Source organism: Hordeum vulgare, chromosome 7H, assembly GCF_904849725.1.
Source record: "Hordeum vulgare subsp. vulgare chromosome 7H, MorexV3_pseudomolecules_assembly, whole genome shotgun sequence".
Classification (NCBI taxonomy): domain Eukaryota; kingdom Viridiplantae; phylum Streptophyta; class Magnoliopsida; order Poales; family Poaceae; genus Hordeum; species Hordeum vulgare.
The window spans coordinates 565345139-565417227 of record NC_058524.1 but is presented as its reverse complement, the minus strand read 5'-3'; the positions used below and the strand labels follow the sequence as shown (position 1 = coordinate 565417227).

At 44.3% G+C, this 72089-nt stretch overlaps 3 protein-coding genes across 3 annotated transcripts; 2 read left to right on the top strand and 1 right to left on the bottom strand.

Annotated features, from left to right (window-relative positions):
• Positions 1-49071: 49071 nt before the first annotated feature.
• LOC123412995 (O-glucosyltransferase rumi-like) lies at positions 49072-55092 on the bottom strand. Its single transcript, XM_045105943.1, has 2 exons — positions 54817-55092; positions 49072-50548 (listed from the first exon to the last, which is right to left on the bottom strand). Exons 1-2 carry the CDS (start codon positions 55030-55032, stop codon positions 49154-49156), a joined length of 1611 nt encoding a protein of 536 aa, XP_044961878.1. The 5' UTR covers positions 55033-55092; the 3' UTR covers positions 49072-49153.
• Positions 55093-55817: 725 nt separating this feature from the next.
• Positions 55818-60079, top strand: LOC123412996 (cullin-associated NEDD8-dissociated protein 1-like). The gene is made up of 7 exons (XM_045105944.1): positions 55818-56547; positions 56659-56731; positions 57122-57214; positions 57329-57450; positions 57535-57697; positions 57787-58014; positions 59747-60079. The coding sequence occupies exons 1-7, from the start codon at positions 55910-55912 to the stop codon at positions 59822-59824; spliced, it is 1395 nt and encodes a 464-aa protein (XP_044961879.1). The 5' UTR covers positions 55818-55909; the 3' UTR covers positions 59825-60079.
• An 11-nt stretch (positions 60080-60090) lies between these two features.
• Positions 60091-62167, top strand: LOC123409314. Its single transcript, XM_045102252.1, has 2 exons — positions 60091-60736; positions 60815-62167. The coding sequence occupies exons 1-2, from the start codon at positions 60091-60093 to the stop codon at positions 62101-62103; spliced, it is 1935 nt and encodes a 644-aa protein (XP_044958187.1). The 3' UTR covers positions 62104-62167.
• Positions 62168-72089: the final 9922 nt, after the last annotated feature.

The window sequence follows — 72089 nt, the reverse complement described above, 5'->3', positions numbered from 1 at the left end:
CTGCAGCTCCAGCAGTTGAGCCCCAACCTATAGAGGTGTCCAGTGATGGAGACGGAAGTTGACTCAGCCTTCGTCCCTCAAGAGAGCCCCAACAAGAGTAGGCCCATTTGTGGTTTCGACAGTGAGCGAAGCCAGGAGATGCTGCAAGTATGTGTGTTGCGAAGACTGTTTCTTCGCGTGCGTCTAGGATTAGGACGCTCTAGTTCGGAGTGAGTTGTTATTAGCCGCCTAGTAGGGCTGCGTGTTGTTGTATGATTGTACTGCTTGCATTGCTTGTGCCTGTGTGCTATTGTAATGATATGTATACTTGTTTGCTCTGTGTGCTTGGTTCATCTGTCACCCTATTAAGCAAAAATGTTTAACAAAGCTGACAGTGGATTCTTAACAAGATTCTAGTCAATAGAGCACTTACACCTAATAACAACGGACTCTCCCAGAGTCCCTAATGAAACGCGAGCTGGTGTAGGTGTATGTATACCAGGAGTACATACACCCACTAGCATTAAAACACCTTAGTGTAACCTGCTTGATATGTTTCTTTCTTCTGCCTGCATTTTGCCACCATGTGCATTCTGCATCTACATGCATATTAGTCTGAATAGGTTGCATGTGAATCGCTGGTTGCAATCTCACAGAAATTCTGAGAAATTTTATTGCAACATAGACCTTTACAACCTTTCCAGACCAAGACCTAAACCTTGATCATACCCCAGCACCCACCCGTTGTGGATGCCGTTCAGCAAGGAGCAACCAGCAGCGTGGTCTCCACACTGGCAGAGCCCCACTGACCGGACCACACTAACCCCAGACCCAGCGGCTCCTCTGTCACCGTCTTGTGTGATGTTGACAGGCCACCCCTCGCCCCCACCGCCCGCGATTATTACGCCGGCCTGAGAAGGCGTAGTTGACCCCAGTCACCCCTCTAGCAGTGGCATCGCGGCGATCATCGAGGATCACCGCACAGAGAAGTAGTGAGCCGCCAACCAATGCCGCCAGTAGACGAGCCCAGAGGATCGTGAGCAGCTCCGACCCCACGTCCGCCATTAGTGCCTTGCCTTGCACTCCTACAACCAGAAGGAGAAGGAGAAGAGAAGGAAGATGTGAGGTAGGGTGTGAGGTGGAAGAGAGAAGAAAACCGCGGTCGTTTTTATAGCCCCAGCCCGGTCTACGGTGAGCGAGGTCCAGGAGACCGCGCGCTGCTCGATCACCGGCGTCCAGGAGACGAATCCTCGAGCAGTGTCGACCAGCGTTGGCCCGCGATGGGAGTGATCTATGCGTTGTCCTCGTGCATGCCGCGCACTACCGTTGTAGGGTGCTTTACGCCCTAGGATCTAGGCGTGCATAGTGCCTAGCCACACTCCGAACAGCGCAAGAGCGAGTGAGAGTCGTTGGCCGGAGAAAGAAGAAGGCTGCCAGTGGGCCCTCACCTGACAGCGAGAGAGGCCACAGTTCATTGTGGTGCCCCAAGCATTTTCGGAAAAAGGAAAATTTTCTTTTTCTAAAATGACAGGGGCACCCAGTGGCCCTTACCTATGGAGTAGATCCCGCGATATCCATATCTCGATCTGGCTGTACCAATTTTTGGTACTCTTAACCCGATTGCTTTCAACCATAGGGATAAGGACAACTCCAGAGGTTTTCATAGGAGGCGTAGTAGTTTTGTTCTAAGCTAACCCTAGGAATCTTGAGGACGAGATTCTTCTCTGGGGGAAGGTTTGTAACACCCCAAAAATTGGGTTATCGATTTTTGTGTTGTTATTCCTTCCTAGCTTTTCTGTCGCAAATTTTTCCTCTAGAATTTGGCAAATGACCAGGTGAATCCAGTCTATCCTCGACCTCTCAGTGCTTTTCCCATGTCCTTGTGCCAGCCTACCCTTGTTGAGTAAACCCCGAATCTCTTTCAAACCCTAGTTCCGAAATATTGGAACTGGGAATCCTGCCTTTGTGTTTACAAAGGAGCTATGATTTCCCTTGCTCTGTTGATCCTCCCAAAATTTCTAGAGATCCTTCTTCCCTCATAAACCCTAGACGTGCAAAAATACTGCCAAGTCCCGTGCAATTTTTCTCATCTAGAATTAATTCATTTCTGTGCCTTTCTGAGGAATTAAATCCAAGAAAATACCTATCCACCTCCCAAGGTCCTGAGAACTTGTGGATATATTCTTTGTGATCATATTGAGCTCCCATAAAATATTGGCCATTACTAAATGGGGAAAATTGCCTTTTTCCTATTTAAAGCCAACATTCCCATTTGGGGCCTTTCCAAAGGAACTACCATGTTGGTAGCTAGGACAAATCCCAAATAATTTGTGGAGCTTCTCATGTCCATATATTCACCATTTCCATCAAAACATCAAGTTCCACAATTCAAAAGTTGAGCACAACATCCCTTTGCAAATTCTGTCCAGATTTTCTGTTTACAAAGAAAGTGCTTGATTCCTTGATCCCATTGGGCTGAAATTTTGCAAGGTAGTTCATTATGATAAATGACCCTTGTCCACCAAAATTTAGCCCATTGCATTTATCCTTTCTCCCTTAGAAAATTATACAAGTTTTTGTCCAGATTGGAGCACTGTGAAGGGAGTACCATTTATACTTATGCAAATGGTATTAAGTTTTTACAGTGACTCCATATGCCTAAATCATTGATCTGCACCAATTTTGAGCCATATTCATCTAGCCATTTGATCCCGACATCATCTTCTTCATTTCTGGTCAGATTGCTAGGTTACAAAGGAAGTACCCCCTAGACTTATTTGTTTGTGCTGCATTTTGGCTAAGATACTCAATCTAGTGAGTGGTCATCCTCAACCAAAGATCGGGCCTAGAGGTGCACTTTGATGGCCACTGCATGGCACAAACACCTTGTTGTTGGCTTATTGTTGAGCAAGGAGAGGTCACACGAGAGCTGTTGTGTAGTGTTTGATGGGTCAGGTCAACTCAGAGTAGTGTGGAGAAGGCCCTAGACATATTTTGGCAGCATGTGGAGCGTGGCAATGCCGTGGCCGCGTGGTGACCACGGGCAGAGCATGCCAAATCGGTGCTTTGTGCTTTGGATCCTTCGGGAGCCCCTTTCCAGCGAGCTCCAGCTTGTCTGGCAGCGCCGTAGAGCCATCCACCACTCACGTGAATCGTCCAGAGCCCTCTCCCCCCTCGTCCCGTAGTTCCTGGAGGCATCTGCATCCATGGATGCTCCACCGGAGCTCCACCACGACACCGAACGTCGAGAAACTTCTCTGGCGTCGTCTAGCCCCTTCCCTCAGCTATAAGAAGCATGCCCTGAGCCTCTCGAAGACAAGCAAGCCCTCCAGCCCTTCCGTCAAGCCCGTGGAGCTCGCTTCCACTCCAATGGATGAAGGCCGTCGTCGGACTCCGCAACGATTCCAACGCATTGTCCCTTCCCCTCCCTCTACTTTGCTACCTAGCCCTCCTTTGGACCCTGCAGCCGCCGCCAACCTCAACCACGACGAGGAAGCCTTGTCGATGCGCACCCTCCTCTTCGCAGCTTCCTGCCGTTGTGGCCTTCCCGTGGCGCCGATGCTGTGGGCAGCCCAGCCAACCCCACGGCCACCTACGGGTGTGGCGTGAGCCGCCGGAGCCAACGTGCCCGTTGACCGGCCCTCCGGAGCAGTGAGGTGACGGCAAGGACCGGCGCCCGATCTCCTCTGCCAGCGGCGCGAGGAAGACGAAGCCTGCAGGAGGAGGAGAGAGAGATGGGGCGGGCCTGCACGTCGGTCAAAGAGAGAGAAGTCAACGGGCCCGCGGTCAGGTTTAGTGTGGAAACGTATTTTCAATAGTATGTTTTCCTATTTTTAAAGCATACTTTGCTTCGGCCTGGAGCCTTAATACGTTTTCTCTAAATTGAAAACGTACTTCAGCAAATGCGCTTTCAGTTTTAACCAGCCGACCGAATCTACTATATTATAAACGTTCACTAGTTAAGAGCAGAAATGGATAAGTTTTTATTTGATTTCTGCCTAACGAATGAACGTCCGTATCTTCGCGACCGTAACTTCGATTGAGGTAAAACCAACGCCCACTTCTTCGTCTCTTCGATCCCGTCACGTTGGTACCATTTCCATACTGTTTTCACACAGTGGAAATTGACGATTTTTCCCTTGCCCTCTGATTGAGCCCTCCGAGAAGGAAAATTCTCCAACAAATCTTTCAGGCGTTTTATCGCGCTTCTTTCTGGCGTATTCATAGACCCCACGCAAGCCAACCTATTATTACGAGCTCTGGACTTGCGTGATGACTTTGCTTGCACCCTGTGTGGTTATCGTAGTACATTTAGATCATCTGTTAGTTTGCACTTGCATGCACGTGTTATGACATTCGTATTAGATGCTAGCATTACTTCTCATCTAATGCCATGTCTTGTTTACATATTACCATGCTAATAATAATAATGTTAATAATATTGACATGTTAGTACTAGGGTTTGATCTCATGCCATGATTGTCAGCACTATTGTTTTGCTATGCTATTGTTTAGCACTTATACTTGTCGAGGTAATGGATGGATAGGACGAGTTGAGTTAACAAATGCAACCTAGTTGGTTGATCTTGAGTCATCTGTCCGGGCTTATCCGTGCAACCACATTTGTCGGTATGGGATGGCCTTGACTAGGTCTGATTGTGTGCTCTTCCACCGGTACCTCCAAAGAGGGAGGGTTATGCACGCACGCTACCCTGATTAGGTAGGAAGTGATAACCGTGTGAGCCAGTTGAGTTGTTTTATGCCGGCATCCCCGTTTGGGACAATTTAGTTTGGCCACGACAGTGGCAGTAATCATGAGGACACAGGGCCACCCCGGGCAGGACTCCGGGGGAGGATGAATGTCGGTGGTAAGATGGAAGCACTAGTGGGGACGGGGCCTTTAGCCCCGGCCCGTAAGGGGCTTTAGTCCCGGTTCACCAACCGTGACTAAAGGGGCGGGACTAAAGTCCTAACCTTTCGTCCCGACCCTCTTAAAAGCCGGGACTAAAGGTGCTCCACATGGGCGCCTCGTAGCGCCCTAGGGGCAGGACCTTTAGTCCCGGTTCGTTACACGGGCCGGGACTAAATATTTTCAGATTTTGCTTGTTTTTGGGTTTTTTTTAATGAAATTATTTTTGGGTTTTAGGGTTTTAGGGTTTAGGTGTTCGGGAGATTAACGTGATGCCTCGTTTGGTGTTCGGGAATTAGTTTTCATATAATTTAAATAGAAATAATTATGCATATATATATAAGGTTAACTTATCTTACAAGCGAGCATATATATACAATTATATGGAGATCTGAATTATCGGGACTAGAGCCCGTCTATTTGATTACATGGACGAACATCAGTAATGGCCCCTAGCTACACTAAATCGTCCTTTGTCATCTATAGTTTCCGTCCTCAGAAAGGTCGCAAGCTCCTCTGCAACAGCAATCGCGCGTTGCTTTGGTAGGACTTTCATCATCATGGCCGTGTGCTATATAAGAAGAGGAGATGAATATGAATATCAATCATGATAACAAAGAATGACGGGTAAAAATAGAGGTGTGAATGTTCATTGCTTACCTTGAATCTGTGATCCTTGTGCTCAGAGGTAAACGTGTGAATGGTCTCGCAAACATAGTATCCGCATAGATGCTTTCCCCGTGGCTGCTGGTCGCACTTTACGAGAATAGAATATATATAATCAAAATAATAATCTAGCATCATAAATGTATTGAAAATAGAAGTATATCATACTACTACTTACCTGAGCCGCTCTAAAGGTCAACTTCTCATGCTCGATACCGGGAGTCACGCACTTGAACCGCTTCCAAACCCTGCCCGACAAGGATAATGATTTGCTAAGTTTTTCATTAATTGATATATCATAAAATCATCGAAAGGACCGATAGAGCGCAAGAATGATTGAAATTACCCTTGGAGCATGTCCTGCAGGCTTTGGAACTGTTCCATGGGTCTCGATAATGGGTCGAAGGCATCAACTCTTCCCTTATCAATTTGAATATCCGATCAAATCCAATGAAAGCTGCACATGTATATATATATATATATGTCAGTAACTTATTAATTACACTTATAAGTGAATGGACACAATAGAGTAAAGACCCTCACCTGAAGTTGTATGGAAACAGTATGTGGTCACAGAAATTTTGATCTGTTAGAAACCTTAGAAGGTTTTCCTCCGTCTCCATGGGATAATTAGTTAGCGTCGCTATATGTATTTTATCTAGGTCAATAAACCCAATATTTAGATGCTCTTACTTTTACAATACAAAATCTTCATTCTGCATAATAGAGTACAAGTTATATATAGACAATGAATTGAAATAACTAAACAAGTTATATGTAGACAACGAATTGAAAAACTTACAGACAATAGCAACTCATAAGCGATTTGTCGAGGGCGTCGCCATTGTACATCTGGAAGAGTTCATCAAAGTCGATATGGATTTGTTCGGGGCAGCCGTAGTACTCCTGTGGGACACTCAGCACGATCATCGTTCTCCCATTCTTTGATTCACTTAATTACCATTGATGCGAGTAACGCATATTTGTTGGGAGATCATCTTTGCTGACCAAAGGCTCACCCATCACAAACTGTGGCTTAGAGGCTACCATAGCCTTGGGTATCTTGTCGTATTGGGAAGACAGCAATTCTTCAACCGAGACACCACATGCAACCCCCAACTCCTTTGCTCTTTCTAAAGCTAGCCCCTGCACCGGAGGGGGAACATTCTCGGTTAACACCTTGAGGGGTGGGATCGACTGTTTGGCCTGTTGTCCAAGCTGAGGAACGTCTGATTTTTTCTTGCTTGTAGTTGAACTTGATTTTCTCCCACTTGCACTTGCACGTGATCTGCTCTCTTTCACTTCCTTCTGCAATGTGCGCGTATAGTCATCAGGCTTATGGTGTAAGTCATAAGGTCTGATAGGAAGATTAGCATGACGTAACTTTGGGAGGGGCGACCGTTTGCGCTTTGGGGTGCTCTGTGGCTTAGGAATCGTCGGCGGAGCGTTCTTGGTGGCACGCTCCCGCTTAGTATCCGGAGCGGGCGGCGGCGGAGACGGACGACCCAAGTCCGGCGGCGGTGATCGAGATGGACTCGTGTTGTGCTGGCCGACATCATGTGGAGGGCTTGCACGTGATCTGCTCTTTTTCACTTCCTTCTGCAATGTGCGTGTATAGTCATCAGCCTTATGGTGTAAGTCATACTGTGATGGAAGGGTCGTGAAGTATTTTGCAAATGCTATTTGCTTCTAGGTGTATTCCGGGCGGGGCTCGGGTTCCTTCTTTTTCATCTGCGCATCATGATGTTCCTTTGCTATCCTGGCGTTTTCCTCGGGGGTACGATCATAAGGTCCGATAGGAAGATTAGCATGACGTACCTTTGGGAGGGGCGACCGTTTGCGCTTTGGGGTGCTCTATGGCTTAGGAATCATCGGCGGAGCGTTCTTGGTGGCACGCTCCTGCTTTGTATCCGTGGCAGGCTCAGGCTTTGTATCCGGAGCAGGCGGCGGCGGAGCGTTCTTGGTGGCACGCTCCCGCTTTGTATCCGTGGCAGGCTCAGGCTTTGTATCCGGAGCGGGCGGCGGTGGAGCGTTCTTGGTGGCACGCTCCCGCTTTGTATCCGTGGCAGGCTCAGGCTTTGTATCCGGAGCGGGTGGCGGCGGAGCGTTCTTGGTGGCACGCTCCCGCTTTGTATCCGTGGCAGGCTCAGGCTTTGTATCCGGAGCGGGCGGCGGCGGAGATGGACGACCCAAGTCCGGTGGCGGTGATCGAGATGGACTCGTGTTGTGCTGGCCGACGTCATGTGGAGGGCTTGGAAGTAATGGAGGTGTAGGTGACCTGCGATGACTCGGAGGCGGTGTTGTCCTTGGGGCCGAGCCTGGAAGCTTGATGTAGTTCTTGTCCCATAGGATGACTCCACCCAGTACTTCTCCGAGTGTCCTCTCATCTTCGGGTCCAGCTATGTCGAGCTCCATATCATTAAACCCTGTCATGATTTCATCCACCCCGACTTTAGCAAAGCCAGCAGGAATCTCACGGCCATGCCAGCGTGCATCAGGGCCAGAAGGTAAAGCTTGTCCGACGGCCACCTTCATGGATATGTTCTTGAATTTCTGATGGAGTTCACATGATGTTGACTCCTTGATTCCATCCACGGGGGTAGCCAGGACCGCCCTCTATCATTCTTCGTTCATCGTCGGGCGGGGCCTCAGATTCAGCCATGCTGCTTTTCCGCTTAGATGGGGCGCCGGTAATATCAAGTGCAGGATCTTCCTGGCGCGGTACTCCTCTAAGCTCATCAATCTGCTTCTGTTGCTCGTTAATCTTGGCAAGCAACTGGTTGAACTTGTCATTCTCCTCATCCTGCTGCCGCTTCTTTGCTCTCTCTTGGCTTCCGTAAGTGTCTTGGTCTCTGGCAAACCCAAGCCACCACGGGTAAGATGGACCGAAGCCTCGCGTTCGTCCTCCATGTTCGTCATTGCCGAGGACCGGTGTGAGCAAATCTTTATCTCTATCTGCAGTGAACTTTCTTTGTCCCTCCTTAATTTCTTTCACTATCCTTTTCCAATTCTCCCTGGGTATCCTAAGATTGTCATTGCAGATGAGGTCCCCTGTTGTTTCGTCGTACGACCCACCATGCGCAAGGAACCAATTTCTTGCTCTCAATTCCCACTCATCACGGAGTGGTTCAGGTACTATGCCTTTATCTATCAGATCTTGCTCTTTCTTTTCCCACTTTGGGATGGCAGTCTCATAACCCCCTGGCCCCAGCTTGTGGTGATATTTCTTCTTGTCGGCATTTATCTTGTTCTTTTCTGATAATGCCTGGGCATCTTCTGACTCCTTGTACTCTTGAAATTCCTTCTAGTGATTCGCCTGCTTGGCTAGATACCCCTCGAATACTGGCACTTTCTTTGCCCTCAGATAGTTTTTCCATAGCTTCTTCTTCCAGCTACGGAACAGTTCGGCCATCTTCTTTAGAGTCCACTGCTTGACTTTGGCCCTCAGTTTGTCTGCGGCGTCTTCATTCTCACATTCTGGCAGGTTGAAATGTGACATGAGATCATTCCAATGATTATCTTTGTACCTTTCGGCGACATAGTCACTATCGGCTGCCCCTTTGCGCTTGTTCCACTCACGAACGCTGATCGGGACGTGATCCCTAATGAGAACTCCGCATTGCTTCTTGAATGTGTCAGCAGCATTCTTAGGAAGCTTGGGTTCGCCCGTAGGCATTATCACCTCAAAGGTGTAATGCGTCCGTGCATCCAACTTTCTAGTCGGGCCTCGTTTCGTAGATTTGCTCGATGTGGAGGCCTAAGAGGGAGAAACATTCGTCAAATGAATGTATATGTATACAATATAGAGCTATCTCCAATATTTTTCACATATTACAAGTGATTGTCGAACTTCATATGTATACCTCGCCAGACTTTATTATTTCTTCACCGGCTTCTCCACCGGCTTCTCCATCAGTGGAGCTATCACCTTCTCCGTCATTGGACCTATCTCCTGCCCCATAGGCTTCATCTTCGTGTCGCTCGACCTCCATTCCATATCCGGAGTCGTTTAGATATGACTTCAGAGATTCAGCTGGTTCAACGTCGGGCCCGTCTTTGATTATATCTTCGAGAAGTTCTTCCTCTTCGAGGTTCCTGATATGTGGATCCATAGTTCTGCAAAAAACGTACATTTTATTAACTAATAAACTAACAAACTATATAAGAGGGGTTGGAAACTTCGAAGGCTCGTTTTATATAGGAGGACCTTTAGTCCCGGGTCTTGGCTAGAACCTAAACTCTAAAATACCAGCCGGGCGGAGCCTAGTCCCGGACACTTAAGCAGATACAATAGCAAAATTAAACTAGTTCTATTAATTTTCTTGCTAAAAATAAACTATTAACACTTAAGCATATACAATAGAAAAATTAAACTATTAACACTTAAGCATATACAATAGCAAAATTAAGCAATAATCTAAGAAACACTATTAACACTTAAGCATATACACTATACAATAGCAAAATTAAATGACAAAAATATTTCTCCTTTTTCTTCCTTTCTTCTCCTTTTTCTTCCTTTCTTCTCCTTTTTTCCTTTCTTCTCCTTTTTCTTCCTTTCTTCTATTTTTCTTCCTTTCTTCTCCTTTTTCTTCTTTTCTTCTCCTTTTTCTTCCTTTCTTCTCCTTTTTCTTCTTTTCTTCTCCTTTTTCTTCCTTTCTTCTCCTTTTTCTTCTTTTCTTCTCTTTTTTCTTCCTTTCTTCTCCTTTTTATTCCTTTCTTCTCCTTTTTCTTCTTTGCTTGTGCTGGCCGGAGTGTTGGGGAGGAGGGGGCGTGGGGCTTACCGACCGGAGGTGTCGACGGCGTGTGGCGAGGAGGACGGGCCGGCGCGCGGCGAGGAGGGCGGCGGCGGCGAGGAGGACGGCAGGCGGCGGCGAGCAGGACGGCGGGCAGCCTGACGGCGTCGTCGAGTTCATCGCTTGCCGCGCCGCGCAGGAGAACGAGAGGAAGAAGAAGAGAAATGGACGATTTGGGTTCGAAATTTTCTAACTCCCGCTTATACAGGTGGATCTTTAGTCCCAGTTCGGGGCTCGATCCGGGACTAAAGACCCCTTTAGTCCCGGGTGGAGCCACGACCCGGGACTAAAGGCCCTTTTTCGGCAGACCAAAAGGCGGGAAGCAGGGGCCTTTAGTCTCGGGGCATGGCTCGATCCGGGACTAAAGACACCCCTTTAGTCCCGGGTGGAGCCACGACCCGGGACTAAAGGCCCTTTTTCGGCAGACCAGAAGGCGGGAAGCAGGGGCCTTTAGTCCCGGGACGTGGAACGAACCAGGACTAAAGTGTTGCCTATATAAACCCTCGCCCCTGCCCACCATATCCCCTGTTTTTTGGTTGTTGAAGTGTGACCATGCCATGCTCTTTCCACTCTAGTTCATGCACATGACGTGTTCGATGAAATGCCCAAGCCACTCTACTTAAGCTTTCTCCTCTCCAAGCTCCATTTTCCTTAATATTTGTCTAGGTTTGGCCGTGCACCAACTGCACAAGTGTTTTAAAAGGTTAGCTACTTCATCCTTTCATTTGTCACTGCTAGTGTAGCTCATTTCAAATGCTCAAATTAACTTCTTAGAGTCTGCACATGCGTAGGGTGTCGTCCCGTGCCCGTCCTCACCATTGTCGATCGCCCCGTGCCGATCTCGTCGCGAGCACCACCGTGGTGAGCCTCTTGTTCTTATCTTATTTTTTAAAAGAAAAAAAATCTTACTTGTATGATTTAGATACATACTTGTATAAATTACTCACTTTCATTCTTTTTTGTTATTATATAGTGCGATGGTTTTGGTATCCGCCTCCGTCGGCCCTCGTCCTGTCTATGATTCGGATGTGGTATATATTATCTTTTAAAACTATTTGTTTTATTTAGTGTTTATGACAATTATGACGACCAACGTGACATATATTTTTTTAATCTAGGAGGTATGTGAACCGGAAATTCCAACCCACATAAAAATTCTTGTCGAGAAGTTAAATTTGGTTGAAAAATAAAACAAATACTTGAAGAAAAAATTGAAAATAATTGAGGATAAGAATATGGAACTGGAGTTGCATGTCGCCGATGTCATCGATGATCGCAAGATGAAGATCGATGCGATGCGGTTGAAGATGGATGCAATGCGCTTGAAGATGGATGAAATGCGCTTGAAGATTAAGAATATTAGAAAATATGCCATTGATAAAGAGGCTTGGTATCATTATGATGTTGGGTCAATTGTTACCTTAGTTGTGATTTTGATCACGTTTGTTGTTGCATTTAAATGTTTTACATAGTTGTATGTTGTTTTATGAGAGAACTTTATGTATTTATTTTTTGCAATAATAACATTTGATCACTACTGTTCTTTGGCTTTAATGTGATGATGAACTTGTATTAATTTGGTCATATGTTCTGCAATAGTTTTTTGAGCTAGTTGACCCTGAAATTGAAAAGCACTACAAATGAACTCTGAAAATGTTGAAAGTTGGCGTGCTATCATCATTTCACCCACATAGCATGTGTTAAAAAGTTGAGAGGGCTACGACAAAAACTGGATGCACTTCGTGTACAAAACAGACAATCTCTCTCGAAGTATCAGGGTTTCGAACGAGAACTCATCTCTTACATGGATACTATGAAAATGAAAAGTGTTTGAAATTTAGTACATTCCATACATGCATTACATAAAAGGTTTAATACATTATTACATTATTGCACCAACATTCCTATCTATTATTTCTGTTTTCTTCTGGGTCATAGCCATGGAGAATCTTCATCATTCAGTAGGATGCTTGGGTCAGTTTTCACTTTGAAGGGCGGAATTTCATGAAACTTATTATAATCTTCTGACATGTCTGTCTTGTCATCTACTCCCACGATGTTTCTTTTCCCTGAAAGAACTATGTGGCGTTTTGGCTCATCGGACGATATCTTCTTTTGCTGATTTCTTTTTCTCGTTAATGTAGACATGTCCTTCACATAGAAAACCTGAGCGACATCATTGGCTAGGACAAATGGTTTGTCCATGTACGCAAGATTGTTGAGATCCACTGTTGTCATGCCGTACTTTTGGTCTACAACTACCCCGCCTCCTGTCAGCTTCACCCATTTGCACCGAAATAAAGGGATCTTAAAAGTAGGTCCATAGTCAAGTTCCCGTATCTCCTCTATGTACCCGTAATATGTTTCCAAACAGTGCCCATTCTCGTCTGTTGCATCAAAGCGGACACCACTATTTTGGTTGGTGCTCTTTTTATCTTGGGCAACCGTGTAAAATGTATTCCCATTTATCTCATACCCTTGGAAAGTACATATAGTCGAAGATGGTGGCCTGGCCAAACAGTACAGCTCATCTCCAACGGTGTCGTCATTCATGAGATGTGTCTGCAACCAACTACCGAAAGTCTTCTCGTGTTCCCCTTTAATCCAAGAGTCAGCCTTCCCCGGGTTTTCGGAGCGTAGAATATTCTTGTGTCTCACGATATACGGAGCCACCACGGTGGAATTGTGTAGAACCGTGTAGTGTGCTTGAGAGAAAGAATGCCCGTCCATACATACTTTTGCTTTCCTTCCTAGTGTGCCTTTTCCTGTCAGCCTACCCTCATACCGAGATTCAGGAACACCAATCGGCTTAAGGTCAGGAAGAAAGTCCACACAAAACTCAATGACCTCCTCTGTTCCATAGCCCTTGGAGATGCTTCCTTCTGGCCTAGCACGGTTACGAACATATTTCTTTAAGACTCCCATGAACCTCTCGAAGGGGAACATATTGTGTAGAAACACAGGACCGAGAATTCTAATCTCTTCGACTAGGTGAACTAGGAGGTGTGTCATTATATTGAAGAAGGATGGCGGGAACAACAACTCAAAGCTGACCAGACATTGGACCACATCAATCTGTAACCCTGATAGACTTTCTCGATCGATTACCTTCTGAGAAATTGCATTGAGGAATGCACATACCTTCACAACTGCCAGGCGTACATTTTTCGGTAGAATTCCCCTCAATGCAACCGGAAGCAATTGCGTCATAAGCACGTGGCAGTCATGAGACTTTAGGTTTTGGAATTTTTTGTCTTTCATATTTACGATTCCCTTTATATTCGACGAGAAGCCAGTCGGGACCTTGATACTGAAAAGGACTTCAAAGAAGATTTCCTTCTCTTCCTTAGTAAGAGCGTAGCTGGCACGCCCTTGAAACTGCCCTGGATGCATGCCATCTCTTCCTTTATGACGTTCCTGGTCCTCCCGTGCTTCCGGTGTATCTTTTGACTTCCCATACAAGCCTAGGAAGCCTAGAATATTCACGCAGAGATTCTTCGTCAGGTGCATCACGTCGATTGCCGAGCGGACCTCATGGACTTCCCAGTAGGGTAGCTCCCAAAATATAGATTTTTTCTTCCACATGGGTACGCGCTTATCAGGGCCGTTAGGAACAGGTTGGCTGCCAGGACCCTTTCCAAAGATTACTTTTAAATCTTTGACCATATCAAATACTTCACCACCAGTACGGATGACAGGCTTCCCCCGGGGTTCTGCCTTGCCATTGAAATGCTTGCCTTTTTTCTTTAAGGGATGCTTGGGCGGAAGAAAACGACGATTGTACGGATACACATTCTTCCTACAGTTATCGAGATATATACTTTCTGTCTGATCCAAACAGTGCGTGCATGCATTGTATCCCTTGTTTGACTGTCCTGAAATGTTACTAAGAGCAAGCCAATCATTGATGGTTATGAAAAGCAACGCTCGAAGGTCAAATTCCTCTTGTTTGTGCTCGTCCCACACACGTACACCTGGTTCGGCCCACAGCTGTAAAAGTTCATCAACTAATGGCCTTAGGTACACATCAATGTCGTTGCCGGGTTGCTTTGGACCTTGTATAAGCACTGGCATCATAATGAACTTCCGCTTCATGCACAACCAAGGAGGAAGGTTGTAGATACATAGAGTAACGGGCCAGGTGCTGTGACAGCAACTCTGCTCCCCAAAAGGATTCATGCCATCTGTACTCAGACCTAACCATAAGTTCCTTGCGTCAGCTGCAAATCTCGGGAACTCTCTCTCGATTTTTCTCCATTGCCGACCATCAGCGGTGTGCCTCAACTTATCGTCTTTCATACGATCTTCCATGTGCCATCGCAAAAACTTCGAATGATCTTTATTTCTGAACAGACGTTTCAACCGTGGTATTATAGGAGCATACCACATCACCTTGGCAGGAACCCTTTTCCTGGGTGGCTCGCCCTCAATATCACCAGGGTCATCTTTTCTGATCTTATACCGCAATGCAGTGCATACCGGGCATTTATCCATATTCTCGTACTTCTCACCGCGGTAGAGGCTGCAGTCATTAGGGCATGCATGTATCTTCTGCACGTCTAATCCTAGAGGGCAGACAGGCTTCTTTGCTTCGTACGTGCTGGCGGGCAATTCGTTCTTTCTTGGAAGCATCTTCTTCATTAGTACCAGCAACTTTTCGAATGATGAGTCAGTCACACCGGTATCTGCCTTCCACTTCAGCAATTCAAGTGTGCTACCCAGCTTCTTCTGGCCATCTTCACAAGTTGGGTACAACAATTTGTTGTGGTCCTGTAACATCTGCTCGAACTGCAACCTCTCCTTTTCTGTGTCGCAACCTCGCCGTGCATCAGAAATGACCCGGCCAAGATCATCAGCGGGCTCATCTAGTTCCCGTTCTTCATCCTGATCTTCTTCTTCATTGTCTTCCATTGCGGTATCAGCATACTCACGGAACATAGATCGGTAGTTGTCATCATCGTTCTCTTCTTCTTCATCGTCGTTTTCCATCATAAGCCCTCTTTCTCCGTGCTTGGTCCAAACGTTATAGCCCGACATAAAACCGGACCGAAGCAGGTGGCTCTGAATGACTCTTGAGGAAGTGTAATCCTTCTTATTCTGACATTCAACACATGGACAAAACATATAGCCACCACCATGCTTGTTCACATCGGCTGCATCTCGAAAAGAATGCACGCCTTCTCTGTAAGCGGATGTGCGTCGATCACCGTACATCCATGGATGGCTCATCTGTGTTATACGACAGTATATCAAATACAATCACGATCCTAAAAATTAGTCCCGCACGGTCTAAACGAGTAAATATAGTTGCTAACCTTTTAGAATAAGTAGAAATAAAGAGGAAGAGGTTTAAGCGTGGCTCAGGCATCTCATATCGTAGTTGTGTTCGGTGAACTGAAACAGCATCGCTCTAACACACATTTGAACAAACACCTATAGTGCATCAAAAAAAGTGGAGAGCAAGCACCCACCCACAATCCTCCATCCAAGAAAAACGCAAGGAAGAGGGGAGAGGGGGGCTGTGCTATATATAGGCAGAGGACTTTAGTCCCGGTTTGAGACACAAACCGGGACTAAAGGTGGCGCACATGCGGGCTGCCCACCGCGTAGCCCTTTAGTCCCGGTTTGGGACACGAACCGGGACTAAAGGCTCCTTACGGGCCGGACTAAAGCCTCGAGGGAGGCATTGAGAATTGGGGCGACATGGCCGGGCCTTTCGTCCCGGCCCAGAGGCAGGCCGGGACTAAAGGGTCCAGGCCAAAGGCCCGTTTTCCACTAGTGAAGAGTCATGGGTCAGGCAGGTTTCGTTGGAGCAACACTGGTCCACCCGAATGGGATTACGAGGTCAGTGCTCCATGGTGTGGGTAAAGTGTAAAACCTTTGCAGAGTGTAAGAATCTATTAGAATAGCCGAGTCCATGGTATTGGACAGCCCGTCCAGACCTCACTAGGTGGTCAACCATAACACTGATAACAATGATGGAAGAACTCATCTTGTGTGGACATCAGAGGATGTGAGGGATATGATATGTTAGCCAAGAGATGGCTATATGATGAGTGGTCGGATGGCCATATGATTTGGATGGGATTCGGATCCGTTCAGGTTGGATTACGAGTATATTGGGAGTTGTGGGACAACCCAGAAGAGAGTAAGTTGGTCCGGTAACAGTAAGTACTTCAAGTACCTAGTGTGATCATTGCCATGCTATGTAGATTAGATGCTTGATCCATGTCATGCTATGCTTGATCCATGTTTTTCTGTTAATTCCTTGCCATGCTTAGAATAATCCTTATATAGCATAGCGCTTGCTTTGTTATCTGCTTGTTTGGATGCTATGTATTTGGTTGTCTTGCGAGTACATTCAAAGTACTCACCTGGCCTTGCACGTGGCCAGTTGCAGGAGAAGATTCCTCGTGCTAGATCGTAACCCAACCAGTCCTGCGAGTTATGGAGCCCAACCAGAGACGTCGTTACCGCTGAACCAAGACCTGTGCTGCCATTTAGTTAGCTTTGGAGTTATGTAGTATTGTTGTAAGCAACAGTATTGTAATACTCCATTATATCAATAAAGCCATTTTTCCTGGAATGGTTGTATCATATCTTTGGCGTGCGTCCAGTCTTATCCTGGGGACTAGTGTGCGTCGGCCCTCTATCGGGGTGCCACATGCACCAGCCGGCCTGGGGGCAGGCGCCCCCCTAATGTCTTGGAGAAGGGTAATCTCCGCTTGTGGTATACCCCGGGGTAGTATTGATACGTCCATTTTGCATCATGCTTTCATGTTGATATTTATCGCTTTATGGATTGTTATTATACTTTGTGGCACCTTAATTATGCCTTTTCTCTCTTATTTTGCAAGGTTTATTTGAAGAGGGAGAATACCGGCAGCTGGAATTCTCGACTGGAAAAGGAGCAAGTCTGATTCCTCTATTCTGCAAAACTCCAAATGCCCTGAAAATCAACGTGGATTTTTTTGGAATATATAAAAAATACTGGGCTAAAGAAGCGTCAGAGGGGAGCAGCCAGGGGCCCACAAGCCTGGTTGCCGCGGCCTACCCCCCTGGCCGCGACAACAGGGCTTGTGGGCACCCTGGTGGCCCACTGGTCCCCCTCTTTTGCTATATGAAGGGTTTCGTTCGGAAAAAAAATCAGCGTGGAGCTTTTTCGTGGATTCGCAGCCGCCACGAGGCGGAACTTGAGCAGATCCAATCTAGAGCTCCGGCAGGACAATCCTGCCGTGGAAACTTCCCTCCCGGAGGGGGGAATCATCGCCTTCGTCATCACCAACACTCCTCTCGTCGGAGGGGAGGCATCTCCATCAACATCTTCATCAGCACCATCTCCTCCCCAAACCCTAGTTCATCTCTTGTAACCAATCTCCGTCTCGCGACTCTGATTGGTACTTGTAAGGTTGCTAGTAGTGTTGATTACTCTTTGTAGTTGATGCTAGTTGGATTACTTGGTCGAAGAGTTTATGTTCAGATCCTTGATGCTATTCATTACACCTCTGATCATGATTATGATTATGCTTTGTGAGTAGTTACTTTTGTTCCTGAGGACATGGGATAAGTCATGCTAATAATAGTCATGTGAATTTGGTATTCGTTCGGTATTTTGATATGTTGTATGTTGTTTTTCCTCTAGTGGTGTTATGTGAACGTCGACTACATGACACTTCACCATATTTGGGCCTAGAGGAAGGCATTGGGGAGTAGTAAGTAGATGATGGGTTGCTAGAGTGACAAAAGCTTAAACCCCAGTCTATGCGTTGCTTCGTAAGGGGCTGATTTGGATCCACTAGTTTAATGCTATGGTTAGACGTTGTCTTAATTCTTCTTTCGTATTTGATGATGCTTGCGAGAGGGGTTAATCATAACTGGGATGCTTGTCCAAGTAAGGGCAGTACCCAAGCGCCGGCCCACCCACATATCAAACTATCAAAGTAACAAACGCAAATCATATGAACATGATGAAACTAGCATGACAGAAATTCACGTGTGTCCTCAGGAGCGTTTTTCCTCTTATAAGACTTTGTTCAGGCTTGTCCCTTGCTACAAAAGGGATTCAGCCACTTGCTGCACCGTTGCTACTACTTGTTACTTGTTACTTTTCGCTTGCTACATTTCACCTCACTACACCATCACTTGTTACTGCTACTTTCAGTGCTTGCAGTTATTACCTTGCTGAAAACCGTTTATCAGAGCCTTCTCCTCCTCGTTGGGTTCGACACTCTTAATTATCGAAAGGACTATGGTTGATCCCCTATACTTGTGGGTCATCAAGACTCTTTTATGGCGCCGTTGTCGGGGATGAAAGCGCCTTTGGTAAGTGGAATTTGGTAAGGAAACATTTATATACTGTGCTGAAATATATTGTCACTTGTCACTATGGAAACTGTTCCTTTGAGGAGTTTGTTCGGGGTATCTTCACCACGAACGGAAGCACGAGGATTTGTTCCTCAACCTGAGGTACCTACTAAAAATATCTTTTATGAAATTCCTTCGGGTATGCTTGAGAAACTGCTGGATAATCCTTTTACAGGAGATGGATCATCACATCCAGACTTGCATCTAATCTATGTAGATGAAGTTTGTGGTTTATTTAAGCTTGCAGGTTTGCCCGAGGATGAGGTAAAGAAGAAAGTCTTTCCTTTACCTTTGAAGGATAAGGCGTTGACATGGTATAGGCTATGTGATGATACTGGATCATGGGACTACAATCGGTTGAAATTGGAATTTCAACAAAAGTTTTATCCTATGCATTTAGTACATCGTGATCGGAATTATATTTATAACTTTTGGCCTCGTGACAGGCAAAGCATAGCTCAAGCTTGGGGGAGGCTTAAATCAATGCTATATTCATGCCCCAATCACGAGCTCTCGAGAGAAATTATCACTCAAAACTTTTATGCTCGGCTTTCTCATGAAGATCGTACCATGCTTGACACTTCTTGTACCGGTTCTTTTATGAAGAAGGATATTGACCACAAGTGGAATTTATTGGAAATAATCAAACGTAACTCTCAAGATTGGGAGCTTGAAGAAGGTAAGGAGTCAGGTATGAATTTCCAGTTTGATTGCGTTAAATATTTTGTTGAAACAAACACTTCTAGAGATTTTAGCGCTAAGTATGGACTTGACTCTGAGATAGTAGCTTCCCTATGTGAATCTTTTGCTGCTCATGTTGATCTTCCCAAAGAGAAGTGGTTTAAGTATCATCCTCATGTAGAAGTCAACATAGTTAAACCCAATCTAGTTGAAGAGAAAGTCATTGCCTTTAGTGATCCTATTGTTCCTTGTGCCTACGTTGAGAAACCACCTTACCCTGCTAGGAAAAAGGATTATTCTAAAGCTCCAACTGTGATACGTAGGGGTTACATTAGACCACTTGCACCCCCTGAGGAAATTAGAGTTGAACCTAGTGTTGCTATTATCAAAGATCTCTTAGACGAAGACATAGATGGGCATGTTATCAAATTCCGTGAGGACTCCGCTAGAATAGCTAAACCTCACGCGAAAGACAAATACGGACGTGTAGTTGGCCTGCCCATTGTTTCTGTCAAGATAGGAGATCACTTTTATCATGGTTTATGTGATATGGGTGCTAGTGTTAGCGCAATACCCCGGTCCCTATATGATGAAATCAAAGATGAGATTGCACCTACTGAGTTAGAACCCATTGATGTCACTATTACGCTAGCTAATAGAGACACTATCTGCCCCTTGGGAATTGTGAGAGACGTAGAAGTCCTGTGTGGTAAGACGAAGTATCCTACTGATTTCCTCGTCCTTGCTACTGCACAAGATAGCTTTTGTCCCATCATATTTGGTAGACCCTTTCTCAACACTGTCAATGCTCACATTGATTGCATTAAACAGACTGTCGCTTTAGTTTCGAGGGTGTGTCTCATGAATTTAACTTCTCCAAGTTTGGAAGACAATCCCATGAAAAAGAGTCGTCTGGTAGGGATGAAATCATTGCTCTTGCCTCTATTTCCATACCTCCTACGGATCTTTAGAGCAATATCTGCTTGAGAATGAAAATGATATGCATATGGATGAAAGAGATGAGATAGATAAAATTGTTTTAGGACAATATCCTATTCTCAAGAATAATCTGCATGTTGAACTGCTTGGGGATCCTCCCCCACCAAAGGGTGATCATGTGTTCGAGCTAAAATAGTTACCAGATATTCTTAAGTATACCTATCTTGATGAGAAGGAGATATATCTTGTTATTATTAGTGCTCATCTCTCGAATCACGAAGAGAAGAAGTTACTAAGAACTTTGAGGAAGCACCGTGCTGCTATTGGATATACTCTTGATGATCTAAAAGGTATTAGTCCCACTCTATGTCAGCACAAGATTAAAACCGATCTTGATTCTAAACCAGTTGCTGATCATCAACGGAGACTAAATCCGAGGATGAAAGAGGTCGTGAGAAAAGAAATAATAAAGCTTTTGGAAGCAGGAATCATCTATCCTGTTGCTCATAGTGATTGGGTAAGTCCAGTACATTGTGTACCTAAGACGGGAGGTATCACCGTCGTTCCTAATGATAAGAATGAACTAATCCCACAGAGGATTATTACTGGCTATAGGATGGTGATAGACTTCGAGAAACTGAACAAGGAAACCAGGAAAGACCATTATCCTTTGCCGTTTATCGACCAAATGCTAGAAAGGCTATCTAAACACACACACTTCTGCTTTCTAGACGGTTATTCAGGTTTCTCGCAAATACCTGTTGCACAATCTGATCAGGAGAAAACCACTTTCACCTGCCCCTTCAGTACCTTTGCTTATAGACGTATGCCTTTTGGCTTGTGCAATGCACCTGCCACCTTTCAAAGATGTATGATGGCTATATTCTCTGACTTTTGTGAAAAGATTGTTGAGGTTTTCATGGATGATTTCTCTGTTTATGGTTCTTCCTTTGATGATTGCCTCAGCAACCTTGATCGAGTCTTACAGAGATGCAAAGGTACCAACCTCGTCTTGAACTGGGAGAAGTGTCACTTCATGGTTAATGAAGGCATCGTGTTAGGACACAAAATCTCTGAGAAAGGCATTGAAGTTGATAAGGCTAAGGTAGATGCAATTGAGAAAATGCCTTGCCCCACAGATATCAGAGGTATACGAAGTTTCCTAGGTCATGCTGGTTTCTATAGAAGGTTCATTAAAGACTTCTCTAAGATTTCTAGGCCTCTTACCAACCTCTTGCAGAAGGATGTCCCTTTTGTTTTTGATGAGGATTGTGAGGAAGCTTTCGAAATACTTAAGAAGGCCTAAATAACCGCACCTATTGTTCAACCACCTGATTGGAACTTGCCCTTTGAAATCATGTGCAATGCTAGTGATTATGCCGTTGGTGCTGTTCTAGGACAAAGAGTTGACAAGAAGTTCAATGTCATTCACTACGCCAGTAAAACTCTAGATAGTGCCCAAAGAAACTATGCCAGTACGGAGAAGGAGTTTTCTGCAGTCGTGTTTGCATGTGAAAAGTTCAGATCTTATATAGTTGACTCCAAAGTCACTACTCACTCTGATCATGTTTCTATTAAGTACCTTATGGAGAAGAAGGACGCTAAGCCTAGGCTAATCAGATGGGTTCTCCTGCTACAGGAATTTGATTTGCACGTTGTTGACCGAAAGGGTGCTGATAACCCTATAGCAGATAACTTGTCTAGGCTAGAGAATGTCCTTGATGACCCACGACCTATTGATGACAACTTTCCTGATGAGCAATTGAATGTCATCCGCACTTCACATAGTGCACCGTGGTATGCTGATTACGCAAACTATATCGTAGCCAAATACATACCACCCAGTTTCACCTACCAGCAAAAGAAGAAATTCTTCTTTGATTTGACACACTACTTTTGGGATGATCCTCACCTTTATAAGGAAGGAGTAGATGGTGTTATTAGACGTTGTGTGCCTGAACATGAACAGGGACAGATGCTGCAGAAGTGTCATTCTGAAGCCTACGGAGGACACCATGCTGGAGACAGAACTGCTCATAAGGTATTGCAATTAGGTTTCTATTGGCCCACTCTCTTCAAGGATGCCCGTAAGTTTTTCTTGTCGTGTGACGAATGCCAAAGAATAGGGAATACCAGTAAGCGTCAGGAAATGCCTACGAACTATTCACTTGTCATTGAACCATTTGATGTCTGGGGCTTTGATTATATGGGACCTTTCCCGAGTTCCAATGGGTATACTGATACGACTCCATCGTATCTACTTTTCCAAACTCTTTTGCCCTTGTTTTGGACACTTATTTGCATGATTTGAATGGAACTAACCTGGATTGACGTTGTTTTCAGCAGAATTGCCTTGGTGCTATTTTTGTGCAGAAATCAAAGTTCTCCAAACGTCTTGAAAATTTACGGGGAGCAGTTTTGGAAAATATCAAAAATATCTTCGCCAAGTTCCACCTCAGGGGGTGGGCTAGTGGGCCACAAGCCCTTGCTCCACCACCACACCCCTGATGGCGGTGGGCAGGCTTGTGGGGCCCACACGACTCTACCGCCCCCAATCTCAGGTCTATAATTTCCCTTTCGTCCCAGAAAAAAATAAAAAGAGAAGTTTTCGTCGCGTTTTCGATACGGAGGCGCCACCACCAAGTGTTCTTCATCTGGAGGGCAGATCTGGAGTCTGTCTTGGGCTCCGGAGAAGGGAAATAGTCGCCATCGTCATCATCAACCTTCTTCCCTCTCCAATTCCATGAAGCTCTTCGCCGTTCGTGAGTAATCTATTCGTAGGCTCGCTGGACGGTGATGAGTAGGATGAGATCTATCATGTAATCGAGTTAGTTTTGATGGGGATTGATCCCTAGTATCCACTATGTTCTGAGATTGATGTTGCTACTACTTTGCCATGCTTAATGCTTGTCACTAGGGCCCGAGTGCCATGATTTAAGATATGAAATTATTATGTTGTCACCAATATATGTGTGTTTTAGATCCGATATTGCAAGTTGTAGTTACCTACTATGTGTTATGATCCGGCAACCCAGGAGTGACAATAACCTGAACCACTCCCGGTGATGACCATAGTTTGAGGAGTTCATGTGTTCACCAAGTGCTAATGCGTTGGTCCGGTTCTTTATTAAAAGGAGAACCTTAATATCCCGTAGTTTCCTTTTGGACCCCGCTACCACGGGAGGGATGGACAATAGATGTCATGCAAGTTCTTTTCCCTAAGCACGTATGACGACACACGGAATGCATGCCTACATCACATTGACGAACGGGATCTAGCCACGTATCTCTCTGTGTTATAGCTGTTGCATGATGAATATCATCCAAAGAAATCACCGACCCATTGCCTACGAGTTTGTCCTACTGCTGTTACTTGTCTTGCTCTGCTGCTGCTGCTACTACTGTTGCTACTGCTGTTACTTGTTTTGCTCTGCTGCTGCTGCTATTGCTCGTTACACTGCTGCTACCTGCTACAATACTCTTTCGTTGGACGTTGACGGGAACTGACAATTTCCGTCGACGGGCAACTTGGCGCCATTGATACAATCGTTAGGAATAGTCTGCCGTCAACAGATCGTTTCTGACACCGTTGTTATCATACTACTTTGCTGTTACTACTTTGCTACTGATACTTTGCTTGCAGATACTAATCTTTCAGGTGCGGTTGAATCTGACAAATTCAGCTCCTAATACTCGGGAGTATTCTCTCACCTCCTGTCTGGCGTACCAACAAATTTGGGTCGAATACTCTACCCTCGAAAACTGCTGCGAACCCAAGCGCTGGTGGGCCATCAACAACATTCTTCTAGTTATGTTGCCGGGGAGTGCATGCGGCATTCTTCTGGTGCCGTTGCAAGGGAAGGTTTGTTGTCATCGACATTCATCTAGCATTCTCCAGAGATTGCAATCAGCATTTTTCTGGCGCCGTTGCCGGGGAGGTATTGCTATATTCTCTGAGTCACTTGGGATGTATATCTGCTGATCACTATGAAGAATCTGAAGGATCCGAAGACCAAAGTCTTGCCCTCAACTACGAGGGGAGGTAAGGAATTGCCGTCTAGCTCTGCACTTGATTCACCTTCAGTTATGAGTAAGTTTGCGACATCACCTCCTTCTAGAAATCTTGATATGTCGCCTGTGCTTGATGATGCTTGTGATACTACTTCTAGAAATGCTATGCTTGATACTATGCCTGATAATGCTAGAGATGCTATGCTTGATACTATGCCTGATGATACTATGCTTGATACTATGCCTGATACTACTAGAGATGCTATGCTTGATACTGCTTTGCCTGATGATGTTAGAGATGCTATTTTGCCTGATGATGCTATGCTTGATACTGCTAGAGATACCCCTTTGCCTGATGTTCCACTAGGAGTGTTCCCTGATGCTCATATTGCAAGAGTTACTGCCAATGCTCGTGATGCTTCTGAAACTGCCGATACTATTGAGATAGAACCTACTTTTGCTCCTGCTAGATCTAGATCTCCTAGATATGAATTGCCTGATATACCTGAGGGTTACGTTATGGAGGGAGAGATAGCTGAGGATTTTCTTGCGTGTAAGGATGCCTATGACGCTGAGAAATTACTTCTCAAGTGGAAGGAAAAATCTCGGGAAGCTAGGATGAAAAATGACCCGAAGTTTGCCACTTCGGCTATCTTTGTCACTGATAAGGATTATGAATTCTCTGTCGACCCTGAGATAATCTCTCTAGTTCAATCTGATCCTTTTCATGGTTATGAGTCTGAGACGGTCATAGCCCATCTTGCCAAACTATCCGAAATAGCCAACCTTTTCACTAATGAGGAGAAGATCCGCCACTACTATATCCTTAAGAGGTTTCCTTTCTCTCTAAAGGATGACGCTAAAGTCTGGTTCACCTCTCTTGCTCCTGGATGTGTGCGTAGTCCCCAGGAGATGGTCTATTACTTCTGTGAGAAATATTTCCCTGCCCATAAGAAGCAAGCTGCCTTGCAGGAAATATACAACTTTGCTCAACTCCAAGAAGAGAGTCTTCCACAAGCTTGGGGGAGGCTCGTCCAGCTACAGAATGCTTTGCCTGATCACCCTCTTAAGAAGAACGAGATACTTGATATCCTCTATAACGGACTTACTGATGCCTCTAGAGACCACCTAGATAGTTGTGCCGGTTGTGTTTTTAGTGAACGAACTGTAGAACAAGCTGAGACCCTACTAAATAACCTCTTGATCAACGATAATGCTTGGACTATTCCCGAACCACCTCCTAAGCCAACTCCTAAGAAAAGAGGTAATCTATTCCTCAGTCCAGAAGATATGCAAGAAGCCAAGAAATCTATGGAAGAGAAAGCCATTAGATCCGAAGGTGTCAAAAATCTACCACGTATCGAAGAGATCCATGGTCTCGATAACCCGATACAGTTAGTAGAAGTGAATTCTCTGCGTAGGTTTGACGAGAGTGATATTCCTTTTGATAAACCTGCTAGTCTATGCTTTGATGAATTTGACAACTTTGTTGCCAAACAACAGAGTTTCAATGATTATGTTAGCGGACATTTGGAACAAAGTGCTCGTATTCTTAGCCATAAGTGCTTGTGTAGACAGAAATGACAACCCCTCTGAGTAACCATGCCTCTATGATTACTACTCAGGTAGAACAAGTACTTAAAGCTCAGAATGACCTGCTCAATGAATTAAATGACAACCCTGTCAGTCATTACTAGAGGAGGCAAAATGACTTAGGAACCTTTGTATCCTGAAGGTCATCCTAAGAGAATTGATCAAGATTCTCAAGGAATCAATGCTGATACACCTAGTCATCCTAAGGAGAAGAAGAAGGATGATAGAAACCTGCACGCCAGTTCACCAAATATTGTCACACCTGAAGAACCTAATGATATTTCTGCGTCTGATGCGGAAACACAATCAGGTGATGAACATGAACCTGGTGGCAATATGCACAGTGATGTTCATAATAATGCTCAACCTAGCAATGATGAGGATGTGGAGATTGAACCTACGGTTAATCCGGATAATCCACAACCTAAGAAGTACGATAAGAATGACTTCACTGCTAGGAAGCATGGTAAAGAAAGGGAGCCATGGGTTCAGAGACCTATGCCCTTTCCTCCTAAGCCATCCAAGAAAAAGGATGATGAGGATTTTGAGCACTTCGTTGAGATGATAAGACCCTTCTTTCTGCAGATGCGGTTAACTGATATGCTGAAGATGTCTCCATATGCAAAGTACATGAAAGATATCGTGACTAATAAACGGAAGATACCAGATCTTGAGATCTCCACCATGCTTGCCAACTACACTTTTAAAGGTGGAATTCCTAAGAAACTTGGTGATCCCGGAGTGCCCACTATACCTTGCTCCATTAAAGGAAACTATGTAAGAACTGCCTTATGTGACCTTGGAGCCGGTGTTAGTGTTATGCCGCTCTCTCTTTATCGTAGACTTGAATTGGGTAAGTTGACACCTACTGAAATTTCTCTGCAAATGGCCTACAAATCAACTGCTTTTCCTATCGGCATTTGTGAGGATGTGGCTGTTGTGGTTGCTAATACCACTATCTTAACAGACTTTGTTATCTTGGATATTCCCGAGGACGATGCCATGGCTATCATCCTCGGAAGACCCTTTTTAAACACTGCAGGGGCTGTTATAGATTGCAACAAAGGTAATGTCACTTTCCATGTCAACGGTAATGAGCACACAGTGCACTTTCCGAAGAAACGATATCCAGTACATTGCATCAATGCTATCGAAAATACTTCATCGATTCTCATTGGGAGCTTTGAATGCCCTATTCCTCGTGTAAAGATGAAGTATGATTTGCTTGTTGGGGAGATACATATCCCTATTGAGGTGAATTAGTGGCTATTAGAAAATTCTCCGTTCTCTCTTGCGATTCGAGAAGGTTTTGTCATGAGGACTTCATCAATCCCATTGACGGATTTCTTTCGATGACCATGAAACGGATGAATCGGAGAGTCACATAACTCTGTTTTGAGTTTTCCTTTTCTGTTGATTAGAAGAAAAATGATAGAATTAGTTTAGTTTTTCCTGTTTTCGGTTTTAGCGTCCCGGAGAAAAATACCTCGAAAATAAAAGTTCTCCGATGGTCCTGAAAATTTAGTATGATTTTTCTGGAACTTTTTAAAATTTCTGGGCCTGAGAGCTGGCCTGGGGGCCAGACCAGTGGGCCACAAGCCCTGCCACCGCCACCTACCCCCTGGTGGCGGGGTGCAAGCTTGTGGGGCCCACAGGCACCCCCTCCACTCATTCCAGCTCCGAGCCTCTTCTTCCACCTCAAGAAAAAATTGTTTCGCAGCTCAAACCCATGTTCTTGCTCATTTGGCTGTGATTTTCGATCTCCTCGCTCAAAGCACCATTCTCCGAACCGTTTTAGGGAAATTACTCCTTGGTAAGTGACTCCTTCATTGGTCCAATTAGTTTTTGCTCTAGTGCTTTATCCTTCGCAAATTCTTGCTACCTTGGTGACCCTGTTCTTGAGCTAGAAATGTTGATTTTAGCTGGTTCCAAGTAGTTTTTGTTGGGGAACGTCGCATGGGAAACAAAAATTTTCCTACGCGCACGAAGACCTATCATGGTGATGTCCATCTACGAGAGGGGATGTGTGATCTACGTACCCTTGTAGACCGTACAGCAGAAGCGTTAGTGAACGCGGTTGATGTAGTGGAACGTCTTCACGTCCCTCGATCTGCCCCGCGAACAGTCCCGCGAACAGTCCCATGATCTAGTGCCGAACGGACGGCACCTCCGCGTTCCGCACACGTACAGCTCGACGATGATCTCGGCCTTCTTGATCCAGCAAGAGAGACAGAGAGGTAGAAGAGTTCTCCGGCAGCGTGACGGGGCTCCGGAGGTTGGTGATGATCTTGTCTCAGCACGGCTCCGCCCGAGCTCCGCAGAAACGCGATCTAGAGGTGAAACCGTGGAGATATGTGGTCGGGCTGCCGTGGCAAAGTTGTCACAAATCATCCCTAAAACCCCACTATATATAGGAGGAATAGGGGGGAGCCTTGCCTTGGGGTCCAAGGACTCCCAAGGGGTCGGCCGAACCTAAGGGGGAAGGTCTCCCCCTCCCAAACCGAAATCTACTTGGTTTGGAAGGTGGAGTCCTTCTTCCCTTTCCCACCTCCTTCTTTTTTTTCCTTTTCTCTTTGATTTTTCTTCCAATGCGCGTAGGGCTCTTTTGGGCTGTCCCACCAGCCCACTAAGGGCTGGTGCGCCACCCCCAAGGCCTATGGGCTTCCCCGGGGTGGGTTGCCCCCCTCGATGAACTTCCGGAACCCATTCGTCATTCCCGGTACATTCCCGGTAACTCCGAAAACCTTCTGGTAATCAAATGAGGTCATCCTATATATCAATCTTCGTTTCCAGACCATTCTGGAAACCCTCGTGACGTCCGTGATCTCATCCGGGACTCCGAACAACATTCGGTAACCAACCATATAACTCAAATACGCATAAAACAACGTCGAACCTTAAGTGTGCAGACCCTGCAGGTTCGAGAACTATGCAGACATGACCCGAGGGACTCCTCGGTTAATATCCAATAGCGGGACCTGGATGCCCATATTGGATCCTACATATTCTACGAAGATCTTATCGTTCGAACCTCAGTGCCAAGGATTCATATAATCCCGTATGTCATTCCCTTTGTCCTTCGGTATGTTACTTGCCCGAGATTTGATCGTCAGTATCCGCATACCTATTTCAATCTCGTTTACCGGCAAGTCTCTTTACTCGTTCCGTAATACAAGATCCCGTAACTTACACTAAGTCACATTGCTTGCAAGGCTTGTGTGTGATGTTGTATTACCGAGTGGGCCCCGAGATACCTCTCCGTCACACGGAGTGACAAATCCCAGTCTCGATCCATACTAACTCAACGAACACCTTTGGAGATACCTGTAGAGCATCTTTATAGTCACCCAGTTACGTTGCGACGTTTGATACACCCAAAGCATTCCTCCGGTGTCCGTGAGTTATATGATCTCATGGTCATAGGAACAAATACTTGACACGCAGAAAACAGTAGCAACAAAATGACACGATCAACATGCTACGTCTATTAGTTTGGGTCTAGTCCATCACATGATTCTCCTAATGATGTGATCCCGTTATCAAGTGACAACACTTGCCTATGGCCAGGAAACCTTAACCATCTTTGATCCACGAGCTAGTCAACTAGAGGCTTACTAGGGATAGTGTTTTGTCTATGTATCCACACAAGTATTGTGTTTCCAATCAATACAATTATAGCATGGATAATAAACGATTATCATGAACTAAGAAATATAATAATAACTAATTTATTATTGCCTCTAGGGCATATTTCCAACAGTCTCCCACTTGCACTAGAGTCAATAATCTAGTTCACATCACCATGTGATTCCAACGAATCCAACACCCATATAGTTATGGGGTCTGATCACGTTTTGCTCGTGAGAGAGGTTTTAGTCAACGGTTCTGAAACTTTCAGACCCGTGTGTTCTTTACAAATCTTTATGTCATCTTATAGATGCTGCTACTATGTGCTATTCGGAAATACTCCAAATATCTACTCTACTATACGAATCCGTTTCACTACTCATAGTTATTCGGATTAGTGTCAAAGCTTGCATCGACGTAACCCTTTACGACGAACTCTTTAACCACCTCCATAATCAAGAAAAATTCCTTAGTCTATTTAGTTACTAAGGATAACTTTTGACTGCTGATCAGTGATTCAATCATGGATCACTTTATGTACCTCTCAACAGACTTTGAGTCAAGGCACACATCAGGTGCGGTACTCAGCATGGCATACTTTAGAGTCTACAGCTAAGGCATAGAAGACGACCTTCGTCTATTCTCTTTATTCTGCCGTGGTCAGGTTTTGAGTCTTACTCAAATTCACACCTTACAACGCAACCAAGAACTCCTTCTTTGCTGATCTGTTTTGAACTCCTTCAAAAACTTTGTCAAGGCATGCATCTTATTGAAACTTTCATTAAGCGCTTTTGATCTATCTCCACAGATTTTTTATGCTCAACGTTCAAGTAGCGCAATCCAGGTATTCCTTTGAAAACTCCTTTCAAACAACCTTATATGCTTTACAGAAATTCTACATCACTTCTGATCAACAATATGTCTACCACATACACTTATCAGAAATTCTATAGTGCTCCCACTAACTTCTTTGGAAATACAAGTTTCTCATAAACCTTGTACAAACCCAAAATCTTTGATCATCTCATCAAAGTGTATATTCCAACTCCGAGATGCTTGCACCAGTCCATTGAAGGATCACTGGAACTTGCATACTTGCTAGTATCTTTAGGATCGACAAAACCTTCTGGTTGTATCACATACAATGTTTGCTCAAGGAAACCGTTGAGAAAACAATGTTTTGACATCCTATGTGCAATATTTCATAAATAATGCATCAACAACTAACATAATTCTAACAGACCTTTAGCATCGCTACGAGTGAGAAAGACTCATCATAGTCAACAGTTTGATCTCGTCGGAAACATCTTTGCGACAAGTCGAGCTTTTCTTAATAGTGACTTATCACCATCATCGTGTGTCTTCCTTTCAAAGATCCATTTTACTCAATAGTCCTATGACCATCAAGTAATTCTTCGAAAGTCTACACTTTGTTTTCATACCTGGATCCTCTCTCGGATTTCATGGCTTCCAGCCATTTGTTGGAATCTGGGCCCACCATCGCTTTCTCCATAACTCGTAGGTTCACTGTTGCTCAACAACATGACCTCCAAGATAGGGTTACCGTACCACTCCGTAGTAGTACGCGACCTTGTCAACCTACGAGGCTTGTAGTAACTTGATCCGATGCTTGATGATCACCATCATCAGCTTCCACTTCAATTGGTGTAGGCGCCACAGGAACAACTTCCTTCACCCTGCTACACACTGGTTGAAGTGATGGTTCAATAACCTCATCAAGTTCTACGACCCTCCCACTCAATTCTTTCGAGAGAAACCTTTCCTCGAGAAAGGATCCGTTTCTAGAAACAAACACTTTGCTTTCGGATCTGAGATAGGAGATGTACCCAACTGTTTTGGATATCCTATGAAGATGCATTTATCCGCTTTGGGTTCGAGCTTATCAGACTGAAACTTTTTCACATAAGTGTCGAAGCCCCAAACTTTCAAGAAACGACAATTTAGATTTCTCTAAACCTCAGTCTATACTGTGTCATCTCAACGGAAATACGCGGTGCCCTATTTTAAAGTGAATGCGGTTGTCTCTAATGCATAACCCATAAACAATAGTGGTAATTCGACAAGAGACATCATAGCATGCACCATACCAAATAGTGCGTCGCTATGACATTCAGACACATCATCACACTATGATGTTCCAGGTGGCATGAACTGTGAAACAATTTCCACATTGTCTTAACTGCGTACCAAAACTCGTAACTGAGATATTCATTTCTATGATCATATCGTAGAGAGTTTATCCTCTTGTTACGACAAACTTCACTCTGAAACGGAATTGAACTTTTCAATATTTCAGACTTGTGATTCATTAAGTAAATACTCCTGTATCTACTCAAATCTTCAGTGAAGTAAGAACATAATGATATCCACTGCGTGCCTCAGCACCCATTAGACTGCATACATCAAAATGTATCACTTCCAACAAGTTACTATCTTGTTTCATCTCAATGAAAAACAAGGCCTTGCTCATGTGGTATGATTTGCATGTCACTAGTGATTCAAAAACAAGTGAGTATAAAGATCCATCAGCATGGAGCCTCTTCATGCAATTTATACCAACATGACTCAAGCGGCAGTGCCACAAGTAAGTGGTACTATCATCATTACCTCGTATCTTTTGGCACCAATATTATGAACATGTGTAACACTACGATCGAGATTCAATAAACCATTGAAGGTGATTATTCAAGGAAAGAGAGTAACCATTATTCTCTTTAAATGAATAATCGTATTGCAATAAACACGATCCAATCATGTTCATGCTTAACGCAAGCACCAAATAACAATTATTTAGGTTTAACACCAATCCCGATGGTAGAGGGAGCGTGCGACGTTTGATCATATCAACCTTGGAAACACTTCCAACACGTATCGTCACCTCGCCTTTAGCTAGTCTCCGTTTATGCCGTAGCTTTCATTTCGTGTTACTAATCACTTAGCAACCGAACCGGTATCCAATACCCTCGTGCTACTAGGAGTACTAGTAAAGTACACATCAACATCATTTATATCAAATATACTTCTTTCGACTTTTGCCAGCCTTCTTATCTACCAAGTATCTAGAGTTGCTCCGCCTCAGTGACTGTTCCCCTCATTACAGAAGCACTTAGTCTCGGGTTTGGGTTTAATCTTGGGTCTCTTCATTAGTGCAGCAACTGTTTTGCCGTTTCACGAAGTATCCCTTCTAGCCCTTGCCTTTCTTGAAACTTAGTGGTTTACAAACCATCAACTATTGATGCTCCTTCTTGATTTCTACTTTCGCAATGTCAAACATCGCGAATCGCTCAAGGATCAATGTATCTATCCTTGATATGCCATAGTTCATCACGAAGCTCTCATAGCTTGGTGGAAGTGACTTTCGAGAACCATCACTATCTCATCTGGAAGATTAACTCCCACTTGATTCAAGTGATTGTCGTACTCAGACAATCTGAGCACACGCTCAACGATTGAGCTTTTCTCCTTTACTTCGTGGACAAAGAATCTTGTCGGAGGTCTCATACCTCTTAACAAGGGCACAAGCATGAAATCACAATTTCATCTCTTTAGAACATCTCTTATGTTCCGTGACGTTTCAAAATGTTTTCGGCGCCTTGCTTCTAAGCCATTAAGTATTTTGCACTGAACTATTGTGTAGTCATCAGAAACGTGTATGTCGAATGTTCACAACATCCACAGACGACGCTCGAGGTGCAGCACACCGAGTGGTGCATTAAGGACATAAGCCTTCTGCGCAGCAACGAGGACAATCCTCGGTTTTACAGACTTAGTCTGCAAAGTTTGCTACTCTCAACTTTCAACTAAATTTTCTCTAGGAACATATAAAAAACAGTAGAGCTATAGCGCAAGCTACATCATAATTCGCAAAGACCATTAGACTATGTTCATGATAATTAGTTCAATTAATCATATTACTTAAGAACTCCCACTCAAAAAGTACATCTCTCTAGTCATTTGAGTGGTACATGATCCAAATCCACTATCTCGTCAAGCTTAACCCGAGTGTTCTGCGTGCGCAACTGTTTTGCACCCGTTGTATGTGAACGTTGAGTCTATCACACCCGATCATCACGTGGTGTCTCGAAACGACGAACTGTCGCAACGGTGCACAGTCGGGGAGAACACAATTTCGTCTTGAAATTTTAGTGAGAGATCACCTCATAATGCTACCGTCGTTCTAAGCAAGATAAGGTGCAAAAAAGATTAACATCACATGCAATTCATAAGTGACATGATATGGCCATCATCACGTGCTTCTTGATCTCCATCACCAAAGCACCGACACGATCTTCTTGTCACCGGCGTCACACCATGATCTCCATCATCATGATCTCCATCAACGTGTTGCCATCGGGGTTGTCGTGCTACTCATGCTATTACTACTAAAGCTACATCCTAGCAAAATAGTAAACGCATCTGCAAGCACAAACGTTAGTTTAAAGACAACCCTATGGCTCCTGCCGGTTGCCGTACCATCGATGTGCAAGTCGATATTAACTACTACAACATGATCATCTCATACATCCAATATATCACATCACATCGTTGGCCATATCACATCTCAAGCATACCCTGCAAAAACAAGTTAGACGTCCTCTAATTTTGTTGTTGCATGTTTTACGTGGTGACCATGGGTATCTAGTAGGATTGCATCTTACTTACGTAAACACCAAAACGGAGATATATGAATTGCTATTTAACCTCATCCAAGGACCTCCTCGGTCAATTCCGATTCAACTAAAGTTGGAGAAACTGACACCCGCCAGTCATCTTTGAGCAACGGAGTTACTCATAGCGATGAAACCAGTCTCTCGTAAGCGTACGAGTAATGTCGGTCCGAGCCGCTTCGATCCAACAATACCGCGGAATCAAGAAAAGACTAAGGAGGGCAGAAAAACGCACATCACCGCCCACAAAAACTTTTGTGTTCTACTCGAGAAGACATCTACGCATGAACCTAGCTCATGATGCCACTGTTTGGGGAACGTCGCATGGGAAACAAAAATTTTCCTACGCGCACGAAGACCTATCATGGTGATGTCCATCTACGAGAGGGGATGTGTGATCTACGTACCCTTGTAGACCGTACAGCAGAAGCGTTAGTGAACGCGGTTGATGTAGTGGAACGTCTTCACATCCCTCGATCCGCCCCGCGAACTGTCCCGCGAACAGTCCCACGATCTAGTGCCGAACGGACGGCACCTCCGCGTTCCGCACACGTACAGCTCGACGATGATCTCGGCCTTCTTGATCCAGCAAGAGAGACAGAGAGGTAGAAGAGTTCTCCGGCAGCGTGACGGTGCTCCGGAGGTTGGTGATGATCTTGTCTCAGCAGGGCTCCGCCCGAGCTCCGCAGAAACGCGATCTAGAGGTGAAACCGTGGAGATATGTGGTCGGGCTGCCGTGGCAAAGTTGTCACAAATCAGCCCTAAAACCCCACTATATATAGGAGGAAGAGGGGGGAGCCTTGCCTTGGGGTCCAAGGACTCCCAAGGGGTCGGCCGAACCTAAGGGGGAAGGTCTCCCCCTCCCAAACCGAAATCTACTTGGTTTGGAAGGTGGAGTCCTTCTTCCCTTTCCCACCTCCTTCTTTTTTTTCCTTTTCTCTTTGATTTTTCTTCCAATGCGCATAGGGCTCTTTTGGGCTGTCCCACCAGCCCACTAAGGGCTGGTGCGCCACCCCCAAGGCCTATGGGCTTCCCCGGGGTGGGTTGCCCCCCCCCCCCCCCGATGAACTTCCGGAACCCATTCGTCATTCCGGGTACATTCCCGGTAACTCCGAAAACCTTCCGGTAATCAAATGAGGTCATCCTATATATCAATCTTCGTTTCCGGACCATTCCGAAAACCCTCGTGACGTCCGTGATCTCATCCGGGACTCCGAACAACATTCGGTAACCAACCATATAACTCAAATACGCATAAAACAACGTCGAACCTTAAGTGTGCAGACCCTGCAGGTTCGAGAACTATGCAGACAAGACCCGAGGGACTCCTCGGTTAATATCCAATAGCGGGACCTGGATGCCCATATTGGATCCTACATATTCTACGAAGATCTTATCGTTTGAACCTCAGTGCCAAGGATTCATATAATCCCATATGTCATTCCCTTTGTCCTTCGGTATGTTACTTGCCCGAGATTTGATCGTCAGTATCCGCATACCTATTTCAATCTCGTTTACCGGCAAGTCTCTTTACTCGTTCCGTAATACAAGATCCCGTAACTTACACTAAGTCACATTGCTTGCAAGGCTTGTGGGTGATGTTGTATTACCGAGTGGGCCCCGAGATACCTCTCCGTCACACGGAGTGACAAATCCCAGTCTCGATCCATACTAACTCAACGAACACCTTTGGAGATACCTGTAGAGCATCTTTATAGTCACCCAGTTACGTTGCGACGTTTGATACACACAAAGCATTCCTCCGGTGTCCGTGAGTTATATGATCTCATGGTCATAGGAACAAATACTTGACACACAGAAAACAGTAGCAACAAAATGACACGATCAACATGCTACGTCTATTAGTTTGGGTCTAGTCCATCACATGATTCTCCTAATGATGTGATCCCGTTATCAAGTGACAACACTTGCCTATGGCCAGGAAACCTTAACCATCTTTGGTCAACGAGCTAGTCAACTAGAGGCTTACTAGGGATAGTGTTTTGTCTATGTATCCACACAAGTATTGTGTTTCCAATCAATACAATTATAGCATGGATAATAAACGATTATCATGAACTAAGAAATATAATAATAACTAATTTATTATTGCCTCTGGGGCATATTTCCAACAGTTTTAGCGCGTGATACGGTCTCTAGGCACTAGTAGGAGTACTTGCTAGAAGTTGGGTTAATCCTTATTCACTTTTCTTTCGAAGTCTCTAAAAATTTTAGAATTTTTCAAAGCTAGAAAAGGGAAAAGATGAGGAGGTTCTTGAGAGGCTCTTCAAGCCGTAACCCCAAGGAGGATGAGAAGAATCACCCCAAGTACGTAGTCCCTCGAGTCACAGAAGTTCGAGCGTGCGAGTGGCCAAGTGATGAATTTTTGCGCGCCGCCGGACTTTATGAAGACTTTTATTACTTGGTGGAGAACGCAGGTCTTAGTGCGTTTGTTGAAGATAAGTGCCCACAATATCGCCTCCTCACCAATATTTTCGTTCAAAGCTTCAACTTTTATCCGAGGAAGAATCCTCCCATGGTTGAGTTCATGATTTACAATGTCCCCCAGTGCATGACGCTGCAGGACTTTTGCGATGTATGCAAATTACCTTATGTTTGGGATATCCGTGTCCCTCGTCCATGGGACTTGGAGGATTTCATTGGTTCTATTGCTGTTGGAGAGCAGAGAGGAGTGTTTCGCGCTAGAATTGCTAGCATACATTTTCCTGTGCTTCGGTACTTCTCACTATCTGTGGGAAAATGTTTGATTGGCCGTGGGGAGGCTGGATCACTTAGTTCTCCAGACCTTGCGGTTTTGCGCGAAGGCCTTTGTAACAATAAGACTTATAGCTTGGGCGCTATAGTAGCTCAACGGTTGAACCTGAACCGTTCTAAAGGTGTTGTCTATGGAGGTATCTATGCTACCCGTCTTGCCACACACTTTGAGATACCCATTAGACTGGGAGAGGAAGGAGAGATGCTTCTCCCTGAGAGATATCTGGATTATGACAGCATGGTTCGCCATGATTTTCTGGATAGAGATGCTAGTAGACGGATGATTTATAACCTGGTGTACTCGAGAGACTATTACTTTGCCTACTTATTCTTTGTTTGATCCTCATGCAGGCGGGTACACTATTATGCCCGCGGACATCTACGCATATTGGGGCTTGGCCCAACCACAGGCGCCCGTGCCCGAGCCGCCAGTCGAGTACCAGACGCCAGTTTATCAGTGGGAGCCAGAGGAGCTCACACAGCAGTGGCATCCACAGTCTTCTCCGGAGTATCCTGGAGCTGGTTATTTCCCAACTTGGGAGTAGACCAAGCTAGGCCAAAAGCCTAAGCTTGGGGGAGTACGTGTTCTCACCGACTTTACATTCATGCTTATGCTTTCACTTTGTTAGCCGGTGTTTACACTTTGCCACTATATTATCCATGCTAGTTTCTTTTCATTTTCTTGTTTTCTTGTTTTGTGTCCTTTTGAGAAAACCCAAAAAGATTTTTTTTTCTTCTTTTGCTTGTTGGGAGCTTTCCCGTGTAAATAGTTTTCTTTTTCTTTGTGTCAAGGTAGAAGATATTGATTACAATGTTTATTGGTTCTTGCATGCTTACCTGTTTAGCTTTCAAAGAGCCATATTATTTTGTCTTCTCCTTTGTGTTTGCCTACAGATTCAGCTTAGTCCAATGCGCTTATTATTGTTCACATCGTTCGATCGTGCAAATGAAAGGCAACACTGATGATATATGATGAAGTGACTGAGACTAAAAAGTTGGTATGAACTCTATCTATTTTGTTTTTGTAAATATGACTAGCTTGTCGACCCAGATTTAGCTTTGTTGTGAGAGAACCATGTTTGCAATGACAACTTAGAGATCATAGTTCCTGATGCCATGCTTATTTAGCTGAGAGCTTATAATGGTTTGTCTTGGATGCCAACATAAATTTTGAGATGACTATGATGTAGTATGATAGGATGGTATTCTCCTTTGAATGTTTCAAGTGGCTTGACTTGGCGCATGTTCATGCATGTAGTTGAAACAAAATCAACATAGCCTCTATGATGTTCGTGTTCATGGTGATTTATATCCTGTTCATGCTTGCATTCAATGTTAGTCAAACTCATTGCATCTTGATGACTGTTGTCGCTCTCTAGTTGGTCACTTCCCAGTCTTTTGCTAGCCTTCACTTGTACTAAGCGGAATACTGCTTGTGCATCCACTTCCATAAACCCAAATGTTTTTCCATGAGAGTCCACCATACCTACCTATTTGCGGTATCTACCTGCCGTTCCAAGTAAATTTGCATGTGCCATTCTCTAAACCTTCAAGAAATAATCTGTTTTGCATGCCCGAACCGCTCATGTGGTGACAGAGGGCTATTGGTATCTTCCATGCTAGGAGTGTTATCCTCGACATGTGTTTATTCACAGTCATTCACGAGAAAGGGGCCGGTATTTGGAATGCCCAGTTCCACGCTTAAATCGAAAATATAACTGTAAAACAAGACTCCCCCCGGATTGATGTTAGTATGGACGGTACCCGAGGATTCGGCTAGCCGTGGAGTGTGATTGATTGGTGGTGGGGGAGTTAAAACTTTACTTTTATGTTTGGGAACCTCCTATAGCATGAGTAGCATGGAAGATATTGAGAACTCTTGGTCATTGCGTTGACAATGAAAGCATGCCACCCAAAATTATTATCTCTGTTTTCAAAGCTTGAGCTCTGGCACCTCTGCAAATCAATGCTTCCCTCTACGAAGGGCCTGTCTATTTATTTTCCTGTCGAGTCATCCTCCTCTTATATAAGCAACAATTAGAGACAACCTCTGTCATTTTTATGCTTTGATTTTGATTGATATTGAGTATGACTATGATTGGATCTTCGTTGCTATGAATTACAATGTTTAGTCAGCCCTTGATCTTTGAAAGTGCTCTGCATTTATGTTTTGCCGTCTCAGAAAGAGCTAGCGAGATACCACCTATTCATATTGCTTCATGCTTGTTTTGATTGAAGTGTTGGTATTTGAAACTCATTATTATTTGCTCGTTAGCTGATTATGCCATTGATATTAGTTTACCGTGAGACCTTTGTGTCATTTGCTTATGTGGTTAACTTGTGATCTTGCTAAAATTCTCGTTATGAGTTAGGCATAGTTGCAACAACAAGATCAAACGGAGTTTGTCAAAGTTTTTCTTTCTGTCTCAGTTTGTCAACTGAGTTGCTTGAGGACAAGCAAGGTTTTAAGCTTGGGGGAGTTGATACGTCTCCATCATATCTACTTTTCCAAACTCTTTTGCCCTTGTTTTGGACTCTATTTTTCATGATTTGAATGGAACTAGCCTGGACTGACGCTGTTTTCAGCAGAATTGCCTTGGTGTTATTTTTGTGGAGAAATGAAAGTTCTCCAAACGTCCTGAAAATTTACGGGGAGCAGTTTTGGAAAATATCAAAAATATCTGCGCCAAGTTCCACCTCAGGGGGTGGGCCAGTGGGCCACAAGCCCTTGCTCCGCCACCACCGCCCCTGGTGGCGGTGGGCAGGCTTATGGGGCCCACACGGCTCTGCCGCCCCCAATCTCAGGTCTATAAGTCCAATTTCGTCCCAGAAAAAATAAAAAAGAGAAGTTTTCGTTGCGTTTTCGATACGGAGGCGCCGCCACCACCTGTTCTTCATCTGGAGGGCAGATCTGGAGTCCGTCTTGGGCTCCGGAGGAGGGAAATTGTCGCAATCGTCATCATCAACCTTCTTCCCTCTCCAATTCCATGAAGCTCTTCGTCGTTCGTGAGTAATCTATTCGTAGGCTCGCTGGGCGGTGATGAGTAGGATGAGATCTATCATGTAATCGAGTTAGTTTTGATGGGGATAGATCCCTAGTATCCACTATGTTCTGAGATTGATGTTGCTAGTACTTTGCCATGCTTAATGCTTGTCACTAGGGCCTGAGTGCCATGATTTCAGATATGAAATTATTATGTTGTCACCAATATATGTGTGTTTTAGATCCGATCTTGCAAGTTGTAGTTACCTACTATGTGTTATGATCCGGCAACCCCGGAGTGACAATAACCGGAACCACTCCCGGTGATGACCATAGTTTGAGGAGTTCATGTGTTCACAAGTGCTAATGCGTTGGTCCGGTTATTTATTAAAAGGAGAACCTTAATATCCCGTAGTTTCCTTTTGGACCCCGCTGCCACGGGAGGGATGGGCAATAGATGTCATGCAAGTTCTTTTCCCTAAGCACGTATGATGACATACGGAATGCATGCCTACATCACATTGACGAACGGGAGCTAGCCACATATCTCTCCGTGTTATAGCTGTTGCATGATGAATATCATCCAAACAAATCACCGACCCATTGCCTACGAGTTTGTCATACTGCTGTTACTTGTCTTGCTCTGCTGCTGCTACTACTACTGTTGCTACTGCTGTTACTTGTTTTGCTCTGCTGCTGCTGCTACTGTTGCTATTATTGTCGCTTGCTACTATTGCTACTTGCTACTGCTGTCACTACTGTTGTTCCTTGCCGCTGCTATTGCTCGTTACACTGCTTCTACCTGCTACAATACTCTTTCGCTCGACGTTGACGGGAACTGATAATTTCCGTCGACGGGCAACTTGGCGCCATTGATACAATCGTTAGGAATAGTCTGCCGTCAACAGATTGTTTCTGACACCGTTGTTATCATACTACTTTGCTGTTAGTACTTTGCAGCTGATACTTTGCTTGCTGATACTAATCTTTCAGGTGCGGTTGAATCTGACAAATTCAGCTGCTAATACTCGGGAGTATTCTCTCACCTCCTATCTAGCGTACCAACAAATTTGGGTCGAATACTCTAACCTCGAAAACTGCTGCGAACCCACGCGTTGGTGGGCCATCAACAACATTCTTCTAGTTCCGTTGCCGGGGAGTGCACGCAACATTCTTCTGGTGCCGTTGCAAGGGAAGGTTTTTTGTCATCAGCATTCGCCAGAGATTGCAATCATATACTCACATCTTAGTTGCTGTGGATTATGTCACTAAGTGGGTAGAGGCTATCCCCACTAAAAATGTTGATCACCACACCTCTATTAAGATGCTTAAAGAAGTCATTTTCCCAAGATTTGGAGTCCCTAGATATCTGATGACTGATGGCGGTTCACACTTCATTCATGGTGTTTTCCGCAAGATGCTCGCTAAGTATGATGTCAACCATAGAGTTGCATTCCTTATCATGCTCAGTCTAGTGGTCAAGTGGAGTTGAGTAATAGGGAGATCAAATTGATCTTACAAAAGACCGTCAATAGGTCTCGAAGGAATTGGTCTAGCAGACTTGATGATGCACTATGGGCTTATAGGACTGCTTATAAGAATCCCATGGGCATGTCGCCGTATAAAATGGTTTACGGTAAGGCCTATCATTTACCCCTTGAGCTAGAACACAAAGCTTATTGGGCAATCAAAGAGCTCAACTTCGGTTTCAAACTTGCCGGTGAGAAGCGGTTGTTTGATATCAGCTCATTAGATGAATGGAGGGCCCAGGCATATGAGAATGCCAAGTTGTTCAAGGAAAAGGTTAAGATATGGCACGATAAAAGAATAAAAAAACGAGAGTTCAATGTAGGTGATTATGTCCTGCTATACAATTCTCGTTTAAGATTCTTCGTAGGCAAGCTTCTCTCTAAATGGGAAGGTCCCTACGTTGTTGAGGAAGTATATCGTTCCGGTGCCATCAAAATCAATAACACGGAAGGTAATTTTCCTAGAGTGGTAAATGGTCAAAGAATCAAGCATTACATCTCTGGTACTCCCATAAATGTTCAGACCAATATCATCAATATCATAACTCCAGAGGAGTACATAAGGGATGTTTATCAGCCTGTTTCAGACCCTGAAAACGAAGAGGTATCTGTTTCGGTAAGTAATTTGACTCCGAAACTTTTCCAATAGGAAACTTTCTCCGTTTTAGAATTTTTGGAAAATTAGAAAAATAAAAAGCAGTCCGGAGAGCGCATGAGGCGGCCACAAGCTTGGTTGCCGCGGCCTCCCCCTGGCCACGGCAACAGGGCTTGTCGGCACCTCGTGTGCCTCCCGGACTCCGTTTTCTTGCAGAGCACTCCTTCTGGTCTAGAAAAAATCATTATATATACGCCCGAGCGTTTTGATCTCCGTATCGCGCAGTTTTCCTCTCTTTTCGTTTCGAGCCTGTTGTCTGCGGCTGATTTAGAGGAAAGATGTCTCAGGAATCCGTTGGGGAGAATAATCTACATCAAGTTCATGAAGAAGTAGATGCTGATCTAAAAGGAGTAGAAGTCACAGAAGCCAGGGACAAAACTAAGGAGAAAACCCAAGCTAGGGAGGAAGTTCAACCTATGTTCAACATTGAAGACGTTGAAGGAGTAGATTTTCTCCAACCCTTCCTCCACGTGCTGTCTCCATCCTTGATTTAACTCTTGAGGTTTTGTGAAACAACTCGTGCTCGCAATATTTCCCTTTCTCGTGAAGTTGTTTTGCTGGAAAACCATGTCGCAGATCTCAAAGGTATAAATCAAAGATTGATAGCTCTCTTGGAATCAAAGGCAAAGACTACTTCAACAACACCACCACCATCACCACCAAAGGAAGACAACTAAGCATTGGTATGGGCAACTCCCTTGGCTTATGCCAAGCTTGGGGGAGTTGCCCTGGTATCGTATCACCTTTATATCTTTTGCTTTTACCTTTGTTTTAGTTCTTTCCTTTTCAGTTTTATTTCTTCTCTTAGTGGATTAAGTCTTTAGTGTTTAGTTTGAGTCTTTTTCCTTGTGTCTCCCCCGATGTATTCGAGCTCGCGAGCTATATAATAAAGAGTATCTTAGTCAAGGGCTTTGTTTTGTGCCGTGATCAAAAGTATGAAAAGAAAGATGGCATGAAAGATCATGAGATGATCCTCTGGAAAGTGATAGCTTCACATATAACAAGTGTGATGATTGAAACTTGTTGAGAATAGACCAACATAGACCCCAGTCATTGTTGCAATTAATAAGAAGTAATAAGGAAAGAGAGGTTCACATATAAATATATCATCTTAGACACTTTCTATAATTGTAAGCACTCACCAAACTATTACATGCTTAGAAGTAGATGTTGGACAAGGAAGACAACATAATGAATTGTATTTGCTTAGTTCCAAACAATGTTATATGATTAGAGATCCCTTAGCATGTGACGATTGCTTCCACCTCATATTAGCCAAAACTCCCGCACCAAGTAGAGATACTACTTGTGCATCCATAAACCTTCAACCCAGTTTTGCCATGAGTGTCCACCATACCTACCTATGGATTGAATAAGATCCCTGAAGTAAGTTGTCATCGGTGCAAGCAATAAAAATTGCTCTCTAATATGTATGATCTATTAGTGTGTGGAAAATAAGCTTTGTACGAACCTGTGATGAGGAAGACATAAAAGCGATAGACTGCATAATAAAGTTCTTTATCGCAGGAGGCAATATAAAGTGAAGTTCCTCCGCACTAAGAGGACACGCATCCAAACCTCAAAAGCGCATGACAACCTCTGCTTCCCTCTGCGAAGGGCCTATCTTGTACTTTTACTTTTTGCCCTTGTAAGAGTCATGGTGATCTTCACCAATTCCTTATTTAGCCTTTTTCTTGGTGAACGTCATATGCTTGGGAAAGATCTATATTAATATATCAATTTGGAGCTGAGTACTTATGCTTTATTATTGTTGACTTTACCCTTGAGGTAAATGGTTGGGAGGCAAAATTATAAGCCCCTATCTTTCTCTGTGTCCAACTGAAACTTTGATATCATGAGTACCACGTGAGTTGTAACAATTGTGGAAAACAAAAGAGATGATTGAGTATGTGGATTTGCCTTACAAGCTCTTATTTGGCTCTTTCTGATTTTATGATAAATTGCAATTGCTTCAATGACTTTGGACTATTGTTGGCTACTTCTCGGTAATGTTTTTGTTTCATACTTTGCTTTGTGAAGGAATTGTTACTTTCCCATAAGAATCTCTATGATGTATTGTTGTTCTATGTGTGATCATGATGCCCTCATGTCCATATTATGTTTTATCGACACCTTCATCCCTAAACATGTGGACATGTTTTGGGTCTTGGTTTTCGCTTGAGGACAAGCAGGTCTAAGCTTGGGGGAGTTGATACGTCCATTTTGCATCATGCTTTCATGTTGATATTTATCGCTTTATGGACTGTTATTATACTTTGTGGAATCTTACTTATGCCTTTTCTCTCTTATTTTGCAAGGTTTATTTGAAGAGGGAGAATACCGGCAGCTGGAATTCTCGACTGGAAAAGGAGCAAGTCTGAGTCCTCTATTCTGCAAAACTCCAAATGCCCTGAAAATAAACGTGGATTTTTTTGGGAATATATAAAAAATACTGGACGAAAGAAGCGTCAGAGGGGAGCAGCTAGGGGCCCACAAGCCTGGTTGCTGCGACCTACCCCCCTGGTCGCGGCAACAGGGCTTGTGGGCACCCTGGTGGCCCACTGGCCCCCCTCTTTTGTTATATGAAGGGTTTCGTCCGGAAAAAAAATCATGGTGGAGCTTTTTCGTAGATTCGCCGCCGCCACGAGGCGGAACTTGAGCAGATCCAATCTAGAGCTCCGGCAGGACGATCGTGCCGGGGAAACTTCCCTCCCGGAGGGGGAAATCATCGCCTTCGTCATGACCAACACTCCTCTCGTCGGAGGGGAGGCATCTCCATCAACATCTTCATCAGCACCATCTCCTCTCCAAACCCTAGTTCATCTCTTGTAACCAATCTCCGTCTCGCGACTCCGATTGGTACTTGTAAGGTTGCTAGTAGTGTTGATTACTCTTTGTAGTTGATGCTAGTTGGATTACTTGGTGGAAGAGTTTATGTTGAGCTCCTTGATGCTATTCATTACACCGCTGATCATGATTATGATTATGCTTTTTGAGTAGTTACTTTTGTTCCTGAGGACATGGGATAAGTCATGCTAATAATAGTCATGTGAATTTGGTATTCGTTCGGTATTTTGATATGTTGTATGTTGTTTTTCCTCTAGTGGTGTTATGAGAACGTTGACTAAATAACACTTCACCATATTTGGGCCTAGAGGAAGGCATTGGGGAGTAGTAAGTAGATGATTGGTTGCTAGAGTGACAGAAGCTTCAACTCCAGTCTATGCATTGCTTCGTAAGGGGCTAATTTGGATCCACTAGTTTAATGCTATGGTTAGACGTTGTCTTAATTCTTCTTTCGTAGTTGCGGATGCTTGCGAGAGGGGTTAATCATAAGTGGTATGCTTGTCCAAGTAGGTCAGTACCCAAGCACAGGTCCACCCACATAACAAACTATCAAAGTAATAAACGCGAATCATATGAACATGATGAAACTAGCATGACAGAAATTCCCGTGTGTCCTCGGGAGCGTTTTTCCTCTTATAAGACTTTGTTCAGGCTTGTCCCTTGCTACAAAAGGGATTGGGCCACTTGCTGCACCGTTGCTACTACTTGTTACTTATTACTTTTCGCTTGCTACGTTTAACCTTACTACACCATAACTTTTTACCGCTACTTTCAGTGCTTGCAGTTATTACCTTGCTCAAAACCGTTTATGAGAGCCTTCGCCTCCTCGTTGAGTTCGACACTCTTACTTATCGAAAGGACTACGATTGATCCCCTATACTTGTGGGTCATCAAGTATCCCCGTCACCCAGGAGTGGTTGCCGGTGCTCCTAGATTCTTGTATATAAGAGCTGAAGGGGGGGTGCACACCATTACCATGCGCTTTAAATTCATGACCCATCATTCCACATACTTGGCACCAGTTAGGAAGACGTTCTTACTTTACCGCAAATATCTCCTTCACTCTGTTGCGGATAATTGAAGTCGCCTTCTTCAGTTGGTTGCGCACATCTAGGCGAATTCGAACCCTATAACAATTTCCCTCAAAATCGAAAGAAGAAAGTTCTCACTCCACAAATTCCCCAACCTAGAAGCTAGCGCTTTGACCTTGCCATGATGCGCTATCGGCAGATCAACGGTACGCGCCCATATCTCAAACTTGAAAAGCTCGATGGTTGTAGGCTTGGTGTATCCATCATATGGCTCGATGATCACTAGATTCCCTCGAAAGTGCCAAGGTCCTCCCACTGTCACCTTGTCCCAGTCTCCTAGGCAATTGAATTGCATGATGAAGAAATTCTCCTCTAGGGTTTTAATCTTGACGGGCCTTGCAAGATCCCAGGAAGATCTCATGTTACGAAAGAACCAGTAGTTGCTGAATCCCTTATCAATGTGGACATGAACCAGCACCATCCAGTGAAGATCATCCTCTCGTGGCGCATCAACTTCTTCAAAAACGACATCATCGAGATCATCCTCCTGCAAGGCCAGCTCCTTCATGAGGTCCTCGGTCTTCCCCTTGCCCCTGCGAGCCACCGCAGAGTCCACGTGCTTCGCCATGCCACCAGACGAGTCGATCGTAGATCGAACTCTCGAGAGGAACAAAACCCTAACTAGAGGGAACTCACATCTATTTTTTTTTCTGTTGAGTACCCCTTTTGCCGTGTCAAAAAAAACAAATGAAAAAGCTATCCCGAATACACAAATACAGACAAAAGCCCGACCCAAAATAACAAACAAACAAACAGAAAAACAAACAAAAAAAACCCAAACCTAAGACAGATACAGTCCAACATATGGCAAGCTAAGAACATCTCTAGCACACCCCATATAATGGTCAAACTCGTAAAAATGACGGGTTTACAGTTTTGGTCGGAGAAACAGTGCGGAGCAGACCGTGGAAAACTTGTTCGACCCGTAAACTTTTTAGCGGGCACGGTAAATCCATCCGCGAAAACCTTATATATACCTTGTCGGCAGTATATAGTTCAACCCGTGAACCGGTCAAACCTTGTCGGAGCAAATGCGACGCCACGGAACTGTCCGGAATCTACCTAGAACTCATCGGAATCCGTCGCCGCACGTCGGAAGAAGCCGCCACACGCCGTAATTTGTCGCCGTCGGCTCAAATTGCAGCCATCTCGACCTCCACTGTCGAGGTGAGGCCGTCCACGGGCAGGCGGAGCAGGCCACTAGCGGCCTGATCATGGCAGGGCGGCACCGGAGAAGAGCGGGGCATGGGGTGGGCGAGCTTGCGCGGCCACGACAAGGAACGCACGCGCGGTGCCGGATGGTGCCGGCCTCAATTGGGGACAGGCGGGCGCGTCAGGGAGCATGCGGTCTGGGCGGGCGACGCACGGCTCCTCCGCTGCATGCGTTGCGGGGAACAGACGGCGTCAGGACGAGGCGTGGGCGAGGCGAGCGGCACCGGGGCAAGCCGGGGTGTCAGGGCGAGGCATGCCGTGGCCGGAGACGGACTTACCAAGACGGGAGAAAAAATATGCTATAGCTGGATACAATTTTATTTATATGATCTGTTCTGTCCGAAGGCAATTTCACGTCGTAAAAATGATTTATAATGTCCCTTATATTCGTTTTTAGAAACATGCCTAACCTCCCTTGAATGAGTCAGCCGACCGAGACTTTAGTCGACTGAGTTCTAGATAAACCTCTACATTAAATATGTGTTTAGATGCAGCTTCTCGAATGAAACTTGTACTATTTGTCCTGTGTCGGTGCTAAGAGGCTATATCCAGATTAGGCGCTTGTTGTTGTAAATTCTAAAAGTTCTAACACATCAAGATGTGACTGATCCCATTTGGATATTCCTAATTTGGTTGATAGTTATTACCTTTTAATATATTATATATGACTAATTTTCCTACGATTGAAGGCCTCATAATTATTTGAGGTCTTCAATTGGAATTTGATTATTCGATTTTGACCGGATCAACAATTTATCAAATCCTTTTATTTAATTTTTTTATACAATATGCTATGCTCCAATTTTTTTAATCGTCACAATTAATCGAGGCTTCAATTTAGACTTTGGTCATTCGATTTTGACCGGGTCAACAATTTTTTAAAGAGCTCTCCTCTTTAATTATTTTAATTCTCTAGGCTCCATAATTTGGAAGTTGTTCATTCGATTGAGGTATTCAATTTTGAATTTGGTTTACATTTTTGATTGGACCAACGGTTTTCCAAATCAATCAACAACAGTTGACCTATAAAAAGACATCAACCCCTCGGAGACTCCTATCACCCATACAAAAGCGTGATCATATGATACTATAGCACAAGTATAGTATATGCAACCAACGATGATAAAATATTTCCACATGAACATGGATTGATTAACGGATAAAACAGAATCACACCTGAAAGATCGACCAAATAACTAAATTATGAATAAACATAAAACACACTTCATCGTCTCCCACACCAGCCAAACTAAATACTCTATCATTTTCAAAATATAAGAGTTATTGTTTTTTGAAAAGTTAAATTTCTTTAATTTTGATCAAGTTCAGAGCCAAAAATATCAACATCTACAATATTAAACAAAAAATATGAAAATTCATTTCATAATGCATCTAATATATAACACTGATTTAATATTATAAATTTTGATATATTTCTCTATAAATTTGAGCAAACTAAAAAGGTTTGACTTATTAAAAAGTAATATACTATATATTTTAAAATAGAGTGGATAAAGAAATTGAAGGATCTTAACAAATTCAACAGTGCAGCAAAGCGTGTACAACCCTTTTAATTTACAAGATTCAAGCTAATTAAGTCAAGCGGAAAGTAAGCAATCTGATTCATACTCCCTCTGTTTCTAGATATAAGTTTTAAAGAGTTTTCATTAAAAAAAACTACATACTGATGTATATAGACATATATTAATAGAGTGTAGATTCAGCTATTTTGTTTCGTATGTAGTTTTTTAATGAAATCTTAAAACAATTATATTTATTTAGACACGGAGGGAGTACATGCCGCCTAGCTAGTGTCCGACCATCTGCATGTGGAGTAGTTTGCTTCGCACCTCCTCGTCCCTGACGGCCATTTCCCTGACTTCATCGGCTGTGAACGGCGGCGGCAACGTGCATGGCTCATCCAAGGCCACGTACCTCTCCCTGGACTCCATCATGAGCTCCCTCTCTCGGCCGCCCCTGGGGCAGACCATAGACTCGAGGCTGACCTCCACGGCCTTCTCCGGCACGGCGGGCTTGTACCGGAGCAGGGCGCTGTACCTCTTCAACACGCTGAGCATGTACTCGTACACGTAGTCCATGCCCATCTCTTCCCTCGCGAACCCGCTGCCCACCTCGCCCATTCGCCGCGCCGGCCCCGGGTGGGCGTTGCCCCAGTCGACGGCGAGCTTGACGGCGCGGCACTTGTCGGCCGGGTCGATGGGCCAGTAGTGTTTGCCGGCGACGAGCCCCCGCGAGAAGAAGTCCCTGAAGGGGGTGTCGACGGCGAGCATCGGCGAGTCGCACGCGAGGATGTACTTCTCGCTGACCGACCAAGAGTTGCCTTGCACGTAGATCTTGTACCTGTACCGGCACTGCTTCGTCAGGTCCGAGTCCCTGAACCCGTTCCGGCCGGCAGCGTACCAGTCCTGCTTGAACAGCCGCGCGTTCCACTCCTTGCCGGCGGCGGTGTCGTTGTTGCACCGGAACAGGTCCTTGCGCACCTCCGAGACGTCGGTGTTGCCCTTCCAGAACGCGTAGGGCTCCCTGTCCTCCCACGGGACACGCGCGTTCTCCCGGACGAGCTCCTCCATGAGCGGCGCCCACGGGCGGATGTTCACCTCCGGCCAGCCCCAGAAGGACCAGTCAGGGAAGAGGATGGCCAGGTCCCGTGACTCCTCCTTGCAGTACCGGAACAGCGGCGGCGCGGCGGACCGCGACGACGGGTAGTCGGAGGCGAGCACCCTGGCCGTGTCGAAGGTGCTGAACATGATGTCCACGTCCGGGACGCGGCCCGGGTAGCGGGCGAGCAGCTGCAGGATGCCCCACTGCGTGAAGACGTCCCGGGTCTCGAACGAGTCGCGGTACTTCTCCACGTAGGCGCGCCCGGCCACCACCACCAGCCGGAACTCGGCGTGGGGCTGCGCGCGCTCCACCGCGTCCAGCGTGACCCCCGTCGCGCGCCACGGCTCCATGTCCGTGTGGATGTGCCGGAAGTAGTCCGGGCACCAAGGCGGCGGCACGCCCGGATAGTACCGGCGTTTGCTCCATGATGACGAGGACGGTGCTGGCGCCGGTGTCGGAGACGATGACGTCTCGGTGTCGTTGCTGCAGCTGAACGGTATGGGTACCAGCTGGCGCGCCATGGGTGAGTGGCCGCTTCCATGTGGACTGAACTCAGTGCCCGCCGGCAAGAACGTATAGTGCTTTAATTTTGGATTGTGGCCATGGATGCATGCATGTACACAAGAGCTGATCAGTAATTATATTTTGATACAATTAATCATCAAAACATATATTTTACACTGAGTCAATTACACCGATGATGCTTAAACTTGACGCAAACAGCCACTTTGGTGTTAGAACTTGTGACATACCTTGAACTGCAGCTTAAACTTGGCATAAACAGTCATTTTGATGTAGAATTTGCGGCATACGTGGAAATGGTGGTTAAACTTGACGCAAACGGTTGGTTTGATGCTACACCTTGTGGCATACATTAAACCGATGTAGAAACTTGGCTCTTACAAACGGTGCTAATCGCATTTGGAAAAGAAATTGACACTAACTTGGCATGACAACAAGGTGTGGATCCCACTATCAATGCCTGGAAGACGTAGAGGAGCATGTGTGGCCTATTTTTATTTTTTTTGCCAAAACCATCCCAATGAATGCTAAAACATTATACACTTGATGCTTATCTTTAAATTATACAAAATAATAAATACAAACATTCGTGTGGTATAATTTCTACTCGTGATTTGTATTCACAAAATTATATGATTTAAATATTAGCCACAATAAATATACATATGAAATTTTAAATTTTAAATAATGATTATTGATTATACAAACATTAAACTAAAAAAATGTACATATAATTTATGGAAATGTGTGTGTACTTAAAATAATATTTTGGAATGGTAATGTATAAATATTTGTATTGTTATAAATTTTCCAAACATTTTTATAATTCATATATATCATATTATGTCTATGTTAAAATAATACATGAACAATTATGAGACGTAACTGGTTTAGTTGGTATGCATTATTTTTATACCACACGAATAATTAGACGTCATTTTTATTACTGAGATTAGAATTTACATATACCTTTTACTTATTTCTATATAAGAATAGGTGCAAATGGCCAGCATTGATCGCAGCCCATTTCAAATAAAAAAATATCAGCTCCATGATTTCGTTGCTATATGAAACTATAGTTATCCGTTGTGACGTGCAGAGTAGAACGATGTAGTGGCTATGCGCATGCACTTGTGTGCAAGGTAAGGTCGCACTTTGAGATATGGAAGCTCCGTTTTTTTGTTAATCACACTTTTCATACATAGTGGACCCACCTTTTATAGAGGAAAAAAAATTCCCCATGCGAGGTCTTTTTGTAAAAACCAAAAAAAGGGCACATGCCCTCCTCTCAGCCTTCCGGTGATGGACAACGGGCCCATGCCACGATGGCGTGCCAAGTCAGCATCAATTTTGTACCAAACATGATTTGCACCGTATTTATACGTCGGAGCAAAGTTTTTGCATATGTTCAAGGTATGCCACAAGTTCTAACATCAAAATGACTGTTTGTGTTAAGTTTAAACACCGCCGGTGTAATTGACTCTTTACATTTATAGTAGTATTTACACGAAGAGAGTTCCTATTTCTGTTACAACTTAACTAGAAATAATCCCCGCAAAAATACTTAATTAAAAAAACAACAGCTGGACATTTTGATACTCGTGATTTATTTTATTTTTGTGAAAAAATAACACGCTAAGAATCATTGGATTGAAACGTTGTCATCCCTTTCAATTTTATGCAATGACTTTTATTCCTAAGACTAAGAGAGGTGTGAAATGATGTGTTGAGTTGTGCGTGTGCATTTTTTGGATTTTATTTTCTATCTAACGACCTAAAGCATCATAGCTCGTTTTTGAATATGAAATTATTGCTTACCACGTAGATCATGTGGTGTGGATTTTTTTTCTTTTCTACCAGGTGAACGAAATTTATTGTAAGATAATAGGGTTGCAATTGAAAGGCAGAAGATCCTAAATACACGATGGTCCGCGGTGTAACCATACATCAGTGCTAGGCTCAGTATAAATATGTACCAACTAAATGCGAAGCCATCCAATTCAGGTAGATATGTGATTCGTAACATGATAACATATAGTTAATGATATGTTTGGTTACATGGTTACGATGGTTGATTGTACCTTTAGGCAACTACAAATTAAACCTCGCTTGGACGCTTTGCCTCTACGGCTCCATTTTTTAATAGATGTTGTGTGGTCGTATGTGTGTTATTCGGTGGTCTCTATACGAAAACTTCCATATATGTCTATTTTTTTATAGCCATTGCACACTTTTAAGCACTAACTTGGCAGTGCAATTTTTTTTGGAAAATACCGAATTGAACATGTGTCTAGGCACTGGAAAAATATCTCAAAAAATATATATAAAGAATCAATTCGATTTTTTTATAACGATATGATCTAGTGGAATAATAGATGACTTCCGTGGTCTTTTGTGCCAAGAAAGTAATATCGGTTCTATATAAAAGTTGTCATTCAAGGAATTTGCAATTTTATTTTTTCTGCCAAGAAGAATACCTAAGCCATTTATTCGTGAAACTCCATACTGAGTAGAACACATGACAATATTTTCTGGAAATAAGTTCCATAATTTTTAAGTGAAAATGCCATATAAGATGCGCATAGAGCTATGTCCTAAAACTCCGCACTTGTAAAAAAAAAGTCCAATCATGTTACTTTCTTGTTTACCAATAAATTTTATTGTTAAATAAAACACCGACCACATTTTATTTTATATTTATTTAATCTTAGTTTTATTAAATTCAAGTGGATTTCTTTGCGTCACAGGAATCAAATTTGAATAAGTTTGCTTTGACCATTTCCTTTAACTAGTTGGACATTTTTCCTCGCGCTTCTCGGTGATGGATCTCTATCCCCAAGTCAAGGTTGATGCAGGCCTTTTCCTTTTTCTTATATAGAAGTGATAGCAATAAATTAATTCAGAACCATGATTATTTTAATCGCATTTTGTTATGGGCTAACATTCTGAAAACAATACTTACACTATTATGTGTGGAACTCAAACTCTAGTAGTAGAAGCAAAGTAGTGTAACTATATCTGTTGCGATGTCAAAAGGATTGTAGCTGCACAAACTTTTTTGGTGCAACTCCAAGTTAGACTTGTGCATCTCAACCTGATTAGGCGTTTTATTGAACTATGTTCCCTTTCATCCCTCGACGGCGAGGACTTGCCAATTTCAAATATCAAGGTTGCACAAAATATTATATGTCTAGTTCTATTAGTATTAGAAATATGCAATTTGAGCTTTTGTACATTGTCACGTTTGACCTTTAAGATTGCACAGATCGTAGTCACCGAGCCCAAAGTCAATCACTCAACCCTACCATAGGGATATATTTCTTGTCCATCACCCTAGTGTGCATTTCCTAGGTTTGGCGAGAAACTGTCTTGTTTGACTCTATACACCAATCATATTAGGAGATAACCAGGACATCCATCACTTTCTTTATGGTTTGTTTTTTATTTATTTGTCATTCCTGACCCACAAACGCATCACTGCACCTCCTCTCGTCCATGCCGCCAAGAGGTCGCAAATGCGTAATCATTTGGAAGAAAGTTTTTCCGGTTAATTTATCGTTGTACAAGTGTAATGTGTGTAAATATGGATAGAAGATCTTGGTCATGAGAATGAAATTGTACGTGTCTCAAGCTTTTGACAAAGACCGTTGACTGTGATTAACTCTAGTGGCACGTATGTGACTTGATTCTGCCGCAATTAAGGTCCATGTGCTTACTTAACATGGCCGTTAGTGTTTATTATGCGTTCAATGGAGTCATACTAACTAGGGATCTACGCAAGGATGATTTGAATACTACAGTTTGGCCAAGGATAATAGCTAGCTACTAGCACACCTAGGGATAACTATATATGACTATAGTATGTTTGTAGTGTACTATTATAATTTTTCTAAGACTGGTAGTTCCTTCTTAATTTCTTCCAAGACTCAGTACGTACATATACTTAATTTTCATACCTGCATATACTTAGTTTTCATCATTTCCGATAATCACAAGTGATGACTTATATTAACTGAGTTCATGGTTAGAAGTACTTAGAACAGGTGAGGCGCATATATGATCATATATACATGTACTCCCTCTGTATCTGAATAACTGTAGTTGGTAAGAACTAATATAGTTCTTCCTAACTACAATCAAGTTGAGGAAAACTAGTCTAGTTTTTTCAACTATAATTATTTAGATATAGAGGGAGTACATATCATCACTCGTTGCGCACTTGTGCATGCAATTGCAAGCAGGAAACGGCACAAACTGACTTTCAAACTTTAGTTTTAGGGGAAAGCTGAACTAATTGAACTTCTTCGGCAGCCGTAGGTATACTTACAGCTGCGTCCAGGTGGATCCATTTGGTGCCGACTAGCAAAGCAAGAAGCGCAAAGATGGTCATGGCCACTCCAACGCCGCCCCTCGCCGTTGTCATCCAGCACGGCTTGGTGTGCTCCACCGCCAGATCCCCGTCGACGATCTCGTCCCCAGCTGGAAGAGGCAACGGCACCATCGCCACCATCTCCTCGTCAGCTGCTGAAGAGCGACCCTTCATCCAACTATATTTTTTGTCGGAAGGTAAAAGGAAGGTTAATGATGGTGTGAAGAATGATCACTACTCTCTGCCCACATATATAGTGGATGGTTGCTCCAGTACGTAGTTATACATGGCACCATTGACGTGTTGACCCAAAGGCCAAAGCACATGGACTTCACGAGCTTATCTGAATCGTTGGCTTGGAGATTCGTGCTACAACCTGTACAAGTATATTTTCCCTCTATCTCACATGAGTCCTGTCTGTTTGCCTCGCCCGCACCGCACACAGGAAGGTTTCTCCAGTGCACGAGCGCTGGTGGCGATCTTGGTGCCCCCCGTGAAAGTCTATCCCTACTAATAAAGCACCGACGTCTTGCCGTACGTCGTGGCTATTTTACAGAAAACCCCCTCACATTATACATATTCAACCCGCACTACCAATTTAAGTGAAAAAAACGGTTCAGTTTTACACCAACACCCCTTCTCCCCAGTTCACGGTCGCGAGTCTCCTCTCATCCATTCCGGCTGCTTACTGCCGTCTCCGGCGCGGCACCGACGACCGCCACCGCCGGGCCATCGCCGGTGGAGATGCCTCGCGCCGCCATCGTCGTGTTCTTCTTCCCGTCCCCACCAGCCGTGAGGGGAGGAGCAGGAGGGGAGTTGTGGCGGGTCACGAGGCGGGGCTCCAGATCCAATCGGGAGCAGCACGACGACGGCGAGCACAGAAAGGGAACGGGCCCCATGCTCATGGACGCGGAGTATTCCCCGCCAGCTGCAGTGTTGTAGGAGGCGGAGATGGAGGTTGTGGAGGAAGACGAGGACGGCCTTCGGCGCGGCGCGGCGCCCTGCTCGGTCCAAAGCAGCTCCTGTGACCTGACGGAGGAAGAAGAGCCCCATGCGTGGAGCGCGCAGCAGCAGAGGCAGAGGAGCCCCGCGGCGGCGGTGGCGCCCCGGCCAGCGCGGTGGATGTAGCGGTGGATTTACTTGCGGCCGAGGCAGTCGAGGCACTTGCGTCCCTCGGTTATGTCGCCCATGCCGGCGCCCACGCAGCGGCGGCCGCAGACGAGGCAGCGGTGGCGGAAGACGTGCACGTATCGGCTGCAAGTGGCGCAAAGGTTGGAGTGCGGGATGCCGACCCGGCGCATCTGCCGGCCGCTTCTGCTGGCGTCGGCGCGCGCGGGAGGAGGGCGCAGGTGTTGTTGCTATCCTGTCGTGCTGCTTCTGCAGGTGGCACGGGCCGAAGGAGGGGACGGAGACGGGGCAGAAGTACATCATCCCCGCGCCTGGCCGTGTCGTTGCCCACAGCCCCACATCCGCGAACAAGGGCGCGCGGAAGTACATCACCCCTGGTACGAGTACGCGCACCCGCAGCTCTGCGGGCTCATGCTCTGCTCCAGCGGGCATACCCTTGAGAAGCACTTCACCAGGCTCGTCGTTCCAGCCCACTCACCTCACCGTTGCTCATGCTCTGCTCCGGCTCACTGGAACAACGAAGTGTGGATGGGAGGGAACCGGTGCCGCTACAAAAGCCAAGTAAAACATAATTATTCATACACTCTTGCTACTTATTGCATAATTATGTGCTTATCGCATAATGGTCGGCAACATTGTACTTATTGCTACTTTTGGTGATGGTCTTCGAAGGGAATTACCGTCATGCCTTCCCATACTTGTTGATAGGATGGGCAATGAAATAACACGACTCACAACTGTCAAGGTAAGCAATCAACGACACCTTCAGAACCAAAACTAACAGGGACATGATGGTAAATGTTGAGTTGAATTCTCAGTGTTCTACTCAATGGTAGAAAAACAAACATAATTTTTTTGATCAATGCATCTTGCTGAGTTGCTTGGGATAGAGATGCTTTCGTGGCGGGTTCATTGATCTAAAGATAGCTTTAGTACAATGCCATACTATACCAATCTATTTGTGTGGGTCTTGTGTACAGTTTTAGTTGTATACCCTGTCATCATTTTCTTATGCCCACTGGTGGTGTTTTCAGAAAGTTTTGTTTATTCTCTGTTTTCCTGTAGTAGTTGATAGTACGCAGATTCACTGCTTTTCTTGGTTCTGTTGCATTTTCAAAATGTTCATTCCTTACAGACATTTGCGGTGATTGCGGATTCACCTCTTCGGATTGATCTGTCATGCGTCCTGGACCATGTCATTTCTGAGCTCACAACTTTCCTTCGAAAGGTATAGATGTATTATACACATTGTTTGTTTTTATTTTGTAACTTGAAAAATCATGTATGTCAAATAGGGCATTAAAATTGAAGACTAACTTCTTTTGTTGTCCCCTTACAACAGGCCAATAGAGCACTCGGGCAGGCAACATTGGGGACTCTAAATTCTCTGGTTGTCACATATGGTGGTCAAATTGGCTCGTCCTCTTATGAAACGATAATAGCTGAACTTTCTACTCTCATAAGGTTCTATCCTTGCTTAGCTTTCTTCAACAAATCTCCATTTCCTGCCTACCAGGAAGATTGATGTTGGATTATCTATTGTGGCAGTGACATCGATTTGCATATGGCTGCTCTTGCATTGGAGCTGTGTTGCATAATAATGGTTGACAGAAGATCCATTAAAAATGTCGGTTTAGCTGTGAGACATAAAGTTTTGCCTCATGCCCTTATTTTGATCAGGAGTGCTTTGTTGCAAGGACAAGCACTACAGGTATATATTTTCATATCTAAATATAAATACTGGATTTCTTCTTATTCTCCTACTGACAGAGGACATTGTTTCTATTGCACGCGCTACAGAAGTTTTTTGCTTCACTGGTCCAGTCTGCAAATACAAGCTTTGAAACATTGTTGGACTCCCATATTTCAACTGCCAAGCCATCACAGTCAGGCGGTCTTTCCAAGCAGGCACTATCCTCTATTGCACAGTGTGTTGCTGTGCTATGCTTAGCAGCTGGTGATCAGAAATGTGCATCAACTGTTGAGATGCTTAAAGGCATTCTAAATGATGACAGTTCAACTAATTCTGTAAGGCTTTTCCTGACCATGCATGTCGTTCCATTTTTTATCTAAACATTTTTATTTAAAATAACAATTTTTCATTTAACCTTATCATCAACGTTTATTAAAATTTGATTAAAATGATGCACACTGTTTTTTTTTCACCCGGTGCAACGCACGAGCATTTGTACTAGTAGAAAAAAATTCAATGCAAATCAGCACGTCGTAGTTTTAATGTTAGTGTTGTCAGGTTTTTGTCCCCACAATGTTTGTCACGATGTCGGGCGCATGATGGGTTTCTGCTCGAACTCGTTTCTCCTCTTCCCTCTTAATGTTTCTGGAACAATGTATTTTCGTTCATTTGCAATGGAAAGGGGCAGAGCCCAGTTCGAAAAAAAAAATCTGGTGAACATGCACGATGTGCTGATTTTTGGGTGCATTTGCAAGGATAGAAGGAGGTCACCTACTGTAGAACTAATACATCCTTAGTTGCCTAGACCTAAGTGTAAATTCTGATGTGTTACGTACTTCCTCCGTTCCAAAATAACTGTCTTAATTTTATACTAGATCTAATATAAAGTTATACTAAGCTTAAGACACTTATTTTAAAACGGAGAAAGTACGTTCTTCTTATATATTGTATTCTTAAACATGGATCATATGGAAGCATGCATGTATCAGCTCATTTCTTCTTATTAGGGCATGACCAACGCTCTAGGTTGGACAAATGCCCCAGCATGCCACGTAGGAAGGTTAATGATGTTGTTAAGATAAGGATGATCACTACTCTCTGCCCACATATATAGTGGATGGTTGCTCCAGTACGTAGTTATACATGGCACCATTGACATGTTGACCCAAAGGGCAAAGCACATGGTGGACTTCACGAGCTTATCTGAATCGCTGGCTTGGAGATTTGTGAGTTTTACATTAGAGTCAATTACACTATAGGTGTCTCAAATTTGGAAGAAAAAACAGGGTGATGCTAAAACTTATGGCATATATTGAATCGGTGATAAAACTTGATATGGACGTGCATCTATGGTGCTAATCACGTTTTGTATACATATCACGTGCTGATGTGGCATGGCGACATGGCATGGGTCCCAATGTCAGTGTCCGGAAGGCGAGGACGAACATGTGGCCTGATTTTTTGCGAAAACACCATGATACTTTACTTTTCTCACAAAAGCCTTCTGATTTTTTTTCTTAAAATAACCCTAAAAAGCCACTATGACAATTGGGCCCCACCTGCCAGGACACAAAGTAAGAAAGGGAAATGAGAAGACAAAATTATGCACTGCCCAGGTTCAAACACACGACCTTCAACACCAACTCGGATAGGCTAACCATCACACCACATATCATCACTTGTTGTATAAATGTGATTTCTATCTGTAATGCATATAAACAAACATGCACATAGACCTTAAATGGCATGCAGTCACAGCGGACCATTTTCACATGTTAGTTTTGTCTTAATAGCACTTCGTATGAATACTCAAAAAATATTACACATACAAATAAATTAACTTATTTAAGATATTTTTTGTATAATTATAAGAAAAATATTTAATATAATGTTCGCGTAATTCTAAAGATACTCCCTCCGTCCGAGTTTATTAGGCCCCCCAACCAGATTACAGGTACCAAGACTCCATCATTAATGTCTTAGAATAAGCGCCTACTTCTTTGATTTCCCATGCATGATTTATTGCTAATGTAAATTTCCCTTGACCCGCATGCAATCCATGCCCAGCTCAGGCGCGCTCTGCTACTTTTTGGCAAGCTGGAACACTGCATGGCGCATGCATGCCCTCAATCGATGAAGGATTAGAAGCGCATGCATTGGCTGGCTGCAAGAGCAAGCTCGCGCCATTTTTTGTCAGCTCGCGCCATATTGCTTTGCAGAGCAAGCTCGCGCCATTTTTTTGCCAGCTCGCGCCATGTTGCTTTGCAGAGCAGGTTCGCACCATTTTTTTGATTATTAGCTTGCCCCATGTACACTTCGCGCCATCATTGAAAATTTGAAAAAGAACTTGGTGTCTCCATTATAAATACAGGCATGGTCTAAGCATCCTCCAACTGCAAAGTCATTGAGCTATGCTTACTTTGGATCTTAATATACCACCCGGGCTACAAGTCCATGACAAAGGAGAAGGAAGCAACGGCCGCAGGCAAGGCCGGCTAGGCGTAGGTCATGCCGGCTGCGGGCGAGGACAAGCTGTTGTTCGCCACATAGGCAGCTCGTCCGGTGCTGAACGCCATCTTCGTTTTGGCTGGCGCCATAGTCGTGGGTTCGCCGAGCATGAGGACAGCGGCGCGTACAGCGCACATGACGACGGTGCTTTCGTTTCTCACGACGGCGGCGCGTACAGCGCACACGACGACGACGCTTTGGGCGCTCACGACGGAGGCGCTTTCGTTTCTCGCGACGGCGGCGCGTACAACGCACACGACGGCGGCGCGTACGGCGCACACGACGACGACGCTTTCGGCGCTCACGACGGAGGCGCTTTCGTTTCTCACGACGGCGGCACGTACGGCGCACACGACGGCGGCGCGTACGGCGCACACAGCGACGACGCTTTCGGCGCTCACGACGAAGGCGCTTTCGTGTCTCACGACGGCGACGCGTACGGCGCACACGATGATGACGGCCACGACACGGACCAACAGGACGAGGAAGACGGCCACGGCACGGACCATAACGCCGAAGATCATGAGAACAACAACATCATCGATCTAAGTAGGTTTGCTTACTTTGTTCGCCAAATATCAAACTGCGTGTTGTTTAACAAAATTCTAATCTTATGTTTGTTGTCAGATGTGATGGCCAATAGGAGGAGAAGGACATTTCATACTGATGACGATAAGCGTTTACTGTACACGGCCATTTTGGAGATAAATGGCCGTGGTCCGTTGAAACGTGGGGTGACAAAGAAAATATCAGCTAAACATAAAGTGCCGGTTAGGGTTCTTCGACGGATATGGGACAATGGTAGGAGAGGTGGTGGTGTGAATGCGGTTATCAACAAGAGGGCGGGCAGAGTTGGTAGAAAGTGTGTTACATTGGACTCAGATGCTTTAGCTGCCGTCCCTCCAAATGATCGAACAACAATTAGAGATGTTGCCGGTGCATTGAACATGGCGAAGACCACCGTTCACAGGCTTTTGAAGGAACATGAGCTATGCAAACACACCAATGAACTCAAGCCTATGCTAACAGAAGAAAACAAGAAAGCTCGTGTCACGTATTGCATTTCAAACCTAGAACCTGCTAGTATGCCGGAGAACCCTGTCTTCAAGGATTCGTTCAATGTGGTCCATATTGATGAAAAGTGGTTTTATCGTACAAGAAAAACCCAAGGGGTTTATTTGGGCATCAACGAGCCGAATCCCGTGAGGCACACCAAAAACAAGGGACACATCGAGAAGATCATGTTTCTTGCTGCTGTTGCTAGGCCAAGATATGATATGCAAGGCAATTGTACTTTTGATGGTAAAATTGGAATTTGGCCCTATGTTGAGTGGAAACCGGCGCAGAGGAGAAGCCCAAACAGGCCTAGAGGAACTTTGGAGCTCAAGCCATGCGATAGAGTCGGCATGGAGAAGAGCCGGGAATACTTGATCACAAAGGTGTTGCCGGCAATCAAGGAGAAGTGGCCGCAAGAGGATCGATGCAAGCCTATTTTCATCCAACAGGACAATGCCAAGACACATGTCCGACCAGATGATCCGGTGGTATGTGCGGCGGCTACTCAAGATGGTTGGGACATTAGGGTTGTGATGCAACCACTTAATTCTCCAGACACTAACGCTCTAGATCTTGGCGTTTTCAACTCTCTTCAGTCCGCGTTTGAGAAAAAGATGCCAAAGAATCTTCAAGAAATTCTTCAAAAAGTGGATGAGACCTGGAATGAACATGATGCAGACAAGTCCAACCGTGTGTTCCTTAGCAACCAAGCCGTAATGCGGGAAATAATAAAACACAAGGGTTCCATAGACTATGATCTTCCTCACCTTAAGAAGAAGTCTTTTGGAAGGGGCAAACTACCACGTAGGCTACCTTGTGAGCCCGAATTTGTAGTCGCGGCACTAGAATATGTAGCCTGAATTTGTAATGCAATGATGTCCTTTTGTTATCTTAAACTGCATGCATGCATGCATGACTTTTACTCAGAACTAAATACTTGAAACGAGCAACATCCCATCGTTAAACCTAGAACACCAACAAAATGAAAAACATACAAACTCTTATGCAAATTCTCGTCCCATTCTTTTTCAGAGCAGCTCTACTATTCATTTTCTTTTTTCTTTCTCGCGGTTCCTTCTATCCATATACCTCATCATCGAAGCGAATGAACCTACCAATGGAGGCGGTATTGTTACTTCATCTTCCAGCATTTCTAACCATACACGAGTGCGGCCGATTGTAGTACTCCTCGGCACGACGAATCCCTCCTCCCTGCGGAGCACACCAGGTCGCTGGTTCACCAATGCCGTGGCGTTCTCGACGAGCGCCGTGACATTGTCTATGAGAGCCTCCACCTGGTCCAGCAGCGCCCCGAGGTCTGGACCCTCTTGGGCAAGTGCGAGGATGCCATGCGCGACGTCGAGCACGTCGTGGGCGTGCGCGAGGATGTCATGGCCGGCGTCCAGCATGCCGCCCTGCATGTACTCCGGCTAGGAGTAGTAGACATCATGACAAAGCGAGCATGCATCATTTGATGTTCATCATACAAAACAATGGATAAGCCATGAATACATACCTGCATGTCCTGCACACCCAAGCCCAGCTCCAACTGTGTCTCCGCCTGCGACGCTTCATGAACGCAGGGTCTTTTTGTATGTCATTTAATAACCTCTAGTCCCTATTTAGTCACTGGAAACAAACGGGTAGGGACAAGGGACTTTTAAGTTGAGACTAAAAAAAGTCCCTGAACTTCTGAAACAAACAGGGCCTTAACTTAGCGTAGCGGTGCTTACCATAACCAGTATTTTTGTACGAGAATAAACATAATTGTATACAAAATTAATTCATAAAAAGTTGTGTCAATTTGATTGGGGCTCAGCGTTATACAAAATACGGAAACCTTTTTTTACCTAACGCGAGGGACTACATAAAATCATAAAACGATCTCCAGAGATCTCATAATAAAACCTTTATGTAAACGACAATTTGTTTTGTTCATTATTTACGGATGTGTTTTAATTTTTGCAAACATTTTCTAAAAATTGATGGACATGTTTTTCAAATTCCTGAATATGCTTTGCATACCGGATCATTTTTAAAAATCTTGAACATTTCTTATTTCATGAAAATTTATTTGAATTTGTGATTTTTTTATAATGTGTGAGCAATTTCTGAACTAATGAACTTTCTATGATTTTCCGAATATTTTTTTGAATTCACAAATGGTTTATCATTTTCCTATTTTTTGTAAAACTCGCAACTTTTTGATATGCAAGGGTCTAAATAAAATCATAAAATAATCTTTACAGATCTCCTAATAAAACCTTTACATAAGGGACAATTCATTTTGTTCATTATTTATGAATGTGTATTAATTTTTGTGAAGATTTTCTAAAAGATGATGGACAAGCTATTCAAATCCATGAATATGTTTTGATTACTGGATAATTTTATTAATAATCATGATCATTTAGTATTTCATTATAATTTATTTGAAATCGTGATTTGTTTTATAATACGTGAGCAATTTTCGAACTCATGAATATTTTATGACTTTCTAAGTATTTTTTCGAATACACAAACAGTTTTTGCTTTTTTCTATATTTTTTATACTCATAACTTTTTGATATTTTGTTCTTTTGAAATCTGGAGTTAATTTAGAGAAGTAAAAACAAAAATGAAATTAAAAAAACAAAACAGGGGCGCCCCGACCTGCACATGGGCCGGTCCATGCTTTAGAGAGGTAAAGAAAAAGAGAGAAAAACACAGGTGAGAACCAGGGATCAAACACTGGTCTCCCATGTGGAGACTTGAACCGATAGCCATCGCGCTACTCATCGACTGTTGCTTTGCTAACATATCGGTGTCTATAACAACAAATAACGGCGCCAATTTCAGAAATCCGAAAAACGAACTGTTTTTTGACTTACGAGTGGCATTGATGGGTAATTTTAGACAACTTCGAAGGCAATTTAAATGACGGACGACCAGAAACTGTATTTGCTTTATTATTAGGAAGAGACATATTATTTTTGGCCATCAAAATATATTATTATAATTTTTTTGAGAAATTATGCTTGCATTTAAATCATTAAATAATACAAAGCTCTTGACCCGTACAACCACATCTTAACACACGCATAAAAAACCAAAAATGCAAAGAGCGTCCTAAAACAAGCAATAAAACATGAAGATCTTCGAAGCTCTGTGTCCACATTTTTTAATCTTACGAGAAGACCCCTGCAACACAACCATCTACAATCAGATCTTAGCATGTCATCATCATCAACCACGACACAATCATCGTCGTGTTGCTTTCCATTTCTTTGCATGGACGCCAAAAGGGCAAGGACACACATGTGCATCCAACACTCCTGCACCAGCCTTCGTCATATGTGGCTTTGAGTACCGCTATATGTGTCTCATCGAGATGGAAGAGAACTAGGATCCAATTCCGACGCCATGACCGGGCCAATCACCCGGGCAAAGCAGGACGTCCCTCCAGCAACAACACAAAGCAAGACGAAGAACAAGAACGAAAAATCATACCGACGAAGAGGATGAAGAATCTCCGTCTCCACACAAACCCTTTCCATCTGAAGACCCAACCGGCCAGTGCCAGTTGACATCCAAGCACCATAGCCCGCGACCTCCACGAGATCTGGGGATCCCCACCTCGCTGGCCCCATGCCCGAGGAAACTTATTCAGGCGAGACGTCGCCGCAGCAGCCTCGACGGCGTCTCCCTCAAACCTATCCCTACTGCACCCATCACAGATCCGAGGTTCCCCCTCCCTCCCGCCACCGGAGTGGCCGGTGGAGGGAGAGGGAACCGGCTGCAACGATTCGTTAGCCGTTATATTTCTTTATTTCAATCGTTGATATTTGGACACATTGTATTACATAATTTATCAATTATTTGCTATGACAGTAACATCAAAGAAAACAAGAAGCGCAATTGGATATTTTAATAGATATCTAATTTCCATAACTTCTTTCACTAGTTTTTTCTAAGGGAAATCATATATTTATTCATATTAATAGCAACATACAACATATATGGCTTCTCTATGCAACAGTCCAGAGAGATAGCACACAAGAAAATTTACATCATCATCATCAAATAATCTAGCCGTCGGCGGCGCAGAAATGTTCGCCGAATGAGAGAAACATAGGTCTTCAACTTGCCAAGATCCAAGATAGTAGCAACGAAGCTGTGTTATGAACCTTTGAACAAGCGCCGTCACAAGTGGCAACGCACATGTCAATGCGGATCGTCGGTCGAAGAAATACTCCACACATCTTGGATCGCGGTCTTGAAGGTCTCGACTGATAGAACCGTCGAAAAACTTCAAAACCGTTAACCATCTTCCACCGCCAAATCTTCATGTGGACTATCCCTTGGACAAGACCGGCATTACAACGGCAGCCAACTCCAATACACAAACTTTCGGTTTCACGGCGACGCTGGAGACACAGCCGACGTAACGCGGACAAAGCCGAAGAAACAAGAACCTAAGCAAGATACGCGCCTGCATCTTGAGGAACCCACTCGAATACAAATCCATGGCACCTGATGTCGCAGAAGAACGTCGTCGAGTCGGTGGCCTGGAAAACTTTATTCGCGGTGACGACATCGACACCGACCGAATACAGACACCCGACGTACCTATCCTAAGCCTATCTACAGACCGGACGGAAGGAACCGGGCTCCCCCACCCTCATGCTGCCGCCGGAGCAACGAGCGGAGGGAAGGGGAGCCAACGCCCCGCCGGCGAGAAAAGCAGGAAGCGCCTGCTAGAACGCCTCTCTAGGACAGTTAGAGAAAACGGGGCACTAGTTGAATTAATATCTTCTCTATATCTTCACTGTTGATCTGTGGATTCTTGAGCTTGCACACTTTTTCATTCTTCTTTGATTTCGATAAAGTAGACGTTGATTTCCCTTTAGGGGGTGTTTGGTTACAAGGACTTATTAGGGACTTAGAACTTATAAGTCCTTTTAAGTTCCATCTAAACCAAACATGAGGGACTTATAGGGACTTAAAGTGGACATTTGGGACTTATGAAATAGGACTCTCAAGGAGAGTCTTATAGGGACTTATAGTTGTAATATGGTCTTTTAGTCCATGTTAAATCCTAGGAACCAAACAGGTAGGAACTTTTTAGGGAGTTAGGACTTATAAGTTGGGACTAAAAAATTCTTAGGACTTATGAGCCAAACATGGCCTTAGTCTCATCTCTAGCCTCTATTCTAGCAAAGAATGCGCGAGCATCTATTAATTTTGAGCTATTAATAGATCGATGTATTCTTCTTTTCAATACCCAAAACTTACATCCGTCCTGTACATAAATTTGAGAAAGCAATTAGCTAAAGAGATTGTGTCGAACCCGTTGGACACAAGTGACTTAAAAGAATCACAATTCTTTTTAACAATTGAAGAACACACATCCGAGATGTTTGAACATGGTAGAAACGTGGCGCAAGACCTGTTGCTGGGCCAACGCCGACCCCATGCGAGACAAGAGATATCCGAGCGGGAAGGGGCAGGGTCCGGCCACGTGGGGAGGTGAGAAGAAACGGTCACACCCTGACAGATGAGACGGGAGAGGAAAAGGGCATGCTTTCCGCCTGTGTGCGTGTGTCCTTTGCTGCCGCGCTTTTGGGCCATTTGGGGTTGTGGGTAGGAGGTGGCTTTAGGGCATGTACAATGCATAGTCTAAGAGTGATGCCTCGTATGCTATGTAGGATTAGATGTCAGGAAAAATAGGTTCGAATAAGGAAGCCGGAGGCGGGTGCTTGAAGAAAAAAAGGTGTGATTCGATGTAAAAAAATTGAAAAAAAATAGATTAGAAAATAAAAATACATGTGTATTAGAATCTTTATTTTTTATTTTTTAATGACGCACATTAATAATAGTTTGCATTAAAATAATAATAATATAGATATCTTAAGTTATTTTTATTATAAAACATATGTATTCATACGTCATTATTATACATGTTTTATAGCGTTGATTGGATGTGAAATAGGACAGAAATTCCGCAAATAAAACAAAATCCAATCCGAAGACCAGGACTATCTCTGTCTCTGCTAATTAAGGTTTTGGAGACGAGAATGCAATCACCAGCAAGGAGAGCTGGTGCTGGCTGCTGCGCATCTCTGCTTTGCCTGCTCTACTTTTGAAAGCCAGCGTTTGTTTGCCGCGTGCGCGTCATAAACAAGTCCAACTTTCAATCACTGCTAATGGTCTGTCGCTGCCTAATTATTTGCCAGCCAAGGCAGTCCTGTTGGTGGTCACACCTAGACCTAGACCTAGACCACCTTAGACTAGACGTAGGGTTATGGTACACTGCAGGTGATCATACTCCTACTCTCTACGGTATTCCATTTCATTTCATTTCATCGCATCACATGGCACAGAACAGGAGGATACATATCCATCCCATCCGAGAGGACTAGGGGCGCCTTGGCAAAATTGACAAAAATAACCCTGAGGAAAGAACTCACGGAGTGACCCTTCGGGGAAAATATTTCACCCGTCTGACCCTTTTATGTGGCGCCCGACACCTAGACGCCATACTACACTGTGTGACGCCTAGCCGTTCGGCGCCACACCCCCCGACCACCTGGCAGGGAGGGCCCACCTCCAGGACGTGTGACGCCTAAGCCTCACGCGTCACACATTGTAATGTGTGGCGTCGAACGCTTAGGCGCCACACATTGACTTAACTGGCCACGGGCCAGCCCCCCTCCCCACCCCCTCCCCACCCCCTCCTCATTCCCCTCCCCCAGCCCCCTCTCCCAGCCACTGCCCCTCCCTCAAATCCTTCTCTAAATCACCAAATCTGAAGGTTTGGACCGGGCATTTGTTGTCCAATCACTCTCCTAAGGTAATCCCCACCTCTCCCCTCGTTCTCATCTAAAGAAAAATCTTTTGTAGTCTTTCTTTTGCAAATTTGAGGAAACCCTAGTTTTTCATGAAATGTGGGATGTATATGATATTGTTGTATTTGGTTGTATGTTAGGATAAGGGGTATGATGGGGTTAGGATTAGGGTTGTTTGGATGTTTGCATTATGGTTGTTTTAGGGTTAGGCTATGGTTAGGCTAGGGTTAGGGATGTTTGGTTGTGTTAGGGTTATGATGGGGTTAGGGTTATTTGAAAGTTAGGCTAGGGTTATTGTAATTGTATGATTGCTTATAAAAAAGGTTCTATGTTTTGTTGTTTAGGTATGGGAAGAACATGTGTTTATGTTCATCACGTGGACAAGGATGCCTTTTTTAAAAGGCAATATTGATCCGGACCCGGATGAGCTTGACATGGTGTTCGATTTGTGTCCTAGCTATGGTGAATTGTTGGAACAAGTCCGAAAGGATTTGAATTGGATGGACCCTAGTGATGTAGTTGAGTTTGATGGTAGGCATAATGCGGGATTCGGAATGCACATTCGTTGGAAGACCATGCGTGTCAACGCCGAGCAACGTTGGCTTGCATACAAGGATACGGTGGCCGAATCACTAGACAAGGCTCTAGAGTTATTTGCCATCAAAACAAATGTTCCTAACTTGTTGGATTTGAACCGGGTTGCATCTTTGGCGGGAACGGAGGAGGGAAAGGTGGCGGGAAATAGTGTGCTTTGAGATGGCAGCAGGTTTTCACATGTGTGGCGCCTAAGCCTTGGGCGTTGCACATGTGTGGCGCCTAAGCCTTGGGCGTTGCACATGTGTGGCGCCTAAGGCTTAGGCGCCACACATGTGAAAACCTGCTGGAAGCTGAATTTTGACAGCAATACATCATTTAGACATCATATATTTAGACAGCATATATTTTGACAGAAATTGAAAGCATATATTTTGACAGCATCATCATCATCGTAAGCAAATGGTTCACAACTCCTAATGGTTCACAACAAGTGCAACACCAAATAAATGGTTCACAACTCGAAATTGTTCACAACAAAAGTAAATGGTTCACAACAAAAGTGCAACACCAACAAGTGCAAATGCTTAACAACTCCAAATGGCTCCGGTTCACATCTTGGGCCTCGTCCCCTCTTAGAAACTAGCTTCTTTCTTCTGGCAACCACAAATTGCTCCGGGTCATCCGACTCATCGTCATCGTCATCCTCATCCTCATCGTCCATGCTTCTCATCCTTGACAAACGAGAGCCCCCGGCGACCGGGTTCTTTCCTTTCGCATAATCATCCGGTGAGTACCGCCTAAATTCCTTCCTAGGCTTCAACATGTAAGCGGAGCGTTGGAAAGCCTTCAACGTCATCCCGTCTGCAACCTAATACATATGAAGGTTGAAAGTTCAAAATTGAAGGTTCAAAGTTGAAGGTTGAAAGTGCACAATGTTTTATGGCTATGTCATACCTCAGGATTGTCAACATCACCCTCTACAGTATTTCCTTGGGTATTAGCTGCCGAGGTAATGTCACCATCGTCCATACGAGCGCCCGAAGAAGCCGAATCGTCTAGAGTATTTCTTTCGGATGAACCGGATCTCGAAGGTGAAACATATTCAGGGTCACGACAACCTAAAATGTTGGATAGGCGTCGTAACTTCTGGCCCTGTTCCTGTTAGATTCAAATATAAATGACATATATAAGGTAACCTATAATGTTGCATTCGTGGGCAAAATAATAATAATGACACAACACCTTTATGAAAAGACGAAGTGCAGATTCTCCCTTTTTTCCTCCAGGTGTGTTATCTAGAATATCTTCTGACTCATCAGCTTGTTTCTTGACCTCTTTGCGCTATGACCACAAGACAATGACATGCAAGTGAATAGGTGTACTAGCATTAATACTTAACATAGGTGAGCACACTTACCACAAAGTTCAGGACAGGGGCGAAGGAAGTTTGGTACCCTTCGCGAATTAACTTGTTGTACCCGCCTTGGGCAAGTGCATCGTACTCAGTGGGTTCTTCCAATATGTCCTCCTCGTAAGCCGGCGGACAAATCTCGACACGAGTACTCTCCTGAAACCATCTTAGGTAGTTGTTGAACGCAAGCGGACAATGCTGGCGGTACTGGGTTCGTCGTATGCTCGAAGCTGCCTGCACACTTTGCTCGAACTTAATGACATAGCTCTTATGATGCTTATGCCAATCCTTGATCTTTCGCTGCCTCCTCCTATCCAACCTGCTTTTAACAAAACCCATCAGTAGCTCGCTCAACACTAAGAACAAAACTAATCAGTACTTCTTTTTTGTTACCTGTGAAGCTGTGTGTCTGTGTCCACCCACTCCGGCGGGTGTGGCTGAAAGAACCCAAATTGATGCATCACACGATGCGGGAGATGAAACTCAACCGCCCAATTGCATATAAGGGGACAACGCATTAGCCAAAGATGTCTTTCCTGCACGCATAGTGGATTGATCTCGAACGTGTGTGCATCACCAAAGTTTGGCCCGACACCATATGGCTCCCATTCCACCTACAACACAACATAAAAGGCACAATTCATTTTACTCACAACATAAAAGCTGGAAGTCAACTCTGAAACCATCTTACCTGCTCGGGGGTAAGCGAATCCATCTCGTTGGTGTATTGCTTGTACAATAGGTTCACTTCGCTTGCCACCTCCGATACCAAGTCCCACTTGTAAGCCCATGTAGGTTGCCGTACAGGGTTGCCGTGGTCATCCCAGGTATTCCACTGTGAGCTTTTAGGGCGTCCAACAGGTATGCGTTCCTAGCTCCATACTGAAGTAGGAGCATACAACCACCAACTCCACCGTCCTTTATGGTCCTGCGACAAGCATCGTCCAACTAGAAGTAACAACAAGCATGCATCAGTTTAGCAGAAAAAGATAACGGAGAGTACTTAATACTAACAATTTATTACCTGCCGATACAAGTAAGCCAATGCGGCCGAGCCCCAGCTGAACTTGTTGTCGAAAACAGTCAACGCCTTCAGCCACATCCATGGAGCATTCTTGCCAGTGCCGTCAGCAAAGATAGTCCTAGAGATGACGTACCACATGTACACGCTAGCATACCTCTTGATCACCTCGTCATCTGCGTCCTCAGGACAATGAGCAAAGTTCGCGGCAATCCAAGTGAAAGGAGCGTCGGCCGGGACTCTATCTTTCTTCCCTCCATCTTCTACCTCCGGCTCCTGTGGCGACATACCAATAAGAGCCTCCATTTGTTGCCGCCATCCCTCGGAATCAATGCTCATACAAAGAGGCTTCCCCTCGATCGGAAGTGCGATGATCATGGAAACATCTTGAAGAGTAACCGTCATCTCTCCGGTCCGGAGGTGAAAACTATATGTCTCCGGCCTCCAACGATCAATAAGTGTTGTGACTGTCGCAGCGTTCAGATTGGGCGTTGACCGACTCACAAGCTGCACAAATGGAAGGAGTCATGTCATCTCGATGTATGGGGTGTACCGCTCATCGTACTGCATTACAGACGATGCCCCATGAGACCGGATCTTCAAGGGCGTAAGCTCCTGCAAACAGATAGGAGAAGAAGATATCAAGTGCTTATTACATTTTCAAAAAATTACTCATCTACTAATCATTTTCTACTTACCATTTTCTTCTCCGACATGAAATAGGCCCGGTGTTCAACGTCATAAACATTATTCAGAAGCCACACCATCCTACAAATCACAAAAAAAATCATATTCAAAAAATTACTCATCTACTCATATACTAACTAACTAGTGCTTATTACCTTGTCAAAAAATTACTCATCTACTCATATTCAAAAAATACTCATATTCAAAAAATTACACCATCCTACAATCCACTAATCTACATATCCTAACTACTCAAATCCTAAGAACTCATATGAACTACTACTACTCATATACTCATATACTAACTACAAATATGAACTACTACTACTAATATACTCATATACTAACTACTAATACTAACTA

What these genes read in the sequence shown, in the direction of transcription:
- LOC123412995 (XM_045105943.1), bottom strand. Translation starts at nt 55,032, where the DNA reads ATGAAGGGTCGCTCTTCAGCAGCTGACGAGGAGATGGTGGCGATGGTG. An exon ending in GGATCCACCTGGACGCAGCT is followed by an intron (nt 50,549 to 54,816) that starts GTAAGTATACCT and finishes CCAAAATTAAAG; the next exon opens with CACTATACGTTCTTGCCGGC.
- LOC123412996 (XM_045105944.1), top strand. Translation starts at nt 55,910, where the DNA reads ATGCGTGGAGCGCGCAGCAGCAGAGGCAGAGGAGCCCCGCGGCGGCGG. An exon ending in GAACTTTCTACTCTCATAAG is followed by an intron (nt 57,451 to 57,534) that starts GTTCTATCCTTG and finishes CTATTGTGGCAG; the next exon opens with TGACATCGATTTGCATATGG. An exon ending in ATGACAGTTCAACTAATTCT is followed by an intron (nt 58,015 to 59,746) that starts GTAAGGCTTTTC and finishes ATCCATGCCCAG; the next exon opens with CTCAGGCGCGCTCTGCTACT.
- LOC123409314 (XM_045102252.1), top strand. Translation starts at nt 60,091, where the DNA reads ATGCTTACTTTGGATCTTAATATACCACCCGGGCTACAAGTCCATGAC. An exon ending in CAACAACATCATCGATCTAA is followed by an intron (nt 60,737 to 60,814) that starts GTAGGTTTGCTT and finishes GTTTGTTGTCAG; the next exon opens with ATGTGATGGCCAATAGGAGG.